The sequence below is a fragment of the Ornithorhynchus anatinus genome, chromosome 6 (assembly GCF_004115215.2).
Source record: "Ornithorhynchus anatinus isolate Pmale09 chromosome 6, mOrnAna1.pri.v4, whole genome shotgun sequence".
In the NCBI taxonomy this organism is placed as follows: domain Eukaryota; kingdom Metazoa; phylum Chordata; class Mammalia; order Monotremata; family Ornithorhynchidae; genus Ornithorhynchus; species Ornithorhynchus anatinus.
Window position 1 is genome coordinate 50,808,580 of NC_041733.1, and position 72,089 is coordinate 50,880,668.

Sequence of the window (72,089 nt, forward strand, 5' to 3'; positions counted from 1 at the left end):
TATCCACTAGGCTGAAAACTTCCATCCCCTTCTGGAACCCGCACTGCCTGCAGCGGCCATTTTGCGTAGAGACTGTACTGGAACAATTTGCTATTACTGATGTCAATTATAATTTATTTATATTAATGCCTGCCTCCCCCCCTAGACTGTAAGCACGTGGTACCCGAGGAGTGTGTCCAGTAACTTTGTAATCTTGTACTCTCCCAAGTGCTTAGGACACTGCTCTGCACACAGTAAGCGCTCAATAGATATGATTTTATTTAGCGCTTACCGTGTGCGGAGTACTGTCCTAAACACTTGGGAAAGTACATCATAATAGATTTGGCATACATGATCCCTCCCCACCAGGAGCTTACGGTCTAGAGACCGAGAACAGACTAGGCAGATGAAGATGGGGAATCCAGGCGTTAATTCAGGTATAAAAATTCGGGTCTGCAAGCGTCCCTGCCGTGACGCGTAATATCGTCTTATTTCCATCTCCTCTTTTCTCGGGGGCTCTGGAGCCACCGATCAACAGGCTGCAGGCTGATTTTCAGTTCTCAAGTTGAGGTTTCCTTTGAGGGAATCTATCCATCAACTTAGTTGGGTCTTCCCATTTGTGCCTACAGACTTCCGATGGTTGGAAACTCACCCGCGCTGCAGGATTGAGTTTTGAGAGACAAAGTAATGAATCACTGGGCCCCCCCAGCAGCCTTATCCAGAGAAGGCTGTTATCGCATTAGCTGGAGCCCAGAGTTCGGGCCATCACGGCTTTCCCCGGTTCTTTCCCACCGGCGGCACGGTGCCAACTAACCGTCCTTCCCCGCCGAGGGGTTTTCGCAACCGTCGCTATCCTGTCGAGAGACCGTCACCGACTTGATGCTCACGCTTCGATCCGAGGAACAGGTGGTGGTTATTAATGCTAACGTAAACTCTATGACGGAGCGCCAAATTAAGCAGCAATAAATTGATCTCCTTTCCAGCTTTTTAAGAGGATAGTGAGCTGCTGGCATTTATTCCCTGCCAGAGTATATTTCCAGAAAAATGTAGGACTGACAAATAATTTAATAAGCGTGCAAACAAGCTGACTTGATGAAAATGAAGAACCCACTCTTGGAAAAGATAATTTCCCAACCTCTCCTCTCAGGCAGCTCCTCCATGCCAGCTTTTGCTTAGAGGAAGGCGGGTAAAATCTGCTCTTTCCTCTCCATCCAAACCGCTACCAGATTAACGTGGCTCAGTGGAAAAGAGCCTGGGCTTCGGAGTCAGAGGTCATGAGTTCGACTCCCGGCTCTGCCACTTGTCAGCTGTGTGACTGTGGGCAAGTCACTTAACTTCTCTGTGCCTCAGTTCCCTCATCTGTAAAATGGGGATTAACTGTGAGCCTCACGTGGGATGACCTGATTACCCTGTATCTCCCCCAGTGCTTAGAACAGTGCTCGGCACATAGTAAGCGCTTAACAAATACCAACATTATTATTAACCCAAGCCCTTATCTTATGCCGACTTGATTACTACATCAACCTGCCTACCGTCGGCTTGAAAGCGCTCAATCATCTTGGCCCCTTACCTTACCTCACTGCTTTCCTGCTACTATCCAGCCCACACACTTCGCTCCTCTAATAATAATAATAATAACGTCGGTATTTGTTAGCGCTTACTATGTGCCGACCACTGTTCTAAGCACTGGGGTAGACACAGGGGAATCAGGTTGTCCCACGTGGGGCTCACAGTCTTAATCCCCATTTTACAGATGAGGGAACTGAGGCACCGAGAAGTTAAGTGACTTGCCCAAAGTCGCACAGCTGACAAGTGGCCGAGCCGGGATTCGAACCCATGACCTCTGACTCCAAAGCCCGTGCTCTTTCCACTGAGCCACGCTGCTCTAGTGATGACCTACTCGGTGTCCTTTGCACTCTCCTCTCTAATCACTGATCTCTCATCCACATCCTGCCTCTGGCCGGGAATGTCCTCCGTCTTCGTATCCCACATAGCTCTCTCCCTTCAAAACTTTATTAAAGGTCCATCTCTTCCGAGAGGCCTTCCCCGACTAAGATCTCATTTCCTCTTTTCCCACTGCCTTCTGCGTCGCCCTTGGACTTGGATTCACATCCTTTATTCACCCCTCCCTCAGTTCCACCCCCCTTAGCTCCAGATCCTTAATATCTGTATTTTTATTAATGTCCGTCTCCTCCTCTAGACTGTAAACCCGTGGTGGGCGTGTAACGCGAATATCAACACGGTGCATTGTACTCTCCCATCCACATAAGCCCTCAATAAATATGATTCGATGTATCGATTGTGCCTGGGGTCTTCCGGGCAACAGAGCTTAGTGTGGATTTGTTGTTCCTGATCTGGGCAGAGCTTTGGAGGAAGGTTTGCTCCTCTTGGTGCTTGGAGAACTCTCTTGGCTGTCATGCAGGAACAGGTCAGAGTTCAAGGGTTGGGGTCCTTGGGTTTAATCAGAGTTCAAAGGATAAGAATGAGAAAATATATTCCTGTCAAAACAGACTTCTCTTTCCGCCCCCCTTCTCTTTCCCCCTTCCTTCTCCTTCTTCTTTCCCCTTCTCCCTTCATCCTTCCTTCTCCCTTTACCCCTCCTTCCCTCCTTCCCCCTCCTTCTTCTCCTCGGCCTTCCTTTTCCCTTTCCCCCTCGCCCTTCTCTCTTCTGCATCTTCCTCCTTGCTATCCACAAATTATGGGCATCTTCTGGCTTCAGGAAAATCCCCGTTTGCTCAGTTCCCCAATTGTGTATTTCCCACATACCACCATGGGTGGTCTCGCCTGCCAAAAGGCGGGTTCTTCTCTTCCCAAGGCACATCTGCTCATAGTAAGCGGGATACCCCTGCGGTGGGATGACTAATTCTAATCAGTTTTAAGGAAACTCTGATCTCTGAACAGCATAATTTAGGGATGGGCTTGCCTTGACAGTTATTTCATTCATTCAATAGTATTTATTGAGCACTTAGTATGTGCAGAGCACTGTACCAAGTGCTTGGAATGTACAATTCGGCAACAGATAGAGACAATCCCTGCCCGTTGACGGGCTTACAGTCTAATCGGGAGAGACAGACAAAAACAATAGCAATAAGTAGAATCAATGGGATGTACACTTCAGTAACAAAATAAATAGGGTAACAATATATACAAATAAGCAAATGAGCACAGTGATGAGTGGAGGGGAAGGGAGAGGGGGAGGAGCAGAGGAAAAGGGGGGAAAGGGGTCTTAGCTGAGGGGAGGTGAAGGGAGGGCAGAGAGGCAGCAGAGGGAAAAGGGGATCTCAGTCTGGGAAGGCCTCTTGGAGGAGGTGAGCTCTCAGTAGGGCTTTGAAGAGGGGAAGAGAGTTTGGCAGAGGTGAGGAGGGAGGGCATGCCGGGACAGTGGGAGGACGTGGACCAGGGTTCGACGGTGGGATGGGCAAGAACGGGCGACGGTGAGGAGGTGGGCGACAAAGGAGCGGAGCCAAGGGGTGGACAGTGGAAAGAGAGAAGGGAGGAGAGTAGGAGGGGGCAAGGGGATGGACAGCCTTGAAGCCTGGAGTGAGAAGCTTTTGTTTTGTGCGGAGGTTGATGGGAACCACTGGAGGTTTTTGAGGAAGGGAGTGACAGGCCCAGAGCGTTTCTGCAGGAAGATGATCCGGGCAGCGGAATGAAGAATAGACTGGAGTGGGGAGAGACTGGAGGAAGGGAGATCAGAGAGAAGGCTGACGCAATAATCCAGCCGGGATGTTATGAGAGCCTGTACCGGTAAGATAGCCATTTGGATGGAGAGGAAAGGGCGGATCTTGGCGATATTGTAAAAGTGAGACCGGCAGGCCTCGGTTTCATGACTGTGCTGCCCACTGAATACTTTTGTCAGAATTCCATTTTCGGTTCAGTAGCGATGGGGTTTTAAGCTCTTGAGCATGCATTTGGCTATTAGCAATACAATCTGATTTAAACCTTGCTTAGTTTTGAAAGGCTTTAATAGAGCGATTACTACCATCTCTGCATGTTAAATACAGTGATGAGATACAGAGTAAGGAAGGATTCCATTTTTTTGAATTTTTCTATAGAGCCATTTTGCTTCTTCAAACCAACGAACTTCAGTCTGACTTTGTGTTAGTTGGGCTGGGCCCAGAAAAGCTGCTGGGACCCGTGATAGGATGCGGTCCTCCCAGGGGACGCCAGCTTTCCTGTTACCATGGAGACAGTGACACTTCCGCCACTGTGACATCACTGGAAACCGCCTTTCTTCGATTCCATGTCCCCAGATGTATCTGATGATAATGGTGGCATTTATTAATCATCTATTATGTGCCAGGCCCTGCGTTAAGGGCTGGATTAGATGTGAAAACGATCAGATCAGATAGAAAAGCACCATAGCCTATTGGATTGGGCATGGGCCTAGGAGGCAGAAAGGCTTGGGTTCTAATCCTGGATCTGCTACTTTTCTGCCGTGTGAACTTGAGTATGTCACTTCACTTCTCTGTGCCTCAGTTACCTAATCTCTAAAATGAGGATTGAGACTGTGAAACCCACGTGAGACATGGACTGTGTCCAACCTAATTTAGCTTGTATCTACCCCAGCTCTTAGTAAGTGCCTGGCACCCAGTAAGTGTCTGCCTCACGCTGGGGTCACGGTCTCAGAGGCAGGGAGAGCAGGGATCTTAGAAGCATTTTACAGTGGAGGAAAATGAGGCATGGAGAGGTTAACGTGACTTGGGTCATACAGCAGGCAACAGGTGAAGCCACAACCGGAACTCGGGTCTCCTGACTCCCCTTTCCACGTTCTTTCATTTAGGTCGCTCTGCCCACTCCAAGAACTGCAGGAGTGGTTCCTGCTAGATGGGGATGTTTGGCAAGGAACACGGCGATAAAGACATGAGCACCTTGAGAAGACAGCAAGAGCAGTGTCAGATTGTATGGTTACTACCAACTCTGCTGTACTGGACTCTCCCAAGCACATAGTACAGTGTTGTTCACCCTGGAAGTTCTTAATAAATACCATCAAGTGATGGATCAGTAGTAGTCAGATCATCTAGTCAGAGGACTGTTCCAATACTTGGGAGACTTGGAAAGATTAATCAGCCACAGTCCTTATCCACGAGGACTTTATGGTCTTAGTGGAGGCAGAATAAAGTGTGTGACTGTGGGCATGTCACTTAACTTCTCTGTGCCTCAGTTCCCTCATCTGTAAAATGGGGATTAAAAGTGTGTGAGCCCCACGTGGGACAACCTGATTATCCTGTATCTCCCCCAGCGCTTAGAACAGTCCTCGGCACCTAGTTAGCGCTTAACAAATACCAACATTATTATTAAAGTGCTTAGATTGTCTTTGCAATAGGGAAGATATCTTCAGGTTTGGGGTCATTTCCTAAACTCTTAGTACAGTGTGTTCCACCACGTACCAAGTCATTTCCCTTGTCTGGGTCTCAGTCACCTCACCTGTAAAATGAGGATTAAGGCTTTGGATCCCGTGTCGGAGAGGGCCTGCGTCCAACATGATTACCTTCTATCTACTCCAGTGCTGAGAACCCAGCTTGACACATAGTAAGCATTTTTAAAATACCACAGTTATTATTATTATTCTCATTAATCTAGCGTTATGAACATAGTAACCACTTGATTCATACCACTGATGCTGTTTAGGTGCCCGGTAAATCCTGAGAGTCAGCCAAGGTGGGGGACCATCGACTACAGTGCCGGGGGAGTGACGTAGTGGAGGAACGCGGAGGGGATGTGGGGCATCGAAATGGAGTTGGTGCTGGGGTTGTGGTGATGGATGGGATTATCCAAGAGCCAATGGACAAGGCTGGGTAGGACACCCTGAGGTTCAGGGGGCCACGGGAGGAAATGGCCAGGGTCGATTCAACTTCCTGTCCGTTCTCAGCTGAACTCATCACCTTGGTCCCGGGAGGCTTGGCTCTGAATTTCTCACGGGCTGGACCTCCCAGTCTCTTTGGGGCAAGCCATCCATCTAAAGTCAGGAAATAGGGCCAATGGGCAGACTGGAAATCCCACCGTTTCCCAGGATTGGATGGCTTTCAAGCCTCTATTTGGCCTGGGGTTTTGTTAGAGGACTTCATTTTCCACAAATGACTCCTGATGGGGAATCACAACAGCATCCTATTACCTCTGAATCACCGTCACCGTGGGAACAGTCGACTCTCATAAATGAAAGAATTCGGTATAAACCCGCGGATGGTTCTGTTCGGGTGTTGTTGTTTTTTGATGGAGGGGAATACGGTCCCTCGGGGAAGTGAATAGCAAATGTGTCTGTACTCAACTCATTTCTGCATCACTCTGCAGAGGCAGGGAAAAATGGTTGACAAGCATCGAAATCCTGGCCCCTAGGCCCACTTGTTAATCAGGCCGTCTTCTAGGTCGTCTGGCTATTTTGAAAAAATAAATCAGGCAGTCATATTTACTGAACACTTACTGTGTGCAGAGTCCTTAGTAAGTGCTGGGAAGAATACAGTATATCAGAGTTGGTAGGCACATTCCCTGCTCACAGGGAGCTTAAAGTCTGGAGGGGAAGACAGACGTGAATTTTAAATAAATAAATTACAAGTATGGCCATAACTGCCATGGAGTTGAGAGTGGTGTGAATAAAAGGTGCAAATCCAAGTTCAGATATGTCGGTATTACTAATTAAATCCTGACTTTACTCCTGCCCTATTTAGGGAAGTGTGTCGTTAAAAGTAAAGCCTACTCCAAGCATTGCTGGTGGGAGTTCTGAAGTCCTTATCTGCTAACGGGTGATGGTCGATTTTGGTCACGCAAACCCCAGTCTGATGGAAAAAAGCCGAGATTCAGGGTGGCCAGGGCTAGATGAAGGATCCTGGGCCCGGAAGTCGGTGGACCCGAGTTCTAATTCCCACTCTCCCACTTACCGGCTGTGTAACTCTGATCCAGTCTCTTCACGTCTACCATCCTCAGTTTCCTCATGTGTAAATCGGGGATCAAATACCTGCTCCCCTGTCCCCTTAGGCTGCGGGCCCCCTGTGGGATGAGACTGCTAGTTGATCCGATTATATTGTATTTACCTCCGTGCATAGCATAATGCTTGGCATGTGGTAAGTGCTTAACAAATATCGCAGTTTTTTTTAGTAATACAGAATTGGCCCTTTAAGATGTGCCCCCTCTCCATCCTTCTCAGACGCAATGGTGTATTTTGGTTTTTTTAGTAGTTCAGACAAGTTGGAAAATCCTCAATTTTCAGGTCAGGTTTTTTTTTATTATTATTTGTTAAGCACTTACTATGTGCAAAGCACTGTTCTAAGCGCTGGGGAAGATACAGGGTCATCAGGTGGTCCCACGTGAGGCTCACAGTTAATGTCCATTTTACAGATGAGGGAACTGAGGCACAGAGAAGTTAAGTGACTTGCCCACAGTCACACAGCTGACAAGTGGCAGGGCTGGGATTTGAACTCATGACCTCTGACTCCCAATCTCAGACTTTTTCCACTAAGCCATGCTGCTTCTGCAAAGTTTTGCTTAAGTTGTCACAGTAGTTGTGGTATTTACTGTGTCCCCGACTAATGCTTTAGGGCACTTGGGAAATACAAGCCTAAGACCCATACCTGGCCCACCAGAGCTTTCCCTCCAACTGAGAAGAGGAAGAAAATTTGAGGTACTAATTCTGAGGCATAAAGTGACTAGGGAATATTTTTCAATATCAACCAAAATCTTTGCAGTACTTTGTCAAGTAGGCTCGTAGAGATCCTCAGGGGAATGTTGAGTTCCAGAGGGTGTTCAATAGTAAAGGCCTCCTTGAACTCTGCCAGGAGAATATCTAATAGGAGGTCAGCCACCATTGTGGACCATTGGGGAGAGTATGTTGAGAGAGATAGATTTGTTAGGGAAACATCAATTTGGTAGGAAAGCTGATGGGAGTGTAGTCCTTGAGCATTACCTTCTTAAGGGAGAATCAGAACTAATTCTCTCTCTGTTCATGGAATACAATTTGAAACTTGAATTTAACAGCAAACCCTTTGGACCCATTTGATCCCTGATTTCACGTTGCTTTTGTAGGGTTTTCTGGGAAGGAAAAGAAAGAAGCTGAACCTTATTGAAAAAGTTCAGAGCTGGGAGTCAGGACATCCGCGTTATAATCCCAGCTCTGCTTCCGTGTGACTTGGAGGAAGTTATTTAAGCTCGCTGGGCGTCGGTTCCCGCATCTGCAAAATTGTCTTACAATGTCTTCTCAGTCTCGCTATTAATTCCTACTCAGCACAGGTATTAAGGTCTGGGTCCAACCTGATTATCCTATATTTATGTCAGGTTTAGCATAGGGCTTAGTCGGTAACATTAATAATGGTAATAGTCTTTAAGGCATTCAATTTGCTTGCCCCCTCCTACCTTACCTCACTGCTTTCCTAATACAACCCAACCCACACACTTGGCTGCTCTAACGCCAACCCGCTCGCCGTACCTCCATTGCATCTGTCTAGCTGCTGATCTCTTTGCCACAATCGACCTCCGTCCTGGAACATCCTCCCTCTTCATATCTGACAAACCTTCACTCTGCTCACCTTCGAAGCTTTATTGAAAACACACCTCCTCCAAGAAGCCTTCCCTGACTAATCTCTGCTTCTTTGTTCTCTCATTCCCCTTCTGCATTGCCCTTATGCTTGGATTAATACTTGATTCACCAGACTCTCAGTCCCACAGTTCTTATTATTCATATTTGTAATTCACAATAATGTCTGTCCTTCCGTCTAGTCTGTTATCTTCTTGTGTTCAGGGAACATGTCTACCAACTTGGTTACACTGTGCTCTCCCAAGTGCTCATAACAGTGTTCTGCACATAGTAAGTGCTCAATAAATTTAATATATCGATAGTATCCGTTAATCATATTTATTGAGCACTTACTGTGTTCGAAGCACCGCACTAAGCACTTGGAAGAACACCACAGAGTTAGCGGAAATATTTCCTGCTCTCTAGAAGCTTACAGTATGGGCTGAGAGGTGGGCAATAAAATAAATTACGGGTAATGGAAGACACAGAGAATAAGGATGTGTATCTAAGTGTTCTTGGGGTAGGGGATGAGACTAATGGCTTAGTTTAAACAGTAAGAAGTAAAAATAAGGTAATGAGATCAGGCTTTAGTCAGAGAAAGCTTTCTGGAGAATATAGGATTTTAATAAGGCTACGTAGATGGTGAGAGCTGTTGGATATGAACCAACTGAATTGCATTCACCCAAGTGCTCAGTTGATTGCTTGTTAATTCTAAGTTTGGGAGAGGGAATCCCCGACAGGATGGAGGACGTGGGCAAAGGGTCAACAGTGAGGGAGAGGAAAGGAGAGTGAGATGTTATATGAATAGATGGGCATTGGATAAGCCAGGTGTGTGGGCTGGGTCACAGTGGGAGAGGAGGGAGTTGAGTCCCTTACATCTGACGGGCACGAGTTTCTGTTTTAGGAGGAAATGGATGAGCAGTCATCAGCAGTCCCTCTTGGGTTTGGGGCAGGGAATGACTAGAACAGCTAAGCAGGTGAGAAAATTTGTGGGTATGTAGCAAGATTCACTGAATGATATCCCTCTAGATGTGGAACTCATAGAAGAGATAATAATAACAGTGGTGTTTAACTGATTGCTATGTGTCAAGCACTGTTCTAAGAGCTCCACGGGTTCAACATTATCATATTGGACACAGTCCCTGCCCCACTGGGGTTTACCATCTTAATAGGAGGGAGGGCAGCAATTGAATCCCCATTTTACAGATGAGGAAATTGAGGCCCAGAAAAGTGAAGTGAGTTTCCCAAGGTCACATGGCAGGCAAGTGGCAGAGCTGGGATTAGAACCCAGGTCCTCTGACTCCAAGGCCCATGCTCTTTCCAGTTGGCCACACGTGAGGAATTATTCTTCATTCCACACCTTCCATTTCTAGACTCCTTTCTTTTTCGCTATACTCCAACCATATTAAAAAATGATACGTGTCATCTATATAAAAGTAAATCACGGATGCTGGAACATCAGAATGAAAAGTTTGGAGCTGTTCTCGAGGGCTGAAAATATGCCTTTGAATGTCATGGAGAAAAAATCGTACAGGTCTTTCATGTAGGCCCTAAGGGGAGAGGTGCTTGGTTCTCAGAGGACAAAGCTTCCGTGAATCAGTACTGAAAGGAGGCAGAGTGCAGTCAGTTTCAGTTATTTAGCTCACAAGAAAGGAAAGATGAGAAGGAGGTCTTGTCCTCCCCCTGGGCGGGGTGGCGGGGAAGGCGTGGCTGGTGTTCCCCAGGGTGATTTGGCAAGGATGGCTTCAGACTTTTGGAATCCGAAATTCCCCCCCAACGCACCCACACACCATCTCCTGCAGCTTCAAGCCTGGCACACGGCCTATCTCAGTCGAGTCGTATGGACGTTCCCCCAAAGTCCTTGACCCTTTCTCCACAGGACCCCCTTTTGTCCACTCCTGTTTTGGCCCCAAAGTTATCGCTCACATAGGCACCGCTAGCGACTCAGGCCGAGGGATGTCAGACACTTCCCAACTTTTCAAACACCGCCTCCGCCCCCAACTGACACCCCTTGCGGAAGACCCTGAGCCAGTACCCTCCCTCGCTTGCCCAGTGAAGCCAGCCTTTGATCTTTAGCACTGGCTCTCGGCATGTCCCCCCGTTCCTCCACCCCATCAGCTCGAGGAGTTCTCACGCCAACTAGGGTATCCTCGGGAAGTTGGGGAAACGATCTGAAAAATCAGATCCCAGTTGAGAGAAACTATTCTCCTGAGACGCCTCCCACGTCGGTCAGTCAGTCGCATTTATTGAGCATTACCTGTGTGCAGAGTACGGTTCAAAGCCCTTGGGAGAGTACGATATAACAGACCCATTTTCTGCTCACAACACGCTTACAGTCAGCGTGAAGCTCACACAACCCACCCTCCAGGGCAAGGCCTCTGGTACAGAAATGAAGCGCCGGGTATACAGATAAGCGACCGACATCTAGCCTCTCTCCCGCTGCCGGCACCATGCAAACGTGGTAGCACAGAGTCCCTCCCTTGGTCATCCATCCATCAGTCAGTGATACTTATGGAGCGCTCCTACTCTGCAGAGCACTGTACGAAGCGTTTGCGAGAGAACCATTCAATTGTGTTCATAGAAGTGCTCCCAAGCTTTCTTAGCCTAAATGATTTTCCCATTGATGACAAGCTAGTTTTCTTTTACCAGTGATATTTCTAAAAGCATTTTACGAGGGTTTACCCACTCCCAAAGGCCAAATGTAGTGTTCTCCAATCTATTTTTTATACTTGTGCCTTGAGGTTTTAATTTTATTTACATGCACTTTCCTTGTTTCTGTAAAGTCTATTTTAATTTGCTCTGATAGCGATTTGTCAATTATCTAGTGTAGAATTATGTTTCTCTAGGTGTTCATTAGAGGCATACAAGGTAACCTGGAAAGCTTCTTGTGTCATTGTCGTTACATTTTATTACATGGCCACTACATTTGTAGGTGTGCTTTATATTGGAAGAAGACACCACGGGTTGGTAAAATGCAGTTATGAATATCTACGTAGCTGAAATGATCAATGCTACACCCACGATCCCAACCCGATTTAGGCACAGAGAAAGATTTTCTAGCAATCAGTCAATCGTTTATTGAGCACACTGTGAGCAGAGCGCTGCAAGTGCTTGGAAGAGTATAATACGGTGGAGTTGCTAGACACATTCTCTGTCAACAAGGAGGTAAATTTACGAGCTGTCCCTTGTCTCGTTGTGCTTAACGCTTGTACTTCCTGGTGCTGTTTTCTTTTTGGACTGTTTGTGTCTCTAGGCCACCAGATTTCAATTAACTGAGAAATTTCATCCCGGGTGGTTGATTTGCATTCACTGGGTTTCAGAGGCCCGGTTTCTGTGCTCTAAAGGACACCAGAACAATGTGCTTACATGGTGGAGAAAACAGTATGAAGTCGAAACTGCCATTAAAAAAAATAATTCCAGTCAGCCCCGAGGAATGAGAACCAATTTTTAAATTTTCTTTTTCATTTTTTATGGTATTTATTAAGCGCTTAGTCTATGCCAGGCACTGTACTAAGTACCGGGGTAGGTGTAACCTGATCAGGTAGGACACTGGCCATGTCCCTGGGGATGGTGGTTGAAAAATGCTCATGACGGACATTCTGCAGTACAATAATTCTTATACTGTTGTTATATCTCCTACTGGAAGAGTATTCCATACGTTTGTAAACTCTAAACTTTTGTGGACTGTAAGCGCCTTGTGGGCAAAGATCACGTCTAACTCTGTTGTTTGGTACTTTGCCCAGCGCTAATTATCACAGGGCTCTGCACACAGGAAGCACTCAATAAATATCATTGATTGATTTTTCCTTGAGGCTCATAGCCGTTCACTTGGTGTTTCTGCAGCTCTACCATACAGTTCTTTGTGAAAATAATGACGTTGTGACTGGGAAGTGCAACGAATAACCCCTTGCCTGACGCCTTCTCTAGCCACCCCCATCTCCTTGTTCCTACTTGAGACTCAGGCTCTACCCAGAATGCACTGGTGTTGACAGAGGAAAGTCACTTTTCTTCCAATTGTGCTCCATCAGGCTCTTGTTTTGGCATAATGAAGTACATCCTTAGAGCTAAAGTCATTGCTGGGAAGAGAAAGCTCCCCCTTGGTTGAAAGATCATGCTTTTCCAATCTTCTGCAGTGGTTTCAAGAAGGTCTGTGGTCTTTGTGTCCTCATTAGGTGACTGACAGAAAAATACTGTTGCTCTCCCATCTGCAAAAATTGTTTGAAGACTCCAAAACCAGGATGTGCTGGAATCCCCAAAGCTACCACAAGGACAGAAGACATTTAGACGGTTAGAGTCCATCAACCCGAGATGGACAAACCCCCTGTTTCTGAACTAACCGAAAGCCGAGGTTAGTTTCTCGAGTTCTTTTCCTTCTAGAAGATATATTTCCATCAGTAGTATTGACTGAGCACCTATTGCAGGCAGAGTGCTAACAGTGGAGTTAATAGCGGTAGCGTTAATAGACAAGCAGCTTGGCCTAGTGAAAAGAATGAGGTCCTGGGAGTCAGATGACCTGTGTTCTAATCCCAGCTCCACCACTTGTCCGTTGTGTGACCGTGGGCAAATCACTTACTTCTCCGTGCCTCAGTTACCTCATCTGTAAAATGGGGTTTGAGGCCGTGAGCCTCAAGTACGCAGTTTGTACCTCGCATAAACACCGTGCAAAATTTAATGCCCTTCAGCATATCTCCTTTGATCGCAGGTGAGGCAAACGATTAAGCTCCAAGCAAAGACCTAAATGTTGACCCCATCCGCTGGGGTCTGGTGAGGTGTCTTCTAAGAGCAGAAGGCAGTGGAGCTGTAATCGGTAGTTTAGGGCCATTTAGGCAGAAGAAGCTCCATGGAATGGTCAGCAATCATAGTATAAAGCCTGGGGAAAACATCTGTTGCTGCTTCTAGCTGTTATCCAGAAGGGCAACCGAGACAGCCCAGACTGTGCACCTTCCTCCGGGAATACCCAGGCCGGTCTCAGCCCGTACTCGGTTGCTCACTTTTCTGTAAGTTTGTAAATATTTTATCTCTGTGATATTGAATATCGTGGTTTATTCCATTGGTAAAGCTGAGTCAAGAACCCCTTCGTCCCTAATAGGCCTTACCGGGACGTAGCATAAATGGTGTAAGAAGTGGGACGCTGTGATTCAGACTTTGCGACCGAATAGACTCCCGCTCTCTCTCTCTCTCTCTCCTTACTTCACAGTGTTCCTCTTATCCTCCAGTTCTAGCCTACCCTCATTTGTCACTGTATTGCCTGTTCTTACTAAGTAACTTGGATTATTTGATGGAAATGGAGATACACAACCCTCAACCCCCACCGCGCAGAAGAGTGCATGGAGCTCATGAAGGAAAATGGGTGGAGTATATTTGCTGGAATAGTATATGGCTACAGGAAGCATGGGGAGATTAGAAAGCCTTAGATGCAGAGCAGAAGGTGGCCAAGATTAACCCTGGAAAAGAAAGGGAGCTCTCGTTCATTCATTCATTCAATAGTATTTATTGAGCGCTTATTATGTGCAGACCACTGTACTAAGCAGTTGGAATGTACAATTCGGCAACAGACAGAGACCATCCCTGCCCAATGATGGAATCAGTCTACTTTCGTTCGCCTTACCCACAGGAACCACAGAAACCCACTGGGAGCCCACGGTGAGAGCCAGGACTGAGGTTCGTCTGGAAAATCAGAAACCCCCATATAGGGTCTGTTCTACTTTGGAGGACTTAACAGGGACTACTGAACTGGGGCTTTACAAAATGAGGTCAAGATAGGAGAAGGAATACGGGACACTCTAAGGAAAGGACCGGCCAAGACCACCCACAAACAGATGTTTTGGAGCGGTTGCCCCCAGCATCCCCGGTTTCTTTTGCTGGTCTTAGATAATACCCGAGGAATACATGGGGACAAACCAACCTCCCAGAGCTTATTGGCGTGGTTGGGGACAGCCTGGGGGATTCAGGAATGACTTACCAACCCCCACCCCAGCCCCCACCCAAAGAGGTGCACCTCTGACCACACCCAGGGAAACCCCTGGACAAATTAGATCATCAAGGAGAAATGTCTTAGCCCTTTGCTTGTGGGCTTGTATGCTCTGTTGTATGCTCTGTTTTAAGGAGCAGAGCGAACTGGATGAATGTGTTGGGTGCATCCTTGTGTGCCCATGTATGAATGTGTGTAGAATGAGTGGTGTTTGAATGAACCGGCCACTGGTAAGAAAGTTGTGTGTGCTGTATATTACGAGAGAAATTCCTAAGGGAAATGGGTAGCTCCAAGGTTTGAGATCATGCCTGGAGATATCACTTTAGAAGATCAAAAGGGATCATCTGTTAGAGGGAAGGTGCCCCTCTCAATAAAAAATGATTACCTTCCCTTACTGTGGGTATGGATTTTATTTTGGGGAAAGTTAGTTTTCAACCGGTTAAGTAATGGAGGTAATTGTGAGGGGAGAAGTTACAATTGCCCTCGCTTTCTTTCTCAGGATAGGAATGCCTATAGGGGTGGTGATTCAATTAATGATAATGGAATCCCACCCTAGACAGTAATTTACTAGACCAACTGTTAGAAGAGCTTCCATTAGAAGCCAGTGACTTGTTCCTTCAATATATCAGTGATATTCTATTGTCTGACCAACAGAAGCTCATTCGAGGTGAGTCTTACAGGACACCTTGGCACTTTTGCAAAGCCAGGAAGTGAAAGTGGCCACGGAGAAAATTCAAACACCCACCCGAGTAGTTACGTTCCTGGGCTTGAAAAGGGAAGGTGGCCAAGAAGTGATTCCTCCCGGATAAATTGAGGGAGCTGGAGACTGTGTTTGACTCCCAAAATTTTAAACAATTCACGTCGATTCTGGGTGCTTTGAGGGGTTTTTTTTTGTTTTGTTTTTGAGTAACCACATTCCCTGATTTTTCATTGTGGCGTGTCCATCTTCAGTAGGAAGCCCACTGGGAATGGGAGATAATCCGTTAGCTATCGGATGCCATAACTCATTCCAAGCCCTGGAACCAGTCCACAGAGGCCAGCCATTTTCTTTGCATATGGGGTCACAGATGCGGGGTGTCAGTATGGCCTATGGCAAGAGAATACCCCCTCCAGAATGTATCGGCAGAATGGAAATCAGACCGGAGCAGATCGGCACCATTTGCTGAGCATTGCTTTTTTCCTTTGCTCTTTTTTGCTTCCTCACCTCCAATTTCCAAGCAGGTCAGACTGTAGCTATTCGGCATCCCCATCGCAGACAGTTTCAGGGAATGCTTAGAGAGCCCGGGACTCAGGGAGACTGGAGGGTTCATCCTGAGTGCCCTGGACCACCCCGCCACCCCAGCTTATGGATCGGAGAACGAAGAATTCATCTCACGATCCGGATGAGCTCCCACCGGTGAAGGAACTTCCCCATCTCTCGAACTGTTAGGTAGCCGCTATTGCGATTGGGTTTTTTTTTTTTCCATCCGCGGTCCCCATCATCTGATGCGATCGAGAACAAGTCCGCTCTTATACGGGCAGCGTTCCTAATAATGGGAATCCTGCACGGAACCCCCGTTCTGGGATGATGGGAAATCAACACCTTCCTTCAGGAACTACTAGTTTCACCCAAATCTTTAACCCGACCAACTGCTTATGCAACATGACTAAGAATTTTACAGCTAGATCCTACTTGACTAGAAGTACTCCATCGTAAAGATAGGAGACGTGAGGGTCGCCGATAATGAGAAACGGTTCAGGACCAGTTTTCCCCCTTAAGGTGTAGTACTCACACTGAGACGGGTGAATAATCTGGGCGATCTGATAGAGGAGTTACTTAATCTAACCAGCCAGAGCTTTGAAGTACTAAATACAGAAGTCCGCACCCTTTGACTCATGATCTTGCAGAATAGGATGGCTCTGGACTTCTTCCTCGTGGCCCAGGGAGGGAACTGTGGTTTTACCGGCACTAAATGCTATAAACTAGCTAATCGGGTCCCCCAGCTACAGAGCCCCATGACTACACAGGGGTCTAAATGGTGGGAGTGGCCCAAATTGGTGATTGGATTGGGGAAAATTGGAATCCATATCCCAGGTAATCTTATATGGGCTGCCGTTGCTTTCCTTGTTCTTTATAATCTGTCTAATTTCCTGCTGCCTGTCTCTATGCAGGGGCTGCTTGAGATGAAGAATGACCACATCCCCCAACACTGGTACTAATTCACAGGAATCGGTATGCCTTTGGGCACGGGGTGGAGTGAACTGTGCGGTTTGCGTATCGGCATATCACTTCCTGTGATGGCCGGTGAGCTGACGGATAGGCTCCAAGAGAAGACCTAAATGTTGAGAGGGGTAAGGGTGAGGCCTCTTCTGAGGAGCAGAAGGAAATGGAGCTGTAATTGGTAGATTAGGGCCAATTACGCGGAAGAGGCCCGATGTAACGGTGAAGCATAGTATAAAGGCTGAGAGGAAACACCTGTCGCTGCTGCTCACTGTTATCCGAAAGGACGATCGAGACAACCCTGGTTGGGGACCTTCCTATGGGGTTGCCCGCTCTACTCAGTGTCCTCCAAAGGGAAGAGAGGGACAGGCCAGACAGAAGACTGGTTGGTGGAGGGGGACAACTGTGCCAAGCTGACCCGTTAAGGACCTGAACACCAAATGGGACTGATCATCCCACAGTAGGAAACTGTCAATGCCCTTGGGTTGAAAGCTTATAATAGTATCAGAGATCTCATCGCCCCAGGATTGAGGGCTGAACGGAAGCAGGATTCTTTATTATCAATTTTTTTTACTGTATGTTAATAAATGTTTTCTTTCTTCGATACCTAATATCGTGGTTTAAGTCCATCGGTAAAGCTGAGTCACGGACCCCCTTGTCCCTAATGGGCCTTACCGGTATGTAACGGAGTTCCATGTGCAAAATAGACCGTGTCCAACAGAATTAACTTGATTCTACCAGGACTTACTACATTGTCTGGCACGTAGTAAATGCTTAACGAATGCCATTAAAAAAAAGAGTAGGCATCCCATCTTCCTTGAAGAAGCTAACAATCGAGTGGGGCTTTTTAACAGGGTAGAAATTGTCTCGCTAGATGGAGGAACTCTTTGGATTAAGCATTTTGGGAAGCGACACTCTCATGGGATTTTCCAACATCGGAGATGCTGTTCTTTGGATAGTCAATATGCAAATAGGTGTAAGATACATGTGGCACATCCATCAGTCCATGTTATTTATCGAGTGCTTACCGTGCGTAGGACACTACCCTTAGCACTTGGGAAAGTATGATACAACATGAGTAGATGGGATCCCTGCCCACAAGGAATTTAATCTACAGGAGGAGACAGACAGATAGTAAAATACATTAATAACGATGGTAGGTATTGAGTACCTCCAGAAAGCAACGTGTTCACAATATTGTACTCACAGGTTAATAAAAAGAAAGCAGCAATTCAGGAAGGATTGAGGCTGGAGGTTGGGAAGGCAGAGAGAAAGTAATGCAATATCATTAATGCGGCAGGAGTCTCCTGTAACCAGCTGAGAATGTATGGGTTATTATGGAGTTTGCTGCTCACAAACAGTCAGTGAATCTTTCCATTCTTAATTCCACAAGGGATTTGTTTCTGTGCTACAAGAGCTGTTCCGGAAATGAAGTTATAACACGAGCCCTGTGAAAATTTCTAGGTGCTAATGAGTTTCTTCCCCCAACCACAAATTATTGAAGTAGCTTAATGTTGTTTTTATTTTTACACTCGGAGGGGTTTTCTCACACAAACGAAGCGGCAACAATTTATTTCTGTTTTCAAACTTTGCCTGTATATTGAAAACATAGGGATAAAGTCAAAGAGAATCATGCTCTCTCCCTTTTAAAGAACAACATACTGAGAGCTCATTTTCTTATTCAAGAAAAATATAAATGATCACTTGGAATTCTCAGGATGAAAATTTACCTTTCAACACTGGGAATGGATGGGAAAGGGGTTTTCTTGCTTTAGTAGTGGTAGCATTTACTGAATGCCTACAGGGTGAAATGCAGACAATTAATGGTAGCTATGTTTTTTATGCATTTTCAGTGTTTACTATGTGTCTCATACGTTGTAAACTCTGGGGTCATTCCAAGTTAAGTCGGACACAGGCCCTCTCCAGCCTGGTGCTCCCAATATAAATAGGATGGACTACAGGTTATTAAGTGCTTAATGTGGGCAGAGTAGTTGTAGTAACATTTATTAAGTGCTTACTTTGTGCAGAGCACTGTACTGAGTGCCATGTGATATAACATACAGACGGAATTAGACACGGCCTCTGTCCCTCGGGCATTCACTGTATTATGCCTATCCCGCCGTCGACCCCCGGCCCACGTGCTACCGCTGTCCCGGAATGTCCTCCCTCCTCACCTCCGCCAAACTAACCCTCTTCCCCTCTTCAAAGCCCTACTGAGAGCTCACCTCCTCCAAGAGGTCTTCCCAGACTGAGCTTCCCCTTTTCCCTCTGCTCCCTCTCTGCCCCCCTCCACCTCCCCTCAGCTAAGCCCTCTTCCCCTCTTTCCCTCTGCTGCTTCCCCTCTCCCTTCCCCTCCCCTCAGCACTGTGCTCATTTGTATATATTTTTATTACCCTCTTTATTTCGTTAATGAGGTGTACATACCCTTGATTCTATTTATCGTGATTATGATGTCTTGTTTTTGTCCGTCTGTCTCCTCCGATTAGACTGTGAGCCCGTCACTGGGCAGGGATTGTCTCTATCTGTTGCCCACTTGTACATTCCAAAGGCTTAGTACAATTGATCTGCACCTGATAAGCGCTCAATAAATACTATTGAATGAGCGAATGAATAAGCCCTTGGGAGAGGTGATAGAATAGTGTTGGTTGGCATGGTCCCTGCCCACAAGGAGCTCAACCATCTAGAGGGGGAGAAGCCATTGGTAATCTGCCAGGGGAGGGACGGGGACGGTCGGAACTTACTATCCTTTATCTAGTACCGTGCTTAGCACAGCGTAAGCGCTTAACAAGTACCCCTATCATTATCATTTTTATTTTGCTGATGAGAAGACTGAGGCCCAGCAAGGTCAAGACAGAGGGTGATCTCCACATGAGCCGGGGACTCTGTCCTACCTCACAGTCTTATTAAATCTACTCCAGAGCTTAGCACAAAGTGAGTGCTTAATAAATGCCATGACTAAATTAAATTTTGAAGTGTATCCAGCTCCGTCCTCCTCCACTGTTTGTCTTTTGGCATTGTGATCTGTCACTCCCTTTCAAAAGCAATCGACATACACCATAGGAACCTAAAAGCTCTAAGAGAAATAGAATAAATAATATAGCAGATGGGCAAAATTAGACTGAATGTGATCTTTTGGGAGATACCAAAGATGTATCTCCTCTAAAATATGGTGAGCTAAAATCTGCTCAGTACAGTGCCCCAGCCATTGAGTGCCTTCAATAAGGTTTTGAAGGGGCCCAAGGTCACACAGCAGCCGAGTGGCGGGGCCAGGAGTGGAACCCAGGTCCTACTGACTCTTTCCATTAGGCCGCACTGCTTCTCATGTCAGTGGCACCACTGCTACTCAACCGCTCCCTCTCTGGCTGACGGAACGGCGCGGAGACCTCCGTCTCTCGTCACTGCATAGTTACGGGTTGGCGCCAACGGGTTTGGCCACAGCATGGAGGCCCCATTTCCGTCGCCGCTGCCCGCCACCAGTACAGAGCCATCCATCACGCGTCCCGGAAAACACACAAATAACAATAACATTGCCATCATTATCTCCTTCACTAGCAGGCAGTTAAGATGAAACACTTATCTCAAGTTAATAGGGATTTTTCTTTTTATTTATTCTGGGAAACAAACGGGCCTCTCCGTCTATATTTTATGTCTGGGACTCGGACATAAATTTTCAATATCATTTCCTGAACCACACGGGGCTGACTCCTTTCAACTGGACTCTTGGCTGTGCATTTGAATTGCTAAGTCTCCAAACGGAATAGTCCCTCCGCAGGAAGGCACATCAATATCCTTTGGAGATGTCTGGGAGGGTACAAACTCGAGAAATCTCAATGGGGTGATGCGATCAGAGGATACTACTTAATTTAGAGTTTGGCTCTACAATATTGAAATGTGTTGTATTGAGCAGAAAATATGTATAACTTCCCTTCAGTGCAGTTGTTACTTTATCATAAAAAGAAACTAACCTACTAAACAATGTGTGCAAAAGATGTGGGGAAAAAAAGGAATGCCTTTTCTCAACATTCTGCATTTTTAACGATCGGGTTTGATGAGAGAAGAAAAGCGGCTTTGATTTTTAAATGAAGCGAGCCTGCTCATTACAAAGTCAGACCTATTTTCATACTTTTCTATTCATTTTAATGGACTTTAAGCTGCAGATTTGAAGGCTCATTGAGTATAATAACACAGCTAATGATCAATCCGCAATTTTTTGTTCACGAGTCGTTGGCTATTCGGTGCAGGTGGGTGGGAGAGTCTGGGTTAAAGAAGAAGAGCTTTCCAGCTCGAGTTTTATAAAGTGGGAAACTTCCTTATGTGGAAAACTTTCCTAGAACATCCGAGCTCCAGATAGATGGTCCTCCCATCCACACCGGTGAGGACCATTTAACGAACCACAGAAGCGATAGGACGCCTACTTACCCCACATAGAGTTGTCCCATATTTTCCATGAAATTATTTGGTTGCCTGGATGACATCACAAATTCACTGTCCTGCTAATTGTAAGATGAAGGACAGGTTACCTTTAAAAAAAAATGTTACGCACTTACTATGTGTTAGGCACTGTATTAAACACTAGGGTAGATTCGAGCAATTCAGGTTGGACACAGTCCATACGCCACACGAGTCGCGAATTCCCCACTTTACAGATGAGGCACCTGAAGCAGAGAAGGGAAGCGACTTTTCCAAGGTCACACAGCAGACAGGTGGCAAGAGTCAGGGTTAGAACTCCAGTCTTCTGACTCCAAGGACCTTGGCTATCCAGTAGGCAGTGCAACCTCCCACTTACTTGCTCAACAGATTTGACAGTTCACCTCTATGTCAATATGTCTAGAATCGAATTCCTCATTTTCCCTTCCAAATCATCTTGTCCACCTACATTTCCCAGTCCCAGTGCCCAATCCACCATCCTCTCCATCGCTCAAGTCAAAAATCTAGGCACTTGTCCTTAACTCTTGCTCCTTCTCTTTCTCTTTCCCTCCCTTCTACCCCCACTTCTCTCCCACTCACCCCTTCTCTCAACTTACACATTCAGTCTTTCGTCAGATCCTGTCAGCTGAGGCCGAGGACAGTGTCTACGTTGTGCTTGGTACGGTGCTTTGCACACAGCGAGCATCAATAAATGCCAGTATCTCCAGTATCTGCTCCTGCCTCTCCATCCAAACTACCGCTATGCATAATCCATCATGACTCCTGCATCAGCTTCTTCGCAATCCTCCCAGCCTCCAGCCTCTTCCGTCCATACTTCACTCTGCTACTTGCGTCATTTGTCTAAAATATTATTTTGTGTACATCTCCCCACTCTCCAGAAACCTTGAATGGATGGCCACGACTCTTAGCCTTAGGTAAAAAGTCCTCACTATTAGCCCTAAGGAAGTCAACGGTCACCTCCCACTTATTCATCCTCACTCCTGTCTCACCGTACCTCAGCTCACACCCTTCCCTCCTTGATCACCAACCTGCTCAGTGTGCCGTGTTCGCATCTGCTTCATGCTTGATTTCTGGCTTATGCCCTCCATTCTCCCTGGACCTCCCTGTGCCATTACTGGTATGATAATGATAATTACGGTATTTATTAAGCCCTTATTATGTGCCAGGCACTGTTCTGAGAGCTGAGGTAGGTATAAATAACTGAGTTGGACACAGTTCCCGTCGTACAGGAGGCTCACATTCTTAATCCCCATTTGACAGATGAGGGAACTGAGGCACACAGAAGTGAGGTGACTTGTCCAAGGTCACTACAAGTGGCAGAGCTGGGATTAGAACCCATTACTTTCTGACTCCCACACCTGTGCTCGATCCACTAGTCCACATTGCTTCTCAGTACACAAAGTAAGCACTTAACAAATACCACAGTTATTATTTAGGAGAGTCCCGACCCAGATCAGCCTCTGCTCTGTCCTGTAGCCCCCCAGATCTCCCATTCTTCTAATGCCAGTTTGAGGGCATCCTACTCATTACTCCACAAGTCCTCCCACCCCTCTCGCTGCCACCTTCCATCACCTGAACCCCTACTGTCTACAGAGCTCCCGGGGCTGGCTGCGGGCAGGCTGTGGGCAAGGCATTCCCTCCTGTGCATGTCACTCCCCGGGTCACGTGTCACCCGGGCAGGCAGACCTTTTCCAGCCCCTACCATAAACAACGAACCAGTCGATCGATCGAATTTATTGAGGGCTTACTGTGTGCAGAGCACAGTACTATGGACCCAAGAGAGCAGAACGTAAAAGAGTCGGTAGACAAGTTCCCTGCCCACCTCGAGTTTACGATCTAGACACCAAGATCTGAAATCTCAGTAGTGTTTAGTAGTTGTTTAAATCAGGTAAAAATGAAAATATTTCTGGTTAAAACCCACCCTGCCCTGGGTCTCATATGTTCTCCCCATAAGACTCTCTGCACTTCCCTGTAAACATCCCAGGATCCCCAAGGGCTCCCATTCAATGATTCCTTCCCCCCGATCTCGGGGAAGGGATCGGAGATGTTCTTGGAGAGACCGAGCTCTCGTTTCTAGTTCATCTTCTTTCCAATAAGACTTGTCCTTTCTCTCTTTGAGAAGCAGCTGTTCCTTGGAGGCAGAGGAGGAGAAAGAGAAGATGGAGGATGAGGAGGTGGAAGAGAAAGAGGACGGAAGTGAACTATGATCAGGTTTCTAGAGGGATTGGGAAGAAGTCAGTCCCAACCTTCCGGGAGCCTGGAAGAGGCCAGAAGAGCCCCCTGATTCTGGGGAGGTGGGGAGGCGTAGCTGTGCCCACTCCCAAAGACACCCTCCTGAGTGGCATAGAACCTCCTGCCTCTACCCACTCCAGTCCATACTTGACTCTGCTGCCCAGATTATCTTTCTACAGAAACACTCAAGACATTTATTTGCTATTGTCTTAACGTTTTAATGAGATGTTCTTCCCCTCGATTCTATTTATTGCTATTGTCCTTGTCTGTCCGTCTCCCCGGATTAGACCGTAAGCCCGTCAAAGGGCAGGGACTGTCTCTATCTGTTACCGACTTGTACATTCCGAGCGCTTAGTACAGGGCTCTGCACATAGTAAGCGCTCAATAAATACTACTGAATGTCACCCCACCTCCTCAAAAATCTCCAGTGGTTGCCTATCCACCTCCTTATCAATCAAAAACCCTCACCATTGACGTTAAAACCCTCCATCACCTTGTCCCCTCCTATATCACCTCACTTCTTCTACAACCCAGCACGCACACATCGCTCACTATGCCTCGGTCTCGCCTCTCTCGCCACCGACTCCCGGCTCACATCCTACTTCTGGCCTGGAATACCCTCCCTCCTTATATCCGCCAGACAATTATTCTCCCCCATTTCAAAGCCTTACTGAAGGCACATCTTTTCCAAGAGGTCTTCCCAGACAGAGCCCCGCTTTTCCTCGCCTCCCACTCCCTTGTGCGTCTCCCTGACTTGCTCTCTTTGTTCTTCCCCCACCTCCCCGCCCCACAACACTTATGTATATATTTGTAATTTTTTTTGATGTCTTTTTACTTGTATTGATGTTTGTCTCCCCCTTCTAGATTGTGAGCTCTCTATGGGCAAGGAATGTCTCCTTTATTGCTGTATTGTACTTTCCCAAGCACTTATTAAAGTGTTCTGTACACAGTAAGCACTCAGTAAATACGATTGAATGAATGAATCAATAGAAGACCATCTCTGTCCTGTGATGTCAAAGGCTCAAGGCCTGGCCCTAGCGAACACGCTGCATTTTGTCATCTTTGCCTTTTAATGATATTTGCTACATGTTTACTAAGTGCCGGGCACTGTATTTCACACTGGGCTAGACAATAATTATGGTATTTGTTATGTCCTTACCATGTGCCAGGCATTGTACGAAACACTGGGATGAACATGAGCAAATCTGGTTGGACACAGTCCCTGTCCCACATGGGGCTCACAGTCTCAATTCCCATTTTACAGATGAGGTAACTGAGGCACAGAGAAGTTAAGCAACTTCCCCAAGGTCCCACAGTAGGCATATGGCCAAACTGGGATTAGAAAGCCAGGTCTTTGGACTTCCAGGCCCAGGCTCTCTCCACTAGGCCACGCTGCTTCTCAGCAGATCGCTCCACTTCTCCGACATTCCCCCGACACCTCCTTTTCCGAGTGTAATCGCGGTCCTGATGCCATTGCTCCTCCAAAAAACATTGCTGAATTTGTGGTGGAAAACGAATAAACACGAAATCTGCAGAAATTATAGGGCGGTGGAACGATACTTTCGAAGCTCGCCATTGATCATATTTCGGTCGTACACGTCTGTCTAGGAAATACAGAGAGCTGCCCTGTTACGTTCTCAGTTAATAACTTTTCCTTTCCGGGGCTGGAACAAGGGATTTTTATTTTTTTTTTTACATCTGATAAACAAGATTTTCTATCCTCCGGCTACCTTTTCTCATTTTAAGACAATATAAGTCAGGGATTGTAACCGGGTGCCCTGAGCTCTGGTGTTGACCGAACCAAGGTGGCCAGCTGCCCTGGACAGAGAGGGCTGCAGGGGGTCGGGGGGGGGGGCGGGCCCAGGAGACCGAGGAGAGCCCCCCCAACCCCACCCCGCTTCCGTGGAAGCAGGGGCCACCTGGTTGACTGCACAGGCCAGTCTATGTGACCGGCAGGTTCGATCCCCTCGTGGCCTTTGTCAAACCTCTGGTCCCGTGGGTTTCTGGGATTCTTCACTCTCCTTAGTCTCACTGGCTTCACTGCAAGCTTGTCTAGAATTTGTGTCCCGACTGTGTTATATTGTACACCCCAAATGTTTAATTCAGGGCTCTGCACACAGTAAGAGCTCAATAAATATGCTAGATTGATTACCATCATGACCTTGAGGAATCTCCCCAGGCCCCGACTTATTCTAACTCTATTGTACTATGCTAAGCACTGGGATAGATTCCAGATAATCAGGTTGGACACAGTCCTTGTCCCACATGGGGTTTACGGTCCAAATTCCTATTTTCCCTCGTTCTCCCTCCTGGGTAGACTACGAGCCTAATGTAGGATTGGCACTGTGTCTGCCCTAATAAACCTGTAGCTACCACAACGCTTACAACGGTGCTTGGTACGTAATAGATGATACCACACCCAGGGAGATTTAGCGTAGAAAACAAAAGAGACCCCAGCTTGCTCCAAGTCCCGCAAGTTTCACGCCCCCTCTCCTTCCCAGGAGGTCTCAGCACATGGCCGCCGGTGCAGATACAGAGCTTGGGCCTCTTACCCGGGCGGGGTTTGAACACATCCTCGCGTTTACATCGGAGCCGAGCCCAGGAACGGGTAGGGAGGTGCATCGTGATGCTTAGGCGTTGGGGGTGAGGGGGTGGGAAGGGGGTGACGATCCCGCGCCACCGGAGCCAGTCCCACATTAGAGCCGGACCCCGGAAGTGTGCGGGGGGGAAATGACTCGCGTGGGCCCAGAACCAACCTCTGCACACCATGGAGATGGTCTGAAGCGCAAGTGACTCAGGAGTCGGCTCCACGGCAGAGGTAACTCCGAGCCCCCTGTCCAGCTGTGGAGCCCGCCAATTCCCTGCGGGCCTTACCCCCTCATACTATATCACCAGCAACTCCCTACCCACCTCTCCACAGGATTATTATGAATAAATGTAGTTTCTGTTACATGCATATTTTGTGCCAAGTTCCCACTAAGCACTGGGGCAAATATAATAATAATAATGTTGGTATTGGTTAAGCGCTTACTATGTGCCGAGCACCGTTCTAAGCATTGGGGTAGACACAGGGGAGTCAGGTCATCCCACGTGGGGCTCACAGTCTTCATCCCCATTTTACAGATGAGGGAACTGAGGCACCGAGAAGTTAAGTGACTTGCCCAAAGTCACACAGCTGACAAGTGGCAGAGATGGGATCCGAACCCCTGACCTTCATTCAATAGTATTCATTGAGCGCTTACTATGTGCAGAGCACTGTACTAACCGCTTGGGATGAACAAGTCGGCAACGGATAGAGACGGTCCCTGCCGTTTGACGGGCTTACGGTCTAATGGACTGTACCTCTGACCTCTGGACCTCTGACTCCAAAGCCCGGACTCTTTTCACTGAGCCAGGCTGTAATATAAGTTCATCAGGTTGGACACAGTCCCTGTCCCACATGGGGCTCACACTCCTATCCCCATTCTACAGATGAGGTAACTAAGTCTCAGACAAGTTAAGTGACTTGCCCCAGTCACACAACAGACACAGGGCAGAGCTGGGGCTAGAACCCAGGTCCCCTGACTCCCAGGCGGGTGATCTTTCTACTAGGACACCCACGCTTATTGGTAAAGCTCTTACTTTTGGTTCAGCACTCTCCTACATGCTGAGGTGGATGCAAGTCAATCAGGTGAGAAGCAGTGTGGCTCAGTGGAAAGAGCCCGGGCTTGGGAGTCAGAGGTCATGAGTTCAAATCCCGCCTCTGCCACTTGTCAGCTCTGTGACTGTGGGCAAGTCACAACTTCTCTGTGCCTCAGTTACCTCCTCTGTAAAATGGGGATTAACTGTGAGCCTCACGTGGGACAACCTGATTACCCTGCCCAGTGTTTAGCACAGTGCTGTGCACATAGTAAGCGCTTAACATATACCAAAATTATTATTATGTGAGACACAGTCCCTGTCCTACACGAGGCTCTCCATCTAAGTAGCGGGGATACTGCCTTAGCCCCTCTCAACCTTCCCTAAGTCCTCCTTTCCTCTTCTCCCACTCCCTTCTGCGTAGCCCTGACTTGCTCCCTTTATTCATCGCCCCTCCGGCCCCACAGCGCTTATTAAGCTCAATAAATCCATTTCAGATAAGAACATGTTTCTCAATGTGTCTGTTTATTGTTATATTCTACTCTCCCAAGTGCTTAGCACAGGCCTCCGCACACAGTCAGTGCTCAATAAGCACCATTGACTAACTGGCTGGCTAATTGAGACTGCCTTCCCCAAGGCCATTCCCCCTTTCCCCGCGTCTGGGAATCCCTTACCCTTATCCTAGGACTGGCCGGTCCGAGCTCCACCGGGGCCGTAGCGTGGGAGGTGATATCGTGGTATTTGTTAAGTGCTTACTATGTACCGGGCGCCGTTCTAAGCCTTGGAGATACTGTTCTAAGCGCTGGGAGGGGCAGACAAAGTCTGATTTTAGACCACCAGCCGCCAAGTAGTTAGACTACTGTGTCGGGCCGAACGTCCGGGCCTTGGGGGCTCCAGGGGGTGGGGGGACTGGCCGAAGGGGTCGGGGGAATGGGCTAGCGACCTGCTGGGTCTCTGTGGACAGCTGGGTCCGGGTCCAGTCCCAGAGGCCTCTGTGGATCTGTTCCCTGGCACTGGGAGGGTAGAGAGTGGAATAGGGCTGTGTGTGTGTGTGTGTAATAACATAATAATGTTGGTATTTGTTAAGCACTTACTATGTGCAGAGCACTGTTCTAAGCACTGGGGTCGATACGGGGTAATCAGGTTGTCCCAAGTGAGGCTCACAGTTAATCCCCACTTTATAGATGAGGTGACTGAGGCCCAGAGAAGTTAAGTGACTTGCCCACAGTCACACAGCCGACGAGTGGCAGAACTGGGATTCGAACCCATGACCTCTGAGTCCCAGGCCCGGGCTCTTTCCACTGAGCCACGCTGTTTCTCTATATGGGAAGGGGCATGGAGCAGGCTTGTGCAGAGGGAAAGGAAGAGAGAGATACCTGGCCGGAGAGGCGGTGAAAGCCCTCTGATGTGGTCAGGATCACTGTGAGAGTGACAGGGGAATCCTCAAGTCCTCTCTTCTTTTTCCTCAACAACATCATTATCATCAGCGTGGCTGATGATAGCCATCATCATTATCATCATCATTATCATCATCATCATCACCATTATCATCATCATTATCAGCGTGGAAGCAGCGTGGCTCAGAGGAAAGAGCACGGGCCTGGGAGTCAGAGATCATGGGTTCGAATTCCGCCTCTACCATTTGTCGGCTGTGTGACTGTGGGCAAGTCACTTCACTTCTCTGGGCCTCAGTGACCTCATCTGTAAAATGGGGATTAAGACCGTGAGCTCCACGTGGGACAACCTGATTCCCTTGTGTCTATCCCAGTGCTTAGAACAGTGCTCAGCACATAGTAAGCGCTTAACAAATACTAACCTGATGACTCCATATCTACCCCAGCGCTTAGAACAGTGCTCTGCACAGAGTAAGCGCTTAACAAATACCGACATTATCATTATTTATCACCATAATCAGCCGGTGCTATTTATTTGCCTTTAGGGTGTGCAGAGCACTGTATTCAGCTCTTGGGAGCGTACAAGACTTTATAGGCACATTCTCTGCCCCAGAGGAGTTTAAAAATCTCATTTTCCTCCTCCGTATCATCGTCCTATTCCCCAGAACCGGCTAGAACACCCACAGCTGTGAAGAATCTGGGATTGGGATTGGTTGCGGGGTGTGAAGGCAGGGCAGCGGCCCTGCCCTCAGGTGTTTTCGATCACAAATGAGCCTTACCCTAATGAGCCGATCTGCCCTAGCTCTGTCTCCATGGAGACAGGAGCCGACCCACCCTCTCCCCCAACCCCCCACCTCTAAGGCCCGGAGGTTTATGGGACTTCCTTGACCCATGCAACGGTCCTGAGCTGGATCTTGCCCCATTTTGTATCTGGGAAGGAGAAAGGGAACAGCTCATTAGGACTGGTGAGTTGTCACTGTTTTTGTTTTATTGCCTGCTTTCTCTTGAGCTGGGTGAGTGATATCTGTGGTTATTATGATGAAATATATTAAGTTAATGATATATATTGGCTTAATCACGGTAGTCACCTTGAGGATATGTAGGGGGTAATGTCTGGCAGGGGATTGATTCCCTCTAGATCCTGAGCTTATTTTGAGCCCGGGTTGTCTCTGTTGTTGTTTTGTACTCTCCCGAGTGCTGAGAAGCAGCGTGGCTCAGTGGAAAGAGCACGGGCTTTGGAGTCAGGGCTCATGAGTTCGAATCCCAGCTCTGCCACTTGTCGGCTGTGTGACCGTGGGCAAGTCACTTCACTTCTCTGTGCCTCAGTTCCCTCATCTGTAAAATGGGGATTAAGACTGTGAGCCCCACGTGGGACAACCTGATTCCCCTATGTCTACCCCAGCGCTTAGAACAGTGCTCGGCACATAGTAAGCGCTTAACAAATACCAGTATTATTAGTAGTAGTAGTAGTACCGTGCTCTGCACACTGTAAGTGCTCAGTAAATATTACTGACTGAATCCTGGTGCTTCAGTACACATTTTCCATGTTGGGGTTGAATTATGGTTGTTTCTGTATCATCGTTTGGCCCAGGGCCGAACTCGGGTTGAATGGGGAGAGGAGGTTAAACAAAGCTGAGGCTACGATGATACTGTGGTTATTTTGTAGGGGCCTCACCCTGGGACTCAGGAAGGGGTGAGAGGCAAGCGAAGTGGTTGGATATCAGAGACTGTGCTGAGATTGTTGATACTTCCGATGGCTTTTGGTGCATAAATGATCGATCCTGCTCCTCTGGTGATTGAGTTAGGGGAAGAGATTAGACTGTAAGCCCGTCGATTAGACTGTAAGCCCGTCAGACGGCAGGGACTGTCTCTATCTGTTGCCGACTTGTTCATCCCAAGCGCTTAGTACAGTGCTCTGCACATAGTAAGCGCTCAATAAATACTATTGAATGAAAAGAGTTGTCTTGTTCAGAGTTGGGGAAGGCACTGAGATAGGGTGGTCTTGGGTAGGGCTGAAGAGATCAGTCTTCATTTGACAGATGACTGCTGTTTGGTTGTTACTGTCTGGAAATGACTTAATTTCTCTCTGTTTCATTTTCTTTATATAAAAAAGGGTGATAATTTGTTTTCCTTCTCTCTCCCACTATGAGTCGTGGGTGGGAGAGGAACCTTCTGATACGATCATCATGCATTTATCGTAGTGTTTGGAGCACAGTCAGCATGTTAACAGTGACCACAGATATGAATCTGATTCTACATAGAATCACTTGTTTACTTGTTTTGATGTCTGTCTCCCCCTTTCTAGACTGTGAGCGTGTTGTGGGCATGGATTGTCTCTGTTGCTGAGATGTACTTTGTAAATGCTTAGTACAGTGTTCTGCACATAGTAAGTGCTCAGTAAATAGGACTGAAAGAATGAAATAGGGTATTTTGTGGGGCTGGGACAGAGGGCACGTAGTCCATGTGCCATATAAAAGTTCCCAAGGCAGTTGTGCATGCCCATTGGATCTCTATTTTTGTCAGTCTTTTTTTATAGTGTTTTCTATAGAATGTAAATGCCCTATGAAGAGGGATCAAGTCTAAGAATTAATTTATATCGTACTTGGTACAATGCTCTGCACATAGTAAGTGTTCAATAAATATCATTGATTTCTGCCATTAGACTGTGAGGTCAACCAGGCCAAGGTTTGCATCTTCCATTTACCAAATCGAACTGTTAGTGGTGGTGGTGAGCGCTGTAGCATTTAAAAAGCAGTCTGGCTCAGAAGTAAGAACAGGGGCTGGGGAGTCAGAGGACCAGAATCCCAATTCCTGCTCCAAGACTTTTCTGCTCTTTAACCTTGGGTAAGTCACTTCGCTTCATCACTGAATTTATAAAAACATAGATTAAGATTTTGAGCCTTAGGGACTGTATTAGACCTGATCATCTTATGTCTATCCCAGTGCTTAGTACAGTGCCGGAAACTTCGTAAGTGGTTAACAATTAGAAAAGTTGAGTAGATTTTAGAATCTCTGTGGACAGAGAGCATGTATCTGAATTCTGTTGTACTTTCCCCAGTGTTGAATACAGTAGTAATAACAACTGTTGGGGGGGTGGGCGGCATTTTATGGGCGTACTATGAGCTACGTATTGTTCTAAGCGCTGGGCTGGATAGGTCATCGGTTCACACACCGTGTCCTGCACACAGAAAGTACTGAAGTACTACTGATTGACAGCCTTATTCTCTGAATCTAGCCACCCACTCCACAGCATTTACCCACTCCACAGCATTTATGTCATTATGCATAATTTACATTAATGTTTTCTCTCCTCTAGACTGTAAGCTCCTTATGAGAACGAATGATTGTCACCAACTCTTCTGTATTGTGCTCAACTGCTTTGCTGGCGGTCAGTGCTAAAATATCACTACTTGCAGCTTCCTCCACTTGCAACTTAAAATGTCTGTGTACTCCACTAATTTGCAAATTACTAGAGAGTAGGGATTATATCAACCCACTCTGTTACGTGTTCTCAGGCACTCAGTATGGTGTTCTGGATACAATAAGAAGGGAATCTACTGCTGGGGGGCTGTCCTCCACAGCGTTTACCGCGGGGCATGGACCGGTACTATGAGTGAGGTGCTTTATAAGCACATAATAGGCGGGGAATGTGTCTGCTAGTTCCGCTGTACTCTCTCAAGTGCTTAATATGATGCTCTGCATCAAGTAAGTGCTCAGTCCATACTATTGAATGATTGACTCTGCTACTGTGAGTCTCTCAGGGACCACCTTCCTGTGTCCACCCGTGTGTTTCTGTGTGTGTTTGATCACTTTGCATCAGTAGACTGTAAATTCCTCCAGAATAGGTCCTTAGCAATTGTTTGCTCCCTAGAACCCCATGCAGTGATCCAAATGCAGAGGGCTTTCCTTGGGTGGAGGCTGGTGAAGCTGCTCTAGATGTGCTCAGTTTGCCCCGAGATCCACACGGGAGTTCAGCCATCACTGAGCTCCCTGACGGTCCAATCCACAGCCGGTCACTGGCAGACCCTAAGTTGGCTGATGGTGGGCCAGGTCAGGCTAGAGCAGGGCCCTGGGCCCAACAGGAGTCGGGGTCTGCAGTCGGGAGAGGAAGCCAGGCCTGGGGTCAAGGGGCAGCAGGAGGCTCCCGGAGAGAGCCTCCCGGAGACGTCCCAGCACGGACCTCATCCTCTGGGAGGTGAGAAGTGCTAGAGTCCTGGCACTGGGGGTTGGGTAGGGGAAGAGCTCAGACCTGCCTTGGTTTCCCTTGGGGCTCCACACGCCATTACTGATCCGACACCACCCCGAGCAGGGTGTGTGATCGCTGGCAACCCAATGCTCTGTCCGTCCGTCTGTCGCTCTGGTCTCCGGCCCTTGACTCTCCCCTTCCGGTGCCCGGGCTCCGGCGTGAGGGACCCTGAGGGTAGCTCGGTCTCCGTTCCTGCTTGCCCCGTGACCTGCTTACAGTCTGAACACCCTGACTGGGATCTCGAATGAAACGTGATGAGATCAACATCATCATCATGACTAGTGGTATTTTTAGAGCGCTTATTGGGTACAGAGCACGATGCTAAGTTCTTCGGGGAGCAAAATACAAAAGATTAGGCCGGCATGTTTCTGCCCACGATGAGCTTATGATCTAGAGATCCCTTGCTCTCAGCTGTCTGGTCTCATATCCTTTTTTGTAAAGTGGGTGATGATGTTGAAGGTGCTAACTGTAAAATTTGATCTGGTACTCCACCCATGGAGGTAGCTTCTTGATTAACACGTTTCTAGGCTAGTGCTTAGAACAATGCTTGATACACAGTAAGTTAATTACAATTATGATAAAAATCATTATTAAAAATATGTTACATATATTTGCTTGTGCACCTATGACAGTTGATTCCTGCTTCCTTCAGGTTATGCGGAAGTAATTGTGATGCTTGTTAGGCTCTTAGTATGCCGCGCACAGTGGAAAGCACTGAGGTGGATAGAAGTTAATCAGTACGGACACAGTCGCCGTCCCCCGTGCGTCTCACAGTCCAAATTTTATTTTGCAGATAAGGTTAACTGAGATCCAGAAAAGGTAGGTGACTTGGCCAAAGTCACACAGCGGACAAGTGGTGCGGCTGGGATTAGAACCCAGGTCTTGTGACTCCTAGGCCCGTGCTCCTTCTTGTAGAACACGCTGATGCGTTAGAGTGACATCAGTCACATACTGTGTGTCAAGCACTGGCCTAAGCACTGGGGTAGATACGAGAAATGCCTACTGCGTTCTGTTTTCACAGTCAAGTGTTTGGTAAATATTGTAGTGTTTACCATTTCAACTGTACAATCTCCACAAGACTGCATGAACTGCCCATTCGTCTTTGGGTACCCCAGCCTTTTTTTTACCAAAATGAAAAATTGTGAAATTAATGCCGAAGAACCCATGGGATTAAATAAGTCTAAACTAGTGGTTTTGGGGGGGAAAATATGTAAAAATCATAAATAATATTTTATAACAAATCCAGGCTTAAAGAGAGTTTTGACAGGCAACTAATTTATTTCTTCCCCTACTGCATAATTTTCACTTAAGATTCATTTTGTTACGTATGAATCATACATTCATTAATCAAAGCATTAATAGAAAATATTCTCAAAATCACAGGTCTCAATTTGCAGCTCCTCTCTGGGAGAAATCTGCTCACAATGTGAGGTAAATTCATTTTTTACAGGGGATCATTCAGAGCCAGGTTGAAGAGCTTTGACAAAAACAGAGGCTCTGCAGGCTGAAACTCTGTCTTCAAACATCGCAGACACAGCTCAGGCCTCATCCTGCCTCCGCCCTCCCGATCCCCATCCTCGACTCCCCCCCGCCACTCCTGGCTTTTCTCGCAATCCCATCCCCAGACCCGATGAAAGGTGCTCTAAGAGAAGAGATCCTGTGTGCCTCCAAGTCACGTGCCATTTTCTTTCCACTAATAGTAACTGTGGTATTGGTTAAGCACTCATTTTGTGCCAGACACTCAACTAAACATGGGGATGAGTATGAGCAAATTGGGTTGGATGCAGCCCCTGTTCCACATGGGGCTCACGGTCTAAATCCCCATTTTGCTCATAAGGTATCTAAGCCCCGGCAAGTGACGGGCCCAAGGTCACAGAGCAGACAATTGGCAGAATAAGGATCACAACCGAGGTGGTTGTGACACACTTGCCCGATGTCCCTCCGCTAGGCCGTGCTGCTTCTCATGCTGCAGACATCGTGTGTTCTGATGCTCTTACTTCCCATGTTGTTTTTCAGTGGGCCCTGTGTTGAGGAATGGAACTGGGTCTGCCCAATCCCTTGAGGAACTGGGGAAGAGAGAGGTGGAGGAGTAGGGCTAGTGAATAACCGCGTGGGCTTACGGATCTGGCGGACTCCCGCTGCTTAGCCAAGATGCTGAGCCTCGTGTTGGAGAGGGTCTGCTCAATAATAGTGTTACTTGTTAAACGTTTCCTAAGTGTCAAACACTGTACTAAATGCTGGCGTTGATAAAAGATAATCAGCTCCCATGTGAGCCTTTCTGTCCGTGTGGGATTAACGTATGCTATCATCCAAACATCTGAATCTGTACCCTTTAAACAGGAAAAGTGTCTGTTTAATAATAATAATAATGTTGGTGTCTGTTAAGCGCTTACTATGTGCAGAGCACTGTTCTAAGCGCTGGGGTAGACACAGGGGAATCAGGTTGTCCCACGTGGGGCTCACAGTCTTCATCCCCATTTTACAGATGAGGGAACTGAGGCACCGAGAAGTGAAGTGACTCGCCCACAGTCACCCAGCTGACAGGTGGCAGATCTGGGATTCGAACTCAGGACCTCCGACTCCCAAGCCCATGCTCTTCCCACTGAGCCACGCTGCTTCTCTTATATCGTACTCTCCCAAGTGCTCAGTACAGTGCTTTGCACGCAGTAAATGCTCAGTAACGGTATTTGTTATTAAATACGATTGAGTGAATGACTGAGTGGGTACGTATATTTGAATGCCTATGCTGCAGATGAGGGAACAGAGGCCCAGAGAAGGTAAGTGACTCGCTCAAAGTCACACACAAGTAGAGTGGCAAAGCCAGGCTTAGAAATCTGACTTCCAGGCCCATGCTTTTTCCAGTAGGCCTCGCTGCTATTAGAGACTAACCTGATTATCATGGATCTACCCCAGGCTTTAGTAAATAGCAAGCACTTAACAAATAGCATTATCATTACCTCTTCTTAGGGAGGCCTGTGGGAGGAAAAGAGGGTGGCGAAGCGTTCCGAGCTGGGAAGCCCGGTGGGAGTTGGTCTCCGGCACTGGCTTTTCCCTCAATGATTTTCCTAGTTTCCCAGTTATTCCTCTCCCTGATTTAGCGTGTTTGAATTAAAAACGTCAGTCATATAATTCCTCTCGAAGGAGGCTCCTTGGCCTTTGGGGAAGAGCTAAAGTCCAAGACTTAGGAATCCTGAGTTCTAGTCCCAGCCCTGCCACTGTGATGCTGTGTGATTCGGGCCAAGACACTTCACTTTTCCAGACTTCCGTGGCCTCGTCCGCTCAATCCCTTAACTTTCTCCCTCTTGATTGTGTGTCGTGGATCTGATTTGACGTCGGGTTGTCTGCCCCAGCAATAAACACTGTGGTCTCGTACTTGGTAAGGGCCGGGAACTCCTTAATCCAATTTCCTTTGCCACGCTGGTCATGGCTCCGGTTTTCTCGCACAGTCGAGATTGGACTGCCCAAAAGACAGCATCCTCTTTTTCCTCCCACCTGGCCCCGTGGAAAGAAGACTGGAAGGCCGTGAGAAGGGATTGGCATCCCTAGCCCCAGGCCGGAGGGTGTCGGAAAGATGAAACCGCCGGTTCTGGTTCTTCGCCGGCCAGAGGCGAAGCCAAACCCAATCGATGGATGCCGGGCTCGGTCCGACGGCAGGAGAGGACGTGGGCCAGATCTGGCTAGGCCAGCGGGAGCGTTCTGCTGCAGGAAAGATCCTCAGGCCTTGGGATGTCAGTTTCACAGCCAGGATCCCAGGGTGGCCGCTGGTCCGGGCTCTGTCCCTCAAGGAGGGGAGATGAGCTCCTTCCCCGCCCAGCTTGGCCAGGAGGAGTGTCAGCGGAGTACGGAGCAGTCTGGCAAGCGGTGGTACCGTTTACATTTGAATGGGAAACCAGTTTTTCAGAAACCGTTTTTTGTTGGGGGAGATTGACTTAAAATCAGTAGTTAAAATTCTTAGATGACTTTCATAGACTAATGGAAAAAGCCCGTACCGGGGTGGCAGGGAACCTGGTTTCCAAACCCGGCTCCACCCGTGCCCGTTCCGTGATCTTGGGCAAGTCTTTTGATTTGGCTTATCTGTACCTCATTTTGCTCGTACGTGAAATGGGGATTCAAACCCTGCCCTCCCTCCTATTTGGGCTGCCAGGTCTAAGTGGATGAGGGACTGGGTCAAACCTCTACCAATATTACTTATAATAATTGTGGTTATTAAGCTCTTACGTGTCAAGCATTGTACTAAAAGCTGGGAGAGATAGGGTTTGGAAAGTTTGGGCACAGTCCGTGATACCCAGAGGCCTCATGATGTATAGGTAAGGCCAACATTTTAAATCCCCATTTTACAGACAAGGCAACTGAGGCCCAGATAAACAAGTGACTCGTACAAGGTCACCCAGCAAAGTGGCGGAGGTGGGCTAAAAGCTCAGGTGACCTGATGATCTCGCATCTACCCTCATGCAGAGTAGAGTGCTTGGCACATACTTGATAATCATTATTGTGACCCCCTCTTGGTAGCTCGTCTTTGCCACCTCTCGGAGGCACCTCACACTTATTATGGTCGGTCGCTTCCTGCGATACGTGATGAGAAGGGGCCGGAGGTGGGTCGAGAAGGGAATGTTTTTTCACCGGACCACAAAGAAATCTCACGGGAATACAAGGCAGCCCACACACTGGTTGAAAGGACAATCTAGTGGTTCATGATGGCTTAATGACATGGCTACATCTTCCTGAGCTATTCAACCCTGTGCTTTAATTTTGGCATCCATGTTGAAGACCTTTTAAAGACCCCTTCATTGTCAGGATAATAGATGCTCGCTAGCAATCAATGGGACACTGTACAGTTAGCTATAGTGTTTTTGACTGGAGATGCGGAGTCGGCTGATAGGTTTAGAGATCTCCGTGGCAGATCATTTTCCTGGCCCGTGAAAGCCCATCTGAGTAATCAATTAAAACATTTGATTTCATCTTGGCTTAACAGCAATGAGAAAGATTGTTTGTGCAGACTAATTCCACAATGTCATAGAAAGACATTTAGGAAATACATTATGTGCGGTATCAATATTCAAGCGGCCTCGAGATTAATGAACTTGTCAAGGCCACAGGTTACGGTTTTGTGATTAATTTTTCAGGCCCTTAAAACGAGGATAAGGAGATCTCTCCTCTGTAGCACGTCGAAGGTTTGTAACAAATACGGCATTAATTTCCCTCACAATTTATTACAGTAAAGGAAACGAGAGGGTTTTTTTTTGGGGGGGGGGGGGCGTTGTTTTTATTTGTAACAGTTAAGCACTAGGTGACTTTCTAAGAATGCTGGAAGAGCAAAAAATGAAATTTGTCCCATTCATTGCCGTGATTCCCATTGCTCGGAAATACTACAGGGGAGGCAGGTCTGCTGTTGGGAAAGGAAATGAAATGGTTCCCATTGCTTATGCATTCTCAGCCTGTACTGTCAACAGAATAGTGGAACAGCTCTAAATAAAGGTTGCCCAGCTGGGAGATACAGACCTCAAATCCCCCTCTTTGTCTCCTCAAGTCTCTGAAAATTGCTTCAAATCTCCATTCCAAGGCCTGTAAACATCCCCTAAAAGAAGTTTAGTTTTTCATTCTTCTCTAGCCGTAGGGTCCAACCTTTTTTATACAAATGGGTTTTTCAACATGATTACTGGTCACCGTTAGACACTCTAACAACCTAGCAGAAAGAGAACAGGCCAGGACTCAGAGGGCCTTGGTTCTCATCCTGGCTCTGCCACTTCTTGAGTGTGTGACCTAGGCAGTTCACTTAATTTTTCTGGGCCTCAGTTTCCCAATCTGTGAAATGGTGAGTCTGTTCTCTCTTGCTTTCACGGAGTCACATTTATTGACTGACTACTTGGTGCAGACCACTGTACTAAGCACTTGAGCACAACAGAGAGGGTAGGCCCATTCCCTGGCCACAGTGAGTGTGCGGCCTAGCGAAGGAGACAGATAGTAAAATAAATTAGATATATGTACATAGTTGCTTTGGGTCTGAGAGGTGAATCGAGGGTCCAGATCCAAGTGAAAAGGTGAGCCAGAAGAGAGAGGGAGTAGGCAAAATGAAGGTCTTTGAACTGTGGTCTCTCCATGGGATGAATAAATATTATTTACCTTATTGTCTGTCTCCCCCTCTGATCTATAAGCTAGTTGCTGTCAGGGAATGTGCTTACTAACTCTTTTGTATTGTACCCTCTAAAGCGCTTAGTATGGTGCTCGGAGCAGGGTGAGCACTCAAATAACATTGACTGGGACAGGGACTTTGTTGGACCTGATTATCTTGTATCTGCCCCAATGCTTGTTACAGTTCTTGGCCCTGAATGAGTGCTTCAGAAACACCAGAATCATGTATTATTAGTATCTTTCTGCCCTTTCATTGAGTTGGTCCATTTCACAGGGGCAGGGATATCGTGGTGGGGAAATAGTGTCGCTGCAGCTCGAGTGCAGGTTGGTAACTTGGGCCATGTGTGGATTGCCATAAGAAAGCTCCTTGAGGGCAGGGATCCCGCCTCCACACGCAAATGTAGTCTCCCACATGCTTAGTACAGAGCTCTGCACAGAGCACTTGCTCGGTAAACACTACCGATGTACGCAACCGGGGTAAGAAGACAGAGCCTACCTAACATATCCATCAGTTAATGGTATTTTTTGAGCATTATGTGTAGAGAATTGTACTAAGCGGTTGATGTTTATTATTTGCTAAAGCCCATGTGTACTATTTAGGACTGATTCTTCTGGTCTGCACGAGCTGGGAGTTGAAGAATTTTCCTGGTAGTCTGGTCCCCACAGGACACTATGCTAATCACTGCGGTAGTATTTGTTTTGGGTAGGCACTGTACTAAACACTGGGGTAGATAAAGGATAATCAGGTCCCACATGGGGCTTAGATTCTAAGTTGGGTGACAACAGGTATTGAATCCTCATTTTACCAGTGAGATAACTGAGGTCCAAAGAAGGAAAGTGACTTGTCCAAGGTCACACGGCAAGAACATGGTGGAGCTGGGCCTAGAACCCTGGTCCCCTGACACCCAGGCCCACCTTGTTTCCATTAGGCCACACAACTTCCCTCTCTAGTGCCATCACCTAGCGATTCATATTATTCATTGTTTTTAATCCAAGAGCTCGACAGATCACTGGCTAATTGATAACAATAATAATAATAATTGGTCATCCTCCCCTCTCACGTAGTGGTGTCCGCTTCCAGCAGAAGCTTGTGGTCCTTCTCCAATTTTAACCTGGATCATGGCCCACCTCCACAATGCCAGGAGGGGTCACCCTGTGGTTTCTCACATGAAAGCGGAGCAGAGGGTCAGATGTCACCTGACCCGTCGCCTCAGTCGTGGGATCGAAACATGCCACTTGGTGATGGGCACAGTTACGGTCTTGAGATGAGAAGCTGAAGCTCTGTTGGCGTGATGATGCTATTCAATCCCCATGTCTGCTCAGCCATTGTGTTAGAGAATGGGTTGGGAAGGGTCTGACAGTAATTACTGGGATATTTCTTTGCTGCTTACTGGATGGCAAGCGCTGTACCGAGCGCCGGGGAAGATACGGGATTATCATGTCCGACGCAGTCCCCGGCCCACCTAGGGCTCACGGTCGAAGTAGGAGGGAGGACAGGTATCGGATCCCCATGGGGAAACTGGGGCACGGAGAAGTTAAGCGACTTGACCAAGATGCCCCGGCAGCCCGGTGGCAGGGTCGGGATTAGAGCCCAAGTCCAGGCCTAAGTTTCTCAGTGAGCAGCAGATGCTCAGTGAACAGAAACAGATGTTTCTCTGCCTGCCCTTGCGTCGTGGACCCTGGGGTACCTTCCCCTGTGGGCACAGTCCCTTGAATGGTTAAGCATCGTCAGGAACACAGTCAGCACTGCTTGGGGTTAGATGCTGTTTCCCTGTTGCGTTATTCATTTACTCATTTATGTTCCGTGAGAAGGGACTGTTTATACTTCTACTATTGTAGTCTCTCAGGTGCTGAGCATAGTGATCCCCACATAATAAGAGCTCAAACTACCACCGATTGCTTAGTTGCCGTTGAGGAGGGTACAGAGAGGTGTCTGGAGAGGTGAACCACTTACCCACTGACAGGAATACTTCGTGGCCGACGGAATGGCTGTCCACTCTAGCGTGGTCACACCTCTGGGACAGCTTGGGAGAAGGCCTCGAGAGCAGGTCCGGTGGTCAAAGCCTTTCTTCCCCTGTAGGCCGTGAGGTCCCGGAAGGCAGGCGTCCCCTACTGATTGGATTGTTCTCTCCCCAACACTTAATACAGTGCTCTGCCCATAGCAGATGGTTAGTGCCTTCGATTCCTTGTTGGACTTTTTCCGTCTGCTTCCCCCATTAGACTGAAAGCTCCTTGAGAGTGCTGATCATGTCCCCTGAATCATTTGTTTCACAAGGACCCAGTGCAGTGTTCTCAACGCACTAGGTGCTCAGTAAATGTTTTGCTGAAGCTAGAAATACTTCAAGAAGTTGGATCATAATCATTAAAGAGGAAATAGTGAGACTCAGGGAAGGGAAGAGAGAAGAACAGAGGTTCGTGAGCTTCAGAAAGCCGAGAGTTGGGGAGAGGCCGGGGGGGTGGGGGGGAGAGAAATGAGGAATGACAGAGATGGGACTGCAAGCGGAACTTTGGAAAATGAATTTGGAATCTGAGCCGCAGAAAGAGCGAGATGATAAGGAGCTGGAAAGGGAGGCAAACTCGGAATTTCTAAAGGGGATTCACCGGCTCATGAAATTATGACGAACTAACCGACCACAGACAATTAATAATAGTTTCAGGCAATTAATATTGTTTCAGGCAGATGATTTTAATGATTTATTATAACCCCGTGATCCCGTCCCATCGCCATCCTCCCCCCACTCAGCCGGGAAAGTTTTTTTCCAATTGTGCACTTGTTCCTCAGTCGTGCTATTTGGACGTACCTGCGTTTGTGTTTACGGCCCCTTTTCTGAGACCCGAACCCTGTGTCCAACTTTCATTTTCCTCCTTCCTTGAAAATGAGATGCTTAATCATAATTTCTGGTAACCCTCACACTGAATAGATCACAAAGATTTCATCTATTAAAAAATGGTTGAGAGAAAATGGGCAAAATAAGGTCCCTGATCTTTATCTCATTTTTTTCTTTAACATAAATGTTTAAAAAGGGAAAGTAAATTGGAAATGGAGAAACAAAGGAAGTAAATTTCTCCAAAGTGAAATTTTTGCTTAACATCCTTTTTATCGCGTGCCCGACTGACTTTGTCATCATCCTCTCTCCTTATGCCTCTCGGACCTTTTCCTTTCATTTGGTCCTTTATTTTGGAAACTACTGGCCACGATACAAACACCCTCATCAGTCATATTTGCTGGAGATCAGTCGGTGAATCATAGTTATTAAGTGCTTACTATGTGTAGAGTGCTGTGCTAAGCCCTTGGAAGAATACCATGTAACAGGGTTGATAGACGTGTCCCAGACCACAAGGAGATGACAGTCAAGAAGGAGAGGCAGACATTGATATAAATGGACAAATCCATCATTTATATTTGAGTGCTGTGGGGCTTAAGGAGGGGTGAATAAAGAGTTCAAATTCAAGTGCAAAAGTGATGCAGAATGGAGTGGGGGAAGAGGCAATAGGGCTTAGTTGGGGAAGGCCTCTTGGAGATGTGCTTTCAAGTGGCAAGGAGGTGAGTAAGAAAGGCCGATATAGTAATCGGGGTGGAATTCCTTCATTCAGTCATATTTACTGAACGCTTACTGAGTGCAGAGCACTGTACTAAGTGCTTGGAAAGTACTATTCGGCAATAGAGACAATCCTTGCCCTCGACGGGCTTACAGTCTAGAATGGGAGAGACAGGAATCAAAAAAAGTAAACAGGCCATCAGAAGCATCGACATAAATAAAATTAAATCTACTCATCAAAATAAATAGGCAATAATATAGATAGAATTATAGACATGTACCTATGTACATAAGTGCTGTGGGGAGTGGAGGGGGAGTTGAGGAAAAGGAGGGCTTAGTCTGGGAAGGCCTCCTGGAGGAGGTGAGCCTTCAGTAGGGCTTTGAAGGGAGGAAGTGTGATTGTTTGGCCGATTTGAGGAGGGAAGGCGCATTCGAGGCCAAAGGTAGTACGTGGGCCAGGGATCGAAGGTGGGACAGGCAAGAATGAGGCACAGTGAGAAGCACCAGAGGACCAGAGTGGGCAGGCAGGGACGTAGGAAGGGAGAAGGGAGGTGAGGTAGGAGGGGGCAAGGTGATGGAGAGCTTTGAAGCCAAGTGTGAGGAGTTTTTGCTTGATTCCGAGGTGGATTTGGCCACCACAGGAGATTTTTGAGAAGGGGGGGTGACATGCCCAGAGCGTTTCTCTAGCAAGATCATCAGGACAGCAGAGCGATGTATAAAGTGGGGAGAAAAAGGACACTGGGAGGTCAGAAAGGATGCTGATGCAGTAATCCAGTCGGGGTAGGATAAGTGCTTGGATTAACCTGGTAGCAGTTTGAACGGAGGATTTTAGCCCTGTTCTGAAGGTTGAACCAACAGCATTTCATGACAGATTGAATGTGTGGGTTGAATGAAAGAGACAAGTTTGAGATCGAGTCCAAGGTTATAGGCTTGTGACAAAAGGAAGATGGCGGACCTGACTACAGCGATGGAAAAGTCACGGGAGAGCCAGGTTTTGAGTGGGAAGATGAGGATTTCTGTGTTGGAAATTTCGACGGGACCTCCAAGTGGAGATGTCCTGAAGGCAGGAGGATATGTGAGATTACAGAGGAAAAAGATCGGGGTTAGAGGTGGGGATTTGGGAAGCATCACAAAGCAATGGTATTTGAAGCCACGGGAGCGATTGAGTTCTCCAGAGAATTTGAGTGAGGTATCGGCAACAAGTTAGGTGATGAGATTGAGGTACAGTGTGTTTGCCAAATGCTCTGACCTTGAACAAAGTCACGAATGGAGAGGAGACTAGGAGAGTGAGGGCGTAATGAGGAGGAGAGATCTACACTGACAAATCCACTTCATCATAAAAACAGCGGTGTATAGACATGGATATAGATCCCTAAACAGGTTAATAACCCCCCAAATAAACGCTAGAATAATTAATAACTTTGGCCTACCATTCCTTTGTTAGTGCCGGCAAAGAATTTCATAGTCTCATTAGCACAGGAGTGTATTCTCTCTGAGAATGAAATTATTTAGGCCATTTGTTTTCCCATCTGTTCTCACATCATCCCCCATATTTCTCAGGCAACTCAAAAGTCCTTTTCAGACAAGCAGCAGTGGAAAGGATGTGGTGGGAGCTGCTGATCTAATTCCTGCACTTTGTACATACGTGCCGCCTCTCTGGAGTGAACTCACCGCAATTCCCAGACCTGATGGAGTTCATCTGAGAAGCAGCGTGGCGTAGTGGATAGATCCCTGGCCAGGGAGTCAGAAGATTATGGGTATAATACTATAGCAGAGTGGGTTGACGCATTTGCTGCCCACGGTGAGCTTATAGACTAGAGATGATATCAAAAACTTGATGATGGGTCCGGATCCGCCGGGGTTGCCCCCTCCAGTGGTCTTGTCCTCGGTCTTTTCTCTCCTTACTGGTTGTTGCTGGAAAAACAGAAAGTGAAATGGTGGGAGAATACCACGAAATGGTCATCTTAACGGTCCCGGCCTTTGTCAGACACCAGATTGTTGTCAACTGTACTGCGTCTTCCTTTTAGTGGGTGTAATAGCAAACAGAGGATTAAGGAGGCGTAGGAGGCCTTCCGCAACCAGGCCCTCATTTCCCATTCTCACGCTTCCTTCTGCATTCCCCCCTTCCCCTTGGATAGACACCCTTTATTCACCCCTCCCTCAGCCCTACCGCACCTACGTATACGTCCGTAATTTATTTGAATGTCCGTCTCCCTCTCTAGACTGTTATCTGGATGTGGGCAGAGAACACGTCTTCCAACTCTGTTATAGCACAGAGTGAGCACTCAAATATGACTGACCGGATTAACACTCAGACGCCCCCTTGTGCAGCAAGTGGCTGACAGGCAGGGATCACTGGAAGTAGCGGGGCCTAGTGGAATCAGTCCAGGCCTAGGAGTCGGAGGTCCTGGGACCTTGGGCAAGTCACTTCACTTCTCCGTGCCTCAGTTCCCTCTTGTGCAAAATGGGGCTTTAATACCTGTTCTCCCTACTACGTCAAATCTGAATCAAACGTAGGACCCGATTATCTTGAGTCTACACTAGCAAGGAGTGCTTAATTACCCCGATTCTAGCAAAGTGGTATTTCTTGCTTCTGTTGTACTCACTTAAGAGTTCAGATCAGTGCCTCACATCTTGTAGCCACAGGATGATAATGATAAATATGTTATCAGACGAGGGGCTAGCAGGGTAAGATGGGGTTTTTCATCCCCATTTGACGGATGAGGACCGTGAATCACAGAGAGGATGTGACCTGTCCAAGGTCACGCAGCAGGCAAGTGGCGGAGCCAGGATTAGTACCTTGAGGATCGGAGCTAGGATTAGCAGCGTGGTCTAGTGGAAGTAGCACAGGCCTGGGAGTCAGAAGGACCTGGGTTCTAATCACAGCTCTGATACGCGTCTCCTCTGTGACCTTGGGCAAGGAATTAATTTCTCCGTGCTTCCGTCACCTCATCTCAAAAATGGGGATTAAGACTGTGAGTCCTATGTGGGACAGGGACGGTGCCCCACCTATTAAGCTTGTATCTATCCCAGTGTTTAGTATGGTGCCTGGCACATAGTAAGGGCTTTTAACAAATGCCATTAAAAAAAAACCACAAACAGGTCTCTTGATTCTGAGTCCTGTAAATTTTTGATTACGTTCCCCAGTGGTTTGCACTGTGCCGGGCTCCTGGGAAGTAGTTTAGAATAGTACAAATAATAGTACTTTTTCTTAAAGAGCCTGTTGGGTTAGAAATGCGGTTGGCATTTTTGTTAGCAGAGCATTTCAGCACAATGGACTCCGTCTTACTTGAGTAAATTATTGGTGTCTTTCTGCCCCGCTAGGTAGCCATCTCCTTAAAGGCAGGGACCGTGTCGACTAAATATAAAGTACAATCCCAAGTGCTCAGTACAGTGCCCTGCAAACAGTCGGCGGGCCCTCAGTAAATGCTACTGACTGACCGGCAGGTCTTTACACTTCCAGAAAATAGCCGAGGGAGTCTCAAAACTCCTCAGAGATTGAGCCTCTCTCTGGGTTCTTAAGTGCGATTGTCCCTTGGGGAATTAATGGCCCCTGGATACAGTCAGTCCGTGGATTTATTCGGGGAAACACGGCCGAGTCGATTCTCCAGACACCTGGCAAGCGGGTCGTGATGGATGTTCCCGGCAGGTGTTTGGGATCCATCATCCCAGGCCCGGGGTAAAGGAACGGCGTAAATTCCCGAATTTACCGGTGCCGGTTTGCACCGTCAGGCATAGATCACTTTGCAACATGGGTGAACTCCTGGCCAGATACATTTTATTTCTTCCCAAACCGTCGTCACCCTTCAGGTGTCTTTTTTTCCTCTGCCGGAAACTTTCAGTGCGATGAATAAATGAACCAGTCAGTGGTATTTATTGAGGGCTTCATAAGTTCAGAACACTATACTAAGCAATTGAAAGGGTACAATAGAACAATGAGCAGACTCGCTCTGTGCCCATAACGAATCAAGCCCATTCTTCCCTTATACTGGGGCTCCCAGGATCAACTGGACCTTTTTTATGCTATTTGCTAAGCGCTTACTGTGTGCCAAGCAGCGTGTTTAGTGCTGAAGTAGATAAAAGACACCCAAGTTGGACATTGTGTGCCCCAAGTGGGAAAAGGACTAAGTAGGAGCCAGGGCAGGGCTTGAATCCCCCTTTTTCAGAACAGGAAACTGAGGCACAGAGAAGCAAAGGGACTTGGCTCACAATGGAGATAAATGGCAGAGCTAAAACTAGAACCCAGGTCCTCCATCTCCCAGGCCTGTGCTCTTTCCAATGGGCCGCACGGCTTCTCTTTCCCAGGAAGTAACCCTCAGTGGGGGAGAATTCATTCTCCAAGGTTGGAACGTGGCTACGTGTTGTCGGTTGAGTGATGAATCAATCATATTAATTGCGTGCTTACTGTGTGCAGAGGCCACTCCATTTGGTTGATCTCCCTTCCCAGTAATAATAATAATTATGGCGTTTAAGTGCTTAGTATGTTCCAGGAACCGTACTAAGCACTGGGGTGGATATCTCGACTCTGCCCCTTGTCAGCTGTGTGACTGTGGGCAAGTCACTTCACTTCTCTGTGCCTCAGTTCCCTCATCTGTAAAATGGGGATGAAGACTGTGAGCTTCGCGTGGGACAACCTCATTCCCCTGTATCTATCCCAGGGCTTAGAACAGTGCTCTGCACATAGTAAGCGCTTAACAAATACCAACGTTATTTTTATTATAATAAGCAAATTGGGTTTGGACACAGTCCCTGTCCCACGTGGGACTCAAAATCTCAATCCCCATTTTACAGGTGAGGGACCTAAGGCCCAGAGAAGTTAAGTGACTTGCCCAAGGACTCACAGCAGAAAAAGCAGCAGAGCAGGGATTAGAACCCATGACCTTCTGACTCCCTGGCCCATGCTCTATCCACTAGGCCTTGGAGATGAAACTTCTGCTCTAGGAGTTCACATGTTAGAAAAGCCAGTCCCGAAAAGGGAACGGAATCCCTCAATTCGCTTTTCCAGTTAATGGCCAGGGCTACCTCGGGCACAGGGTGTGGTGACCGACTGGATTCCCAAATAGATTTGGCCAAGCGCCCCAAAAGAGAGGGGGTGGAGAGTGAGGATGTCGAAGGAGGGAAGCAGCCGGGGGGCATGAGATGGAGAAAGCCAGCCAGAGGGAGATGGAAGCCCCTGCTTCATTTTTCTTCTCCCCACTTTCCATCGCCTTCTAATGGCATGGCCCCGTGGAAAAGGCCCGGGCCTGGGAGTCACAGGATGTGGGTTTTCATCCTGGCATTGCCAGTTGCCTGCTGGGTGGCCTTTGCAAGTCATTTTATGTCTCCAAGCCTCGGTTTCCTCCTGGACAGTGGAAATGAAATACCCACACTTCCTAGATGTAATTATTTCCCCAGTATGCCATTTATTTTAGTGCCTGCCTCCCTCCATAGACTGTAAATTCCATAAGAACTGGGGGATTTGTTAAGCTCTTACTATGTGTCAGGTCCAGCACTGGGGTGGATATAAACAATTTGGATTGGACAGAGTCCATGTCCCAAATGGGCTTCACAGTCTTAATCTCCATTTTACAGCTGAGGCACAGAAAAATTCAGTGACTTGCCCAAGGTCACACAGCAAACAAGTGTCAGCGCTGGAATTAGAACCCAGGTCCTTCAGACTCTCAGGCCCATGCTCTGCCCACCAAGCCATGAAGCTTCTCCTTTGGGGAGGAATTCTGTCTACTAACTCAATTCAATTGTACGTATCGAGTGCTTACCGTGTGCAAAGCACTCTACTAAGCGCTTGGGAGAGAACAGTGTAGCAGTAAACAGACACGCGACCTGCCCTCGATCATACTGTATTTTTCAAAGCGTGTAGTTGAGTGCTCTGCACACAGTAAGCGCTCAATAAATACCACTGACTGACGCAATAAACGCTCAGGAAATGCGATTGAATGGATGAATGAATCCCTACTGCTCCACCTAGCTCAATCAATCGCTGCTATTTACTGAGTGTTTAATGTGTGCTGACCCAGCTGAGATAACCTATGAGAAATCCAGGCTCGTGTCTTGGGACCAGCTAGAACTATGAAATTAAGATGAGTCAATTGCATTATTACAAAGAAAGCCCGCCCCATGGAATATCTGTAACGAAGTTGGATCCGGGCACATTTTTGTAACAGCCGGAAAATGTGTAGCAAATTATCCCTTCTAGCATAAAATCAAGTCTCTGACCTTTTCAGCAGCCTTACTTCTGCTGGGGAAGCTGATCAGATTTATTCCTGGCTCTCGATGGACGTGAGCAGGTATTAAAAGTCGCCGCCATGCGCCGTGGCATGGATCCGAGGTTTCGAGAATCCTGGTCAGGATTTCGCGCCGAGGTGTGAGCGTCTTACTGGGCTTTGGGGGCTTTTTTCACATCAAGATGGGAGTCTAAAGTGGGATCCTTGTCACCTTTCCCAGTCCTGTCGCACCTATCTGAGAAAGGTTCCTCGATGTGGAGGGAATCGCAAGAGCCAGTGGCTTCAGCTTTCGAGCCCACAGGCAGAGCTAGGGCACCAACACCGACTTCATAATAACTGTGGTAGTTAAGTGATTACTACTTTTCATGCGCTGTTAAAAGAAGATGGTCTGATTTGATTAAGTCCCTGTCCCACTCAGGGCTCACTGTTTAAGTAGCATGGAGAAGAGAAATGGAATGTCTCTTTTACAAAACAGGTAACTTAGGCACAGAGAAGTTGAGTGACTTGCTCAGCAGTTAGAGCCAGGAGTAGAACCCGAGTTCTCTGCCTCCCAGGATCTTGATCTTTCCCTTAGGCCACGCTGCTCCTGACCCTTGAAGGCTGTAAGCTCTCTGAGGGTAGGAATCACATCTACTAACTCTGTCGCAGGGCGGAAGGCTGGTTAAAACTCCTCCGTTTGCTTGAAGGAGAAACTGAAGCTCGACCGGCAAAAGTTGACGTGGGCTAAGGCGTTTTCTCTGATTTAATCCAACAGTGCAACTGCTTGGGAAAACTGATGCGAGTGTCGGGCCCGGTAGGAATCACGTTTTCCCGGCTGTTTGGGTATCCTCTAAGTCCCCTGGCCGAACCCGGCCTGGCAATTGGGGTGACACGGGCTCGTACTGTTGACGGAAAGATCTAGGGATCAGGGTCTCTCAGGGGTCCTCCAGAGGACGGGGGACACACCAGAACCCCTGGCTAGTAGCAGCTCCCCAGCTTGTCTTCTAGCTCAATAACTAGGTATATAAAGGGATCCTGTCTCCTCACTGTTTTTTATGGTTTTTAAGCATTTTCTATGTGCCAAGCACTCTACTAGACACTGGGATAGATAGAGGATAATCAGGTATCCCCTGAGGCTCAAAGTCTAAGTAGGAGGAAGAACAGGCACTGAATCCCCATTTTGCAGATGAGGAAAATAAGGCCCGGTGAAGTGACTTGCCCATCGTCACCCAGCAGACGGGTGGCAGAGCTGGAATTAGGACTCAATTTGTTTGATTCCCGGTCCTGGGCTTTTTACGGTAGGCCTCGCTGTAGATTCGGTCGGTTTGACAAAATTTTTTTGTTTGTGTGAGTGTGTGTGTGTGTTAACTATTCAAGGTAATCAGGTTGGACAGAGTCCATTTCCCTAAAGGGGCTCACGGTCATAATCCCCATTTTACAGATAAGTTAACTGGGGCGCAGAGAAGTTAAGTGACTTAAGTGCTTCCTATGTGCCACATGCTGTACTAAGCGCTGAGGTAGATGCAAGTAAAACAGATTGGACACAGTCTATATTCACAGCATCCGGGGATTAGAGCCCAATTCTCCTGACAACCAGGCCGGTGCACTGTTCAAAGTCTGACTGACCAACAGCCTTGTTACCCGAATGGCTCCTCCTTGTCTTCGAAGTAGGCCTCCCGTCTCTTCTCCCTAACCGTCCTGGATTCAGTTGCCTTGTTGAAGCCCCGTCTGGGGATTGCACATTGGTCCGTTCCCCTCACGTGTCATGCGGTGAGACGACTCTGTCGTCGTCTCAATGCAAGATTGAGGAGTGTCGTAGCCTAGTAGAAGGAGCACGGGCTTGCGAGTCAGAGGGCCTGAGTTCTAAACCCAGATCTACCACATGGCTGCTGTGTGTCCCTCGCTAAGTCAATTCATTTCTCTGGGCTTTAATTTCTTCATCTGCAGAATGGGGATTCAATATCTGTTTATCCTCCTACTTAGATCGTGATCCCCAAGTGGGACCTAATTATCTAGTATCTGCGCCAGCCTTTAGTTCAGTGCTCGGCACATACCGAGCGCTTAACAAATGCCACAGTGATTGATTCTTGGCCCCTCTGGGCTGAGTCCTGCCCCGTGGAGCAGTTTTCAGTGTTGTAGGCCGGTGGAGGGGGTGGCATTTGTCCCACACCAAGATATCACGGCCCTAAGGCCGTGGGACGTTCTGAGGGACCTCGACAGGGGGAAGAATCCTTGCGCCATGATGATGCCATCCTCTGGTCTCAACTGGTTCCCTGAGAAGCGAGCTGAGCAAAAAGCTGTTCAGTGAAGCATCGTTTCCCACTGGCAATTGGTCAAATGCACCGATGCTCACTGGAAAGCTGAAAAATCAGTCAGAGCAAGATGGATATTTTGCAATTTTTATCACTTTTTTTCTTACGTGATCTGATTGCCTTGCAAATCTTGAGTAATATTCAAGATTTGAAAAGCTTATTCAAAATCTTTCCATATGAAAATACTTAATCTTCAAAATCTTCTCTTTCACATCCTAGTAAAAAAAAAAAAAAAGGCCATGTTGAGGTAATAGATTAGAATGCTGCCTGTCTCTGTGCAAGATAGATAAATAGATCTGCCATTATCTAATGCTAAATTGTCAGGCTCTAATCACCTTATTCAAGTCAGAAAACTTTTCTTTCTCCACTCTTTTACAAGACCAACTGATCTCTGTCCGTCTGTCTGATTGTCTGTCCATCTCCCCCGATTAGACCGTAAGCCCGTCGAACGGCAGGGACTGTCTCTATCTGTTGCCGACCTGTTCATCCCAAGCGCTTAGTACAGTGCTCTGCACATAGTAAGCGCTCAATAAATACTATTGAATGAATGAATGAATGAATCTCTGAGAAAGCACTAGAAAAAATCCTGGCATAATCCATTATCATTAAGTGATGAATGTATGGAGAGCACTAGACTGAATGCTTCGGAGAGTCCATTATAACAGAGTTGGGAGACAAGTTCCCTGCCCACTTTGAGCTGACAGTCTAGTTGGGGAAGCAGACATTAATATAAATAAATTGCGGATGTGTACTTGAGTGCCGTAGGGCTGAACTAAGGTTGTGCACCGCCGAGTGCAAGGGAGATGCCGAAGGGAGTGGGAGAGGACGACGTGAGAGCCTAGAGTGGGAAGGCCCCACGGAGGAGATGGGCCTTCAGTGAGGCTTTGAAGATGGGGAAGGTCGGTGTCTATTGGTCTGTTGGATGGGAAGAGGGAGGGAGTTCTAGTCCAGAAGCAGGATGTGGATCAGAGGTTGGCGGTGAGATGATGAAAACTGTGGTAAAGTGAGTCGGTTGCCATTAGAGACGTGATGTGGGGGGACTGGGCTGTGGTAATAATAATAATAATGTTGGTATTTAAGCACTTAGTATGTGCAGAGGACTGTTCTAAGCGCTGGGGAAGATACGGGGTCATCAGGTTGTCCCACATGATGCTCACAATCTTCATCCCCATTTGACAGATGAGGGAACCGAGGCCCAGAGAAATGAAGTGACTTGCCCACCGTCACACAGCTGACAGTGGCAGAGCAGGGATTAGAACCCAAGACCCCTGACTCCCATCCCCTGGCTCTTTCCACTGAGCCATGCCGCTTCCTCGAGCAGTGAGGTAGGAGGGGGCGAGGTGATTGAATGCTTTCAAGCCAATGATAAGGAGTTGGTTAGAGAAGCAGCGTGGCTCAGTGGAAAGAGCCCGGGCTTGGGAGTCAGAGGTCATAGGTTCGAATCCCCACTCTGCCACCTGTCAGCTGTGTGACTGTGGGCAAGTCACTTAACTTCTCTGTGCCTCAGTTACCTCATCTGTAAAATGGGGATTAAGACTGTGAGTCCCATGTGGGACAACCTGATTCCCCTGTGTCTACCCCAGTGCTTAGAACAGTGCTCTGCACATAGTAAGTGCTTAACAAATGCCAACATCATTATTATCTCAGCTCCACCGCATGTCAGCTGTGTGACCTTGGACAAGTCATTTAAGTTCTCTGTGCCTCAGGTCCATCATCTGTAAAATGGGGATTAAGACCGTGAGCCCCACGTGGGACAACCTGATCACCTTGTACCCTTGTATCTTACCCAGCGCTTAGAACAGCGCTTTGCACATAGTAAGCGCTTAACAAATGCCATTATTATTATTATTATCGCATGAAAGTGGATAGGCAATCACTGGAGGTCTTGAGGAGTGGGGAAACGTGGACCGAATAGCGCTGTAGAAAACGGATCGAGGCAGCCGTGTGAAATAGGGCCTGGAGTGGGAAGAGGCAGGGAGATGGGCGAGGAAGCAGATGCAGTCGTTAAAGGCAGGATAGGATAAGCGCTCGGATTGATGTGGAGGCTGTTTGAACGGAGACGGTAGCGTGGAATTTAGCCACGTTGTGAAGGTTGAACAGACAGGCTTTGGGGACAGATGGAATATGTGGGTAGAGTGAGAGAGATGAGTCGAGGATAACGCTAAGGTTATGGGTTTGTGGGAAGGAAGGATGGTAGTGCTATCTACAGTCATTCAAATTCAAGAGTGCTATGCTGAAAAAGTCCTTAAACTTCAGTGTGGTAACCGGGGCTGGCTTGGTTTCATTTCCAGGCTTTTCTGATTTTGTTGGAAATTTTCTTCACTTCCATCATCCAGATACACTCTAATCGTACATCTGGCTGCGTTGATGTACAGAGCTTCTAGAATCAAACGGAAGGGTCCAGCTTTGGCACAATTTTAGGTGAATATAAATATTAGGACATGGGTTCTAATTGCACCTTGGTCCCGTGAGTTCTTTGTGACCTGGGGCAGTTGACTTCACTTCTGTATGATTCCGTTCCTTCGTCTTTAAATTGGGGATTAAAACTGTGAGCGCTGCGTGGGAGATGGACTGCGTCCAACCTGACTAGCTTGTTTCTACCCTAGTGCTTTGTACAGGGTCTGGTACATAGAAAGGGCTTAGATACCCTTTTTAAAAAAAGATATTGAAAGAGTAAAGTGGGCCTATTAGGCTGTAAGCTCTTAGTAGGTTGTGGAAGTACATACTACAGAGAAGCAGCACGGCTCAGTGGAAAGAGCCAGGGCTTGGGAGTCAGAGGTCCCGGGTTCGAATCCCGGCTCCTCCACTTGTCGGCTGTGTGACTGTGGGCAAGTCACTTCACTTCTCTGAGCCTCAGTTACCTCATGTGGAAAATGGGGATTAAGACTGTGAGCCCCACGTGGGACAAGCTGATTAACTTGTGTCTACCCAGCGCTTAGAACAGTGCTCTGCACACAGTAAGTGCTTAACAAATACCACCATCATTATTATTATGAAGTACACACTAACACTGTACTCTCCTAAGAGCTTAGTACGGTGCCTTGCACATATTAAGTGCTCAATAAATATGCCTGACTGATTGCCCAGCGGAGGCTTGGGGCAGAGGGCAGATGCAGTGGAAAGCTTGTTTGGAGCTGCCTTGGATCATTCGCACAACTGTGCTCTCACCGTCCGTAGCCTCATCTTTGAATTTTGAACCCTGGGTCTCTCTGCCTTTGCCAAGCCTCTGTTGGACTGCCTCTGAGCCTCTCTGTCGGTTATCTCTCTGAGTCTCTGACTGTCTCTGCTCATCTCGCCCTGGGCCTCTCTTTCTCCACCATTCTCGGCCTGTCCCTGCTGCGTTCTCCCTTCATGTCTCCCCTCGAGCCTCTGCCGTCTTGTCTCTGGGCCTCTCTCTCCACGTCCTCTTTGGGCGTCTAAATTTCTGTCGGTTTGATTCTTAATCTCTTCGCTTCCTCTGGCAGTCTCCCTCTGGATCACCTCGTCTCTGCCAGCCTCTCTATCTCTCTGGTCTTTCAGTCTCTTCCCATCTCTCTCTGGATCTCTCGGTCTCCGACGGACTCTTTGTGTATCCCTGCCTGCCTCTTGATCTCTCTTGGCCTTTCTCTGCGTCTCCAGTCTCCGCTCATCTCTGCCAATCTCCCCCGTTCCCTCTGCTTCCGTCAATCTCTCTGCCTCTGCCAATCTCTTTCTGGGTTATCGTTGGTTCTGCCAGTTCCTTTCCGGATCTCTCTGTTTCTGCCGAGCTCTCTCAGCCTCCGCAAGTCTCTCTGCATCTCCGTTTCTTGTAGTTCACACCCAAAGAGCTCTATCTCAGATTGCCTTTTTAAAAGCATCTCATGTCTGGTTCTGACTAAATTACGTGGTGGGCGCGAGTGACTCTGAATTCACTTTATAGGACATTTTGGAAGCTTCATTAGTTCCCACATTTGGCCCCAGGGTTCCTGGAGAGTAAACAAAGCCTCCCCCTGGATCCACAACACAGCGGGAACGGTTAGAGAGTCTGGAAGTCACACCACCAGCGAGGGGGAGCCCCAGGGGGCCCACAGGGGGCTGGCATTGAGGCTCCCAGCCTGGAGGTGTCAGTTGCCAAGAGGAATCTCCAGAGGGATCCACTTAGAGGGCAGATTTTACCTATCCAACATGTTGGCCCAAGGGACTGTATTATCTCAGTTTTTATGGAACTATATTCGAACAGACTGACTGGGGGGGGCCTGGCCAGAGCAGCCGAGGTTAGAACCCACGACCTGTAGCTCCAAGGTCTTTGCTCTCTCCACTAGTGCTCTTCCTAATAAATTAGGACCCTGCAGTTTCCCTAGACTATAAGCTCCTTTCCAAAAGAAACAAGCCAGTGGTTGGTTTGAAATGCTTACTATGTGCCAAGCACTGTCCTAAGAGCTAGGGTCAATACAAGCTAATCAGGTAGGACAGAATCCACTTTGCACATGGCGCTCAAAGTCTTCATCCTGAGGCACAGAGAAGTGAAGTGACTTATCCGAGGTCACACAGCAGACACGCGACAAAGCCAGGATTAGAACTCAGGTCACTCTGGCTGCCCTGACCGCGCTCCGTTCATTAGTCTGCTCTGCTTCCTGTGGTCGGGGAATGTGTCTGCCAACTCTGTTCCACTGTACTTCCTGCATGCAGTTAGCGCTCAGTAAATACCATCCTTTGAATAACTGCTGAACGGCGACCCCAAGGCACGTCGGAAAAACTGACTTGCGGAAAAGTGTTTAGAATCAACGGCTGAGAGGAAATCTGTTGTACGGAGCTCCCCGAGGCCCATTTCTCATTAACTTAGAGCCACAGAAAAGTTCGGAAGGAGCCGTGTCGTTCTTTGCCCGCGACGGTTATACGAACGAGGGCGCGGAGCCGCGGACAAGCCACGAGACTCTCTCTATGTGTCGGGGGCGAGTCGGGTGGGCTACTCGCAAATCTGAGGGGCGGAAGCCTCTTCCAGTGACTCCGCGAGTAGGTGAAGGAGGCCTGCGGTGCCAGAACTGTTATTAACTTTATTGATGCGGAGGGAGTTATGGAAATGCACCCCGCCAAAGTGCGCTTGCCAAAATTATGCTATGACCTTGTGCTTAAGCTGAGTTTTAAATAATTCAGCGACGTATTGAATAAATTTGTGCTGCTTGTTACTCTAAACAGTCAAGCATTCACTTTGCCTTGCCATTTTTAATAAAGCCTCGTTTTCTAATATTCATGAAATATTGCATTTCAATTAAATTACATAGGTATTGAGAAAAGACTTTGCCCTAAGCTGTTTAGTGTTGACACCGACTGTCATTCGCCTTTTATTTTTGGATAACGTGCACCGAGATTTTATGTACAGCTAATATAAAGCGCTGTCACACTTTAATGAGAAACTTTTTGATCATGTATTACACAATGCTGCACAGGAAGGGGATAATGAATCCAAAAGATATTCTCGTGCTGAAAGATAGTAATTTCAGTAAAATATGGCGAGGGGATCCAACCTGAACTTCTAATTTATTTTCAATTGAATAGGCAATCCGCCCTAATACTTGTTTGATTTTTCAAATCCTGTCATCCGGCCGGGGCCGTGAGAGGCGAGCGGGTACCCGAGTTGTGATCCGACCCGGGCCTCCTCCGGTTTCGCCCCGCGGGCCTTTGCCGCTTGGGCAGGCGGGATGGGTCCGGGGAGGCAAACTCAGCTGCCTCGGTGACCTTCTCCCATTCCTCTGACTTACTTGATCAGTTAGTGGCATTTATTAAGTGCTTACTGCGTGCAGAGCACTGTAGTGAATGCTTGAGAGAGTACAATGCAAGAGAATTTGTATTATTATCATCGTCATTATACCACTATTATATTTAAGTACTTACACTGTGTGTCCAGCACTTTTCTAATAAACTTTGAAAGATAATAATAATGTTGGTATTGGTTAAGCGCTTACTATGTGCAGAGCACTGTTCTAAGCGCTGGGGGAGATACAGGGTCATCAGGTTGTCCCACGTGAGGCTCACAGTTAATCCCCATTTTACAGATGAAGTCACTGAGGCACAGAGAAGTGAAGTGACTTGCCCAAAGTCATACAGCTGACAAGAGGCAGAGTGGCGATTCGAACCCAAGACCTCTGACTCTCAAGCCCGGGCTCTTTCCACTGAGTCACGCTGCTTCTCTAAGATACCACTTAATCAGGTTGGACAGAGTCCCTGTCCCACAGGCAGCTCACATTCTAAGTAGGAGAAAGGACTGCTTGAATCCCCATTTTACAGATAAGGAAACTGAGGCCCAGAACAGTTAAGTAACTTGTCTGCCGCGTGACCTTGGGCAAGTGGCAGAGAACCGAGGTCCTCTAACTCGCAGGCCAGTGCTCTTTCTTTTAGGACAAACTGGCCCTCCAATGCCATAGACATGTTGGGTTTTGGGGGCGGCCCACAAGCAGCCGCCTCGCTAGTGTGGCTTGCTGGAGAAGCAGTGTGGCTTGGTGGAGAGAGCAAGGGCTGGGCAGTCAGAGGACATGGGTTCTAATCCCTGCTCCATCCCTTGTCTGCTGTGTGACCTTGGGCAAGCCACTTGTCTGTGCCTCAGTCGCCTCATCTGCAAAATGGGGCTGAAGACTGTGAGCCCCACGTGGGACAACCTTAATACCTTGTATCTACCCCAGGGCTTAGAACAGTGCTTGGCACATGTAAGTGCTTAATATATACCACGGTTATTATTATCAGTGACTGATCTGGCAAACAACAAGACGAAGGCGGGGAGGAGTCAAGGCACTGATGAGCTCTACCGGAGACAGGTGATTGCCGGGCCGATGAGGAGGGTGAAAGCATGGAGGGAGGCGTGGATTTGTCTCCCTATTCTGTCCCTTAATGGGGCCTGGACCCATCAGCGACTACCAAGTTGCACCACAGCTGTGATGCTTAAAGCTGATAAGAGGTGGTCGCTTCGAATTGCAAGCAAGAGACAGGCAGAACAGAAAGGAGCTGGAACAGAAGCCCGCGGAGGAGAAGGAAGCACGTAGAGAGCGGCAAATGGAAGCAAAGAAGAAACTTCCGCAGAGCTCCCTTGGGCAGCAGACTGGAATTGGATTCTTGGTGGAGAGGAGTGAGTGGGTTTCAGTGTCGCTTGCACGTGGGTAAAACTAAGTCGGTTCATTCGACTGCATTTATTGAGCGCTTACTGTGTGCAGAGCCTTGTGTTACGTGCTTGGAAAGTACAATACAGCAATAAAGACATGATAAATATATCCCTCCTGCAAAAGACTTTAAAGTCTAAAGCGGGGGAGATGCATAAAACCAGCTATCAATATAAATAAATAGAATTCTAGATGTTTAGTATATACATGAGTGCTGTGGGGTGGACATAAGTAAAAAACTTTTCACAGTAATCTTGGTGGTCAGTGGGGGGGTTGACTCTACTTGGTGTCACCAAGGCTCCCCGGGTCCTGCAAAGTCCTGGTTGATACGGGTCCCCCGGCTGATGACGGGTTTCCTACCAAGAGCTTACAGTCCAGAGGGGGAGACGTATATCCAAATTAATTAAGGATATGGACATTAGTGCTGTGGAGCTGAGGGTGGGGTGAATGTCTGGAGCTTAAAGGGGACAGACCCAAAGGCATAGGGGAAGCAGAAGGGAGAGGGAGGAGGGGAGGTGAGAACGTGTGCCTCCAGTAGTTTCCTTTGGTAACCGTTGGCACGTCGGTGTCCCCCATCCCAGCTGGAGTGCCCTGTGAGCAGGGAATGGGTCTGGAGCCAGCTCTAGGTCCAGGGTGCTGGGCTCTGCTGATTCCTTTGCCCTTACTATTACCATTGGCTCCCCCAGAGCCCGGCGTGGTCTTGAAATGGGAGCATAATTGCCTCGGGTCAACAGGACACGTCAGGGTCACCGTAACGCTAGGCCGCAAGTGTGTCTGTGAGGCAGACGCGCCGGCTATTAGTTCACGTCCATCTTGGAGGCTCAGTGGGGAAAAGTGGCTTGGAAGGATACCGAGAAGATTGACTCAGAAAGGGGCAGGATGGAGAAGCGGATGGGGGGCCCTGGCAAGCCCTTCCACTAGGCTCTGCCCATGGGAGGAAGGGGATGACGCGATGGGCGAGAATCATCAAGTGGTAGGCCTAGCCGTGGGGTTTTGTGGAGGCCCTGGAGGCTTCCCGGAGGAGGCGCTATTTGGGGAATTGGAACAGAAGGATTGGGCTCTACTCGGGATTGTGGTCCTGCTTTCCTGAGGCTGGGAAGGGCGATAAAGGATCCCCCTCATCGCCTCTCCTCACCCTAAGCACAAGTGGAAGCGTGCGGACTCATGAATGAGGGGTGATGAAACTGCTGGTCTTCCAAATTTTTTTTTATGGTATTTAAGCACTTATGTGCTAGGCACCGTATGAAGTGCTGGTATAGGTACAGTATTGTCTGGTTGGACACAGCCCCTGCCCCACATGGGGCTCCCAGTCTTAATTCCGATTTTACAGGTGAGGTAAATGAGGCACGGATGAGTGAATTGACTTGCCCAGGGTCCCACAGCAGACCAGTGGCAGAGCCGGGGTTAGGACCCAGTTTTCTCTGACTGCCTGTACTCTTTCCGCTAGGCCATGCTGCTTCTCAACCTTGTTCTTCCTTTCTGCTTTCGGTTCAGGTAGCTCAGTGCCTGTGCGGGTGATTTTTCTCTAAGCCTTAAATCACCAGATTTTGACACGGAATGATAAAATGACCCGCTTTTCTAATAGCTCAAAAGAGCCCACATCCAACGGGGCCAAGTGCTTTCTCCTAGATGATGGAATATCATGTATAATTTTCAGGAAGTCCTCGCACACCCCCTGAAAAATAGTGCCGTCGTCCTCCATGCTGGCCGAAGTTCAGATCCGGCTGACAGATATGCGCAATCTGGTGGGGAATGACAACCCCTGCTTTTCTGATGTGTGTTCGCTTGGGTTAGTAAAAGCACAGCAGGTGTCTTGGTTTTGGTTCATTTCTTTATGTAAAGAAGATGGTGATGCAAATCTCTACCGACTGGAAATGTATCCTCATTGTGCTTTGGGAACTAAACCTTTCCAAGCAGCTGGGCAGAGAAGCCGATGGTGTTGGCTTTTGGCAACCCCTTGAATGTGAGAGTCATCTATTCATGGACATAACAGAGAGTTTATCTATTCATGGACATAACAGAGAGTTTACTGTGTGCAGAACGCTGGACTAAGCACTTGGTAAAGTACAAAATAGCTGGTAGACGTGCTCCCTGCCCAGAAAGAGCTTACAGTCTAGAGGGGGAGACGGACATGAATGTACACGAAATAGTCACAGTATTTAAGTGCTTACCATGTGTCTAAGCCCTGGGGACGATACAAGTTAAGCAGGTCAGACACAGTCGCAATCACAAATGAGGCTCCCAGTCTAAATATAAATAAATTCATTATAGATAGGTAAAGGTATCTCCCCCAGCACTTGCAACAGTGTTTGGCACATAGTAAATGCTTAACAAGTATCATCATCATCATTAATATTATTATTATTAAGGGCTGTGAGACTGAAGGTAGGGTGAAGATAATGCGCTTGGAGGGAATAGATCCAAGTGCCTAGTCAACACAGAGCGATGGAGAAAATAATAATGATAGTGTCCTTTGTGATGTTTGTTTTACTCCTTATGTGAGAGGGGAAGGTCAAATTGTGAAAAAGGAGCACCCATCAGCAGTATGTACTGAATGCCTACCTTGTGCTGAGCACTGTACTCGCTGCCTGGCAGGTTGAGATGGAGCGGGAAGAAGCCATCCCTGAGCTAACGGCGTTTGCGGGAAAACCACCTGTAGTGATTTCTGCGTGCGGAGTACTGGGGCAGGGCCAGAATCAATGGACACCCTGAAGCAACTTGAAGGGGGCTGGGAAGCCTGTCTCTCTGAGCCTGAAGTTCTGCTGGGCCAGAGAGACTCTGCTCAGGACTCTGATCCCCAGGTAGTGGGAATGTCCTCTGCTAGGAGTTCGATTCATCAGTCAGCGGGATCTATCAAGCACTTACTCTGTCATGGCTTAGTGGAAAGAGCATGGACCTGGAATCAGGGGGCCTGGGTTCTAATCCTGGGCCTGCCGTTGTTTGCCAGGGGGCCAGTCAATTATATTGTCTTATAATATAATTATATTAATTGAGATTAATGGAACTCTAAGATGGGGATTAAATCCTCCGATTTAAACTGTGAGTACTAAATGGGACAGAGATTATGTTCAACCCGATTATCTTGTATCTACTCCAGCACTTAAAACAGTCCTTGACAGTGAGCGCTAAACAAATACCATCTTTTTTTAAAAATAATATATAAACCCTAACTATGTGTCAGGCACTGTACTAAGCACTGGGGTAGATAAAATTTGATCAGGTTGGGCACATTTCCTGCCCCACTTGAGGGTCACAGTCTCAATCCCTCTTTTACAGTTGAGGTCACTGAGGCACAGAGAGGTGAATTGACTTGCACCAGATCTCACAGCAGACAAGTGGCGGAGCTGGGATTAGAACTCAGGTCCTTCTGAGGCTCGGGCCCATCCTTTATGCAGTAGGCAACACAGTTTCTTGTATTTTTTTTTTAAGTACAAAAAGACTACAGATCGTGTAGTAGGAAAGCTTGGTGAAAGAGAAATGGCCCAACTTAGCCTCTAAGCTTGGGCAGCAGTGAGCGATTTAAAAATGGTGAGAAGCGAAATTTGCACAAGAGCCCTTTGGTGGCTTAGATTAACATCTTAATTAGCTTCTTTGTTCCCCAGCCTCACCACCTCCTACTATAAGAAAAGGAAAAGAATCTCACAAGGAAAAAACTTGCCATGAAATATTCAAAACTAGAAGAGAGAAAATTGGGGCCCATTTCCATTTGAAGACTGGAGAGAGAAGCCAGAAGACAGGTTTTTTTGGTTTCTGTTATTTTTTGTGGGGGGGTTTGGTGGTGGTTTTTGGTTATTTTGTTGTTGTTTTTTTTTAACCTCAGAGCCCAGGCAGGCACAATGTAGGAATAACTAAATGTCATCAGCTGGAACCATAAAATGTTGCTGTGAATAATGCGCATGCCAATGGGGTGCAGGGTTAAGCTTTGTGCTCTGAATTCTGAGAGCTGGGCCTAAGTGGGGGGAATCAAAATTTCTGGCCTGTTCTTTTTTCCTACCACTGTTGGACTTGGTTAAATCCACTCGAGTGGTGGGAAGAAAACTAAAAAGCCATCTGTCTTAGCCCACCTGAACTCAGGACTCAGGATGGCGTGGCCATTTCTGTGTGCCTTGGCGATGCTTACTGCCTTCTGGGAGCAGAGGACCAGACGTGGCCTTTGGGGGAAGAGGTACCTGGAGGAAATCGGTGGTTCCCTAACACTGAGGGCTGCAAAACCCAATGGGCAACACAGGGACTGGCGTGTGGGAGATGGGTAACGTGCGGATCTGTGAACCGACTCGAAATCACGAGCAGTTGCCACCGTGGCTAAGATCACTGCCGTGTCGCCTTACGTTGCGACGGCCACTGGGCTACTGCCGTGGTTTTTCCTCCCGTGTCACCTTGGACAAGCCGCTTCTCTGTGCATCAGTTTCCTTGTGGGTGAAATCTCCTCTAGTCTTTAAGCTCGTCGTGGACAGGGATCATATCTACCGTCTCTGTTATACTGTAGTCTCCCAAGCGCTTAACGCAGGGTTGTGTGCAAAGTAAGGGTTCAATAAATAAAACTGATAGAGGGACCGATTGAAATGAGAAGCGCACATCTGTTCTGCCTTCCTTCCCCTCGGACTGAGAGTCCAATGTGGCACAAGGCCCATTTCTGCTCTGCTTGTACTGTGTACCCCAGTAATTAGTGTGGTACGTGGCACAGAATTGGCACTTGATGAATACCACGATTAATTCTGTTATTGGATGTTTCATTGTTGGAAGCTAATACTCTATTGCATTATACTCTCCCAAGTGCTGAGTAAAGGGTTCTGCACACCGCGAATGGATTGAATAGGATTGTCACCCACAGTGGGAGGCAGGAAGCTTGGTCGTTTCCTCATTATAGGAGGGAGGGGGGGCGAATTTCAGTGGGGAAAGAAAATCTCAAAAAACCAGCAGTACCACCCTCCCTTATCAACATCATCATCATCATCATCATAATGGTATTTGTTAAGTGCAAACTATGTGCCAAGCACTATTCTAACCGCAAGAATAGATGCAAGGTAATCAGGTTGTCCCACGTGGGGCTCACAGTCTTAATCCCCATTTTACAAATGAGGGAACTGAGGCACAGAGAAGTTAAATGACTTGCCCAAAGTCACACACTGACAAGTGGCAGAGCTGGGATCAGAACCCACAGTCTCGGACTCCCGAGCCCGTGCTCTTTCCACTAAGCTACGCCGCTTCTCTACTTGTGTCTGTCGCTACCCTGGGCCTATTTCATTCCCACCCGTGCGAATTTCACCAAGGCGGGAAACAGGTCGGTGATATCGTCCTCTAGGATGTGGAGGGATGACTGCTATATCTGTCTCTAATAATAACGATTAGAAAGAATATAAATATAGTAGTTTAGTGCTTACTATGGGTAAGATGCTGTGCAAAGTGCTGGATTAGATACAATTTAACCAGAACAGATCCAGTTCTTCTCCGGCGGGGACATGAAGATGGTGAATTCCATATCGCCCAACCCGATTATCTCGGATCTACCCCAGGGCTCAGTACAGTGCCTGGCACAAAGCTAGTGCTTAAATACCATTATCATTATTATTACTATAATCACTTTTATTAGGGGCTGACAGCCCAAGCGGGAGGGTGAACGGTAATAAATTCCCATTTTACAATATGAGGAAGATAAGGCACAGAGAAGGTAAGTGACTTCCCTCAGGTCAAAGGGTAGAGCCGAGCCTATTGGGAAACAGCATGGCTTAATGGATAAGCTCGGACCTGAGTCAGCTAAGCGCAGCCGGTTGTCTGTTGGGTGACCTTGGCCAAGTCATTTAACTTCTTTGTACCTCGATTACCTCATCCGTAAAATGAGAATTAAGACTGTGAGGCCTTAGTGGGGACATGGACTGTGTGCTGCCTGATGAGGTTGTGTGCGTGAAGTGCCTGCGACACAATAAATGCTTAAATACCATAAAAAAAATTGAACACAGACTTGCATTGTTTGCACTAGGCCACACTGTAATCCTGTAGTATATGAAGTGTCATGAGCGGTGTCTCTTTTTATTGGGAATTTAGAAGACGTCAGTGAAAGCAGATTATCGTCTAGAAAGTGGCCTTTATTGCCCAGGCCAGGACCCATCCTGTGGGCAAAGCAGAAAAGCAGCATCATCTAGAGGAAAGAGCCTGGGCTTGGAAGTCAGAGGACCTAGCTTCGAATTCCGGCTCTACCGACTGCTCGCTGTGTGACCCTGATCAAGTCATTTACCTTTCCAAAGCAGTTCCTCAACTGTAAAACGGGAATTAAATCCTCCTTCCTACAGTTTAGAGGGTGGAACAGGAACTGCGTCCAACCTGATTGACTTTTATCTACCCCGGTGCTTAGAACAGTGTTTGACATAGTAAGAGCTGAAGAAATAACATTAAAAAAAATGTGACTGAGAAATCTTAAGGGCATGTGTTCTGGGGAGATGAGGGAGCTGTATAAAATGTAGGTGAGGTTGCCTAGAAAAAATGAGAATGAGATGCCTCTTCTCCTTGTTCCTTCGACTGTGTCCCTAAGAGGGACAGTGGCAGGGTAGCAGCGGGGGAAGCAGCGTGGCTCAGTGGAAAAGAGCCTAGGCTTCGGAGTCAGAGGTCATGAGTTTGACTCCCGGCTCTGCCACTTGTCAGCTGTGTGACTGTGGGCAAGTCACTTCACTGCTCTGTGCCCCAGCTCCCTCATCTGTCAAATGGGGATTAAGACTTTGAGCCTCACGTGGGACGACCCGATTACCCTGTATCTCCCCCCAGCGCTTAGAACAGTGCTCGGCACCTAGTAAGCGCTTAACAAATACCAACATTATTAGGGTATGGTCTGCTTTCCTCATTTCTTCCCCAGTGCTTCACACACTGCTGGGCACATAATCCTTCGGGCATTTGACTTTCACCCTACCCTCAACTCCCCAGCATTTGGGTGCATACCTATATGTTATATATCATAATTATTTATATTAGTGTCTGTCTCCTTCTGTAGATTATAAGCTCTAAGCTTGTGGTCAGGGAATGTATCAGGGAGAGTACTCAGTTGTACAATACTCTCCCCAAGGCTTAGTACAGTGCTTTACACTTAGTGAACGCTCCGTAAATGACACTGATCATAATGTGTAGTTTTTGCTAGCCAGAGCTTCGCACACTGCTCTGCCCCTCGTGAGGCCTCAATAAATGTGACTGATTGATTTTAACATAAAGAGCGTGCTCAAGCTGGGATGTCCAAGTCTAAACCTTTAAAGCCAGAGCAACTAAAGTGAATGTGAGACAGTTTAGCGGGCCCTGAACATTTAGATGCCGTTGTTAAAATTAATTTGTTTAGCCTCTAGAACAGTTTATCTGCCAAGGAGATGGAGTGATAACCTCATTATTAGGATTTAAGGAGTAGGACAGATGGGACTGTTATTTGTTCGCGGCCTTCCTCTTTCTTCAGGCAGACAACTAAACTCGGCAATTCCTTGAAGCCCCCGCCTGGGGGAAATGATGATGGAGGGTTTCGTCTAAGTTGCCGGGTGAGACGCATCCTAAGAGTTTTCCATGATTCCTTCTGCCTCGGTTGCTAATCGTCCCTTGCTTGGTGGCGTCTCAGATTTTCTGTCCCCCTAACCCTAGTCCTGAGCATTCCTGCTCTCCTTCTCCAGTCACTGATTATATCTCCCAAGATAGTGGAGCCAGCTCAGATTGGAAGCTTTCCTCTCCCCTCCCCCTGGGATGGGCAGACCCTCTGGTTTCCATTAAGAATGGGCTCCGCCAGACTGAGAAATTCTGGGAAGGCCATGGCTGCCCGAGAAATCTAGACCTAACCACTGTGCAGAAATGAAATTATCGTCATCGGAGAGCGTGGACTTGGGAGTCAGAGGTCGTGGGCTCTAATTCTAACTCTGCCACTTGGCTGCTGGGTTACTTTAGGCAAGTTACTCAACTTCTCTGTGCCTGTTACCTCATCTGTAGGGATTGATTGTGAGCTCCACCTGGACAACCTGATAACCTTGTTACTCCCCCAGTGCTTACAGCAGTACTTGGCACATAGTAAGTGTTTAACAAATACAATCACTGTCATTATTATTATTATCAGGCACTTAGTACGTGTCAAGCACTTTTGTAATCCTTGGGGTACCTACAAGGTTGGACACAATCCCTGTCCCACATGGGATTTCACAGTCCAAGTTGGAGATAGAACCAGTATTTTGTCCTCATTTTGCAGTGGAGGAAACGGAGGTGTAGTGAAGTTAAGTGACTTGCCTAAGGTCACCCAGAAATCAATCGATAGAGATGGGATTGGAATCCAGCTCCTCTGGACTCCCAGGCCTATGTTATTTCCACTAGGCCATGCTCCTAATTTTTATTAATGGTATTTATTATGTGCTTCTTATTTGTCAGGCATTGTTCTGAGCTCTGGGATAGGTATAAATAAATTAGGTCAAGCACAGTCCTTGTCCCACATAGGGCTTACAGTGTAACATGAAGGGAGAGTATTTACTGAAGACTTTTTACAGTTGAGGAAACTGAGGCACAGACAAGTTTAGTGACTTGCCCAAGGTCACACAGCAAACATTTGTCAGAGACAGGGTTAGAACCCAGGTTCTCTGACACCTAGGCCTGGGCTCTTTCCTCTGCTTTGCTATTAATTAATCAGTGTCATTGTTTTTGGAATTAAACAGATAAATTCTGGCCCCTTGCCACATTGGGTAAATCCACTGAGAATTTTTCTTGCTATTAATAATAATAATAATAATGGTATTTAAGCACAAACTATTTGCTGGAACTGTTCTAAGCACTGGGGTGTATACAAGCCAATCAATTTGGACACAGTCCCTGTCCCATGTGGCGCTCACAGTATCAATCCCCATTATACACATGAGGTAACGGAAGCACAGAGAAGTGAAGTGACTTGCCCAAGATCACCCAACATGCAAGTGACAGAGCTGGGATTAGAACCCATGGCTTGCTGACTCCCTGCTCTGTGGGGGTGGGCTGTGTGTGTGTGTGTTGGGTGTAGGTGCGACTAGAGGATGTCTAAATGTAAACAAAAAGAAAACTTGGTTTTCCAGCTGGCTCTTAGAGGAGGCATACTCTTTGGATTAACTGGATTTTTGAGCTTGAAGGCAGACAGGGTACACGAGGTGGGGGACGGGTTCCTGGGCCCGCAGCAGTGACTTCCCCCTCGCATCCGGGGCAGCGGGAAGGTTGGCAGCGGCTGCTTGGTTCCGACCGGGTTAGGGTCACGTGGCCCGGCCGTGACGGAGGCCGCAGCCCTGGCTCTGTGGGCTTCAACGGATCGCATGTTTCCGCTGTGAAGTTTGTGGCATTTTTCCCTTCACCCACAGAAAGGAGGACAGCAGCTCATTTGTCTTCCCCACAAACAGGCCGGGCTCCGGCAACGACCAAGGGTAAAGCAGAAATAGGAAGTTGAGCCAGGTTGCAAGGCAACCTAAGGGTTAGAGCTCGGTCTGGGAGTCAAAAGGACCTCGATTCTAATTCTGGCTCTGTCACTAGTCTGCTGTGTGACTTTGGGCAAGTCACTTCACTTCTCTGGGCCTCAGCTAATCTGTAGAATGGGGATTAAATACCTCTTCTCCCTTTTACCTAGACTATTAAATCCATTTGAGACAGCGACTGTGCCCAACCTGATGAAATTAGATCTACCCCAACAATTTAGAAAAATGCTTGACCCCACAGTAAGCACTTTTCAAATATCATGCCTATTACTACTACTACTACTAATAATGGTATTTGTTAAGAGCTCACTATGTGCCAAGCGCTGTTCTAAGTGCTGGGGTAGATACAGGCTAATCAGGTTGTCCCACATGGGGTTCACAGTCTTGATCCCCATTTTACAGATGAGGTAAATGAGGCACAGAGAGGTTAAATGGCTTGCCCAAGGTCACTCGGCAGACAGTTGGCAGAGCTGGGATTAGAACCCACATCCTCTGTCTCACAAGCCAGTGCTCTTTCCACAAAGCCACGCTGCTTTAGTTCTATTAATAATAATTACAGAACAGAGGTGGAAGACACGTTCCCTGCCCACAAGAACCTTACAGTTCAGAGAGGATGACAGACATGAAAATAAATTATGGATAAGTGCTATGGAGCTGAGGGTGGGTGAAGAAAGGGTACAGATCCGAGCGGATAGGTGATGCAAATGGGAAATGAGAATTTAGGGAAGACTTCTTGGAGGAGTCGTGATTGTTGCCTGGAATGTACTCTGGCCATGGCATCTCATTCTGCCTTGATCTCTTCCTGGCAAGACGGTCAACCTTGTCCAATTTGAGGAGAAGAGAGGGGTGACGGAGAAAGACGGACGGAGTAGGGATGGGGACTTTCCGCCAGGAACAAAGATATTCCTGCAGCCACAGAGGTGTTCCCCATGGGGGGAGGGGGTAGTGACTGATGGTTATCGCCCTTTGGAATACAGATGGAGGGGCTCAAACCTCCACACCCTGAGAGCCCGGGGCCTCCTTGACTCCCCCGGGATAGTCAGAGCCCAGAGTGACGGAGCTGGGTTCAGTGAGTGAACCCAACATGTGGCCTGTTTCGTACCGACCCTGTGTTCAGTGCCGTTAGCTTGCACCTTCTGAAGCTATGTCTGCATGTTCCCTGAGAATTTATGGGTTTTTACTGTGGTGGTCCGGTGACCACAGGTTCTATAAATAATTCCTGTATTCTATAAATAATCTGTCTTAATATTAAACCAAAGAAGCTGGATGAATAGGAAAAAAAATGGAGAAGTAGCATGGCCTAGTGTTTAAAACACAGGACTTGGAGGCAGAAAGACCTAGGTTATAATCCTGGCTCTACCACTTGTCAGCTGTATGACCTTGGGTATGTCACTTCACTTCTCTGTGCCTCAGTTCACTATTCTGAAACATGGGGATTAGAACTGTGAGCCCCATAAGGGACATAGACTGTGTCCAACTTAATTACCTTGTATCTACCCCAGTGCATAAAACGGCACCTGACACAAGACGTACTCAAGAAATACCATAAAAAGCGTGGCAGCATCTTGGGGGTAAGCCTGGGAGGCAGAGGGCCCAGTTTTAAACTGTGAGTTGGTTGAAATCTACAGCTGGAGAGTGTAGCCTTTTGTACCTTATGAAGGGCAGTCTTGGTTGGTTTGGGGAATATCTAGACTTCAGAGACCTTCCGTCGTAATAACCAGAGCAATACAAGGCGTATGATGTGTCCCCCATCTCCGTCTTCCCTTGTCATAATGGGCGCCTTTCTGTTGAGATCTATGTAGCGTTAGCGCTGAAACGAATCAGAAATCAACCGACGCTCCCACAAGTTTCTGCTTTTCCACTGTTACGATGACCGGTGTGCTTCTGACTCCCTAGCGTCATCCTTACTGACACTGGAACTCGGCCTGCTCCCCGAGACCACATGGGAAAACGAGGGAAGAGAAAATGGGATCGAACTCCCTCCGCAACGGCTTCATTTTGTCAGTTTCAGGATCATCCGTTTGCCCTTTGAAAATGTCCAGAACGAGATAGAGCGAGCGTCTCTTCATTCCATTAAGCGGGGAAACGACGGCGTCGACGTGCTTTCTCGCTCATTCTGTTGATTTCAGCAGAAGCATGAGTCCGTCTACCACGGGGAAGAAGGATGAAACAGAGTGCTGGCCTTGTTCTTCAGGTCATCTGCTCTCATCCCCTGGGGAGCTGGATGGACGCTGGATTTTTCACGCCTTCAGATCAGGGGCGTTAGGGGTGGGATCAGTGGTTCCTGGGTCTGTCCGCTTCCCCGCTACCATCCTTTCCCCATGGCAACATGATACATGTGCCCCGAGGGAAGCGCGTAACTTTTCTGCCCCTGAAGAAGTCTGTGCTAGCAGAGGAGAAGATTACTGTGAACTCAGTCATTGTCAGAGAAACCCAGGAGTTTGAATCAACCAGTAGTATTTACTGGGTACTACTGGTGGAAATCACTGTTCTACCCACCCGGGAGAGTACAATAGGAGATGACTCGTTTTTGATCTTGAGGGGCTCATAAGATATTTCAATTTGCCTCTTGGATTAAAAGCGCATTCTAACCTTAAGTAAAATCCTCTATGATCTCTTTGGAGTGGTTTGTCTACTCCATTCATTTTTTTTTTCCCACTAGTAAACCATAAATCCAGTTTTCGAGCCTTTTTTTGTTTAAACCGTATTTGTTAGGCTTTCACTATATTCCAAGCACTGTACTAAGCGATGAAGTAGATACAGGGTCCATGTCCCACGTGGACTTCACAATCCCATTTTTACCCATTGAGTAACCGAGGCACAGAGAAGTGAAGTGACTTAAAACCGAGGTCATACAGCAGACAAATAGAAGAGCCTCGATTTATAACGCAGGTCCTTCTGACTCCCAGGCCTGGGCTCTATCCACTAGGCCTCACTGCCTCTCCCCTCCCAGCTGGATCCCCACTAGAGTCAGCAACGACCTCAGGGGGCATTGAAGGTGGCCAAAAACAAGTGCCTTGGGATACCAGCTTGTCCAGAGTTGGGTGCGTCTTCCCCGCCCTTCAAGGGCCTCTGGTCCATCAAACAATCCAGGGAGCGCTTCATTCAAAGGGGGCGATCCTTTATGGGGATGCTGCCTTTATCCTGATGGAATGCTCCCATTGGTTAGCGGTTCCTATGGCACTTCTCGTATCTGCCAAGCATTTGCTCTATGATAATCCCGATCTAGGACACCGGCGCTACTCTGCAGGGAGTCGACAATCTAAAGGTGTAGATTTTTGCAAGCTCCACAGGGCGGGGATTTTGCCTAACCCCTCTATTGTACTTTACTTTCCCAAGCGCCTTCTAATAACGTTGGTATTTGTTAAGCGCTTACTATGTGCCGAGCAATAATAATAATAATAATGTTGGTATTTGTTAAGCGCTTACTATGTGCCGAGCACTGTTCTAAGCGCTGGGGTAGACACAGGGGAATCAGGTTGTCCCACGTGGGGCTCACAGTCTTAATCCCCATTTTACAGATGAGGGAACTGAGGCCCAGAGAAGTTAAGTGACTTGCCCAAAGTCACACAGCAGACAAGTGGCCGAGCCGGGATTCGAACCCATGAACTCTGACTCCAAAGCCCGTGCTCTTTCCACTGAGCCACGCTGCTTCGGCACTGTTCTAAGTGCTGGGGTAGATACAGGCTAATCAGGTTGTCCCACATGGGGCTCACAGTCTTAATCCCCATTTTACAGATGAGGTAACTGAGGCACCGAGAAGTGAAGTGACTTGCCCAAAGTCACACAGCTGACAAGTGGATGAGCAGGGATTTGAACCCATAACCTCTGACTCCAAAGCCCGTGCTCTTTCCACGAGCCACACGGCCGACAAGACTGCGAGCCCGTTGTTGGATAGGGATTGTCGCTATCTGTGGCCGAATTGTAATTTCCAAGCATTTAGTGTGGTGTTCTGCCCACGGTAAGCGCTCAGTAAATATGAATGAATGAATGAATAGTGGTAATAATGACAATTATGGTATTCGTTAAGCACTTACTGTGTACAAGACACTGTTCTTAGCACCGGGGTGGATGCAAGCAAATCGGTTCGGACACAGCCCTTGTCCCAGGTGGGGCTCGGTCTTAATCCCCTTTTACAGATGAGGTAACTGAGGCCCAGAGAAGTCAAGTGACTTATCCAAGTCACACAGCGGTCAAGTGGCTGAGCTGGGATTAGAACCCACAACCTTCTGACTCCCAGGCCTGTGCTCTATCCACCCTGCCGTGCTGCTTCTCTGCTGCTTGTGGTCGAGTGCTCTAATCCCGGCTCCGCCACTTGTCAGCTGTGTGACTTTGGGCAAGTCGCTGCACTTTTCTGGGCCTCAGTTACCTCATCTGTAAAATGGGGATTAAGACTGTGAGCCCCACGTGGGACGACCTGATGACCTTGTATCTACCCTAGTGCTTAGAAGAGTGCTTCTAACCCTCAACCTGTCTAAAACTGAGCTCCTTATCTTCCCTCTCAAATCCTGTCCTCTCCCTGACTTTTCCCTCACTGTGGACAGTGCGACCATCCTTCCCGTCTCACAGGCTCGCAACTTTGATATCGTCCTTGACTCAGCTCTCTCATGTGGGCAAGTCACTTAACATCTCTGTGCCTCAGTTACCTCATCTGTAAAATGGGGATTAAGACGGTTAGCCCCACGTGGGACAACCTGATTCCCTGTGTCTACCCCAGCGCTTAGAACAGTGCTTGGCACATAGTAAGCGCTTAACAAATGCCAACATCATTATTATTTACCCTACACATCCAATCCATCAC